The sequence below is a fragment of the Durio zibethinus genome, chromosome 2, assembly GCF_047325235.1.
Source record: "Durio zibethinus cultivar Kanyao isolate XHJ-2024 chromosome 2, ASM4732523v1, whole genome shotgun sequence".
Taxonomy (NCBI): Eukaryota; Viridiplantae; Streptophyta; class Magnoliopsida; order Malvales; family Malvaceae; genus Durio; species Durio zibethinus.
In genome coordinates this window covers 35,558,974-35,609,784 of record NC_143163.1, presented here as the reverse complement: position 1 = coordinate 35,609,784, position 50,811 = coordinate 35,558,974, and the positions used below count along the sequence as shown (strand labels likewise).

General features: G+C 32.2%; 3 protein-coding genes and 1 non-coding gene across 13 annotated transcripts; 3 read left to right on the top strand and 1 right to left on the bottom strand.

Moving 5' to 3' along the window:
- Positions 1–12,727: 12,727 nt before the first annotated feature.
- On the top strand, positions 12,728–12,809 carry TRNAS-AGA (transfer RNA serine (anticodon AGA)). The gene has a single exon. It is a non-coding gene; the product is annotated as a tRNA-Ser (tRNA).
- Positions 12,810–15,703: 2,894 nt separating this feature from the next.
- LOC111317512 (putative sulfate transporter 3.3) lies at positions 15,704–21,498 on the top strand. The gene is made up of 13 exons (XM_022919944.2): positions 15,704–16,678; positions 16,782–16,830; positions 16,933–17,140; positions 17,281–17,452; positions 17,687–17,752; positions 18,717–18,830; positions 18,918–19,034; positions 19,957–20,083; positions 20,166–20,452; positions 20,561–20,751; positions 20,852–20,937; positions 21,076–21,152; positions 21,256–21,498. Exons 1-13 carry the CDS (start codon positions 16,379–16,381, stop codon positions 21,415–21,417), a joined length of 1,956 nt encoding a protein of 651 aa, XP_022775679.1. The 5' UTR covers positions 15,704–16,378; the 3' UTR covers positions 21,418–21,498.
- Positions 21,499–22,633: 1,135 nt separating this feature from the next.
- On the top strand, positions 22,634–29,062 carry STL2P (SEC12P-like 2 protein). 5 transcript variants are annotated; one of them, XM_089753964.1, is made up of 11 exons: positions 22,640–22,996; positions 23,237–23,331; positions 25,146–25,296; positions 25,947–26,038; positions 26,205–26,301; positions 26,638–26,713; positions 26,810–26,930; positions 27,342–27,458; positions 27,568–27,635; positions 28,636–28,756; positions 28,900–29,062. In XM_089753964.1, exons 1-10 carry the CDS (start codon positions 22,706–22,708, stop codon positions 28,716–28,718), a joined length of 1,191 nt encoding a protein of 396 aa, XP_089610090.1. In that variant the 5' UTR covers positions 22,640–22,705; the 3' UTR covers positions 28,719–28,756; positions 28,900–29,062. The 5 variants fall into 5 exon arrangements, with proteins under 5 accessions (XP_089610094.1, XP_022776415.2, XP_022776416.2 ...); XM_022920679.2 differs by lacking the exon at positions 28,900–29,062 and having other exon boundaries at positions 22,641–22,996; positions 28,636–28,898; XM_089753968.1 differs by lacking the exons at positions 27,342–27,458; positions 27,568–27,635 and having other exon boundaries at positions 22,634–22,996.
- LOC111318047 (P-loop containing nucleoside triphosphate hydrolases superfamily protein) lies at positions 29,060–49,715 on the bottom strand. Of its 6 annotated transcripts, none has more exons than XR_016333398.1 (27): positions 49,324–49,698; positions 48,132–48,244; positions 46,888–47,014; positions 46,031–46,129; positions 45,889–45,957; positions 45,653–45,787; positions 45,510–45,578; positions 39,770–39,825; positions 39,489–39,648; positions 38,517–38,681; positions 36,729–36,813; positions 36,410–36,640; positions 36,198–36,292; positions 36,058–36,100; positions 35,234–35,391; positions 33,262–33,372; positions 32,884–32,952; positions 32,622–32,765; positions 32,309–32,383; positions 32,047–32,223; positions 31,849–31,934; positions 31,200–31,254; positions 30,827–31,040; positions 30,365–30,490; positions 30,164–30,277; positions 29,649–29,765; positions 29,060–29,426 (listed from the first exon to the last, which is right to left on the bottom strand). XR_016333398.1 is itself a non-coding variant. In XM_022920670.2 (26 exons), exons 1-26 carry the CDS (start codon positions 49,441–49,443, stop codon positions 29,361–29,363), a joined length of 2,865 nt encoding a protein of 954 aa, XP_022776405.2. In that variant the 5' UTR covers positions 49,444–49,715; the 3' UTR covers positions 29,144–29,360. The 6 variants fall into 6 exon arrangements, 4 of the variants coding, with proteins under 4 accessions (XP_022776405.2, XP_022776406.2, XP_022776412.2 ...); XR_016333401.1 differs by having other exon boundaries at positions 29,144–29,426; positions 30,912–31,040; XM_022920670.2 differs by lacking the exon at positions 30,827–31,040 and having other exon boundaries at positions 29,144–29,426; positions 49,324–49,715.
- Positions 49,716–50,811: the final 1,096 nt, after the last annotated feature.

Below are 50,811 nucleotides of genomic sequence, written 5' to 3'. Positions count from 1 at the left end.
TAAAGTACATTAAAAATAACTAAACAACTAATAGAATAAAATAAATATAGTTTGTTGTTCATAATTAATAATTGAAAATTTTAAACTTCATAAATAAATTTAAAAATTATTGTATTATACATTCTTTTATTATATTAGAATTTGTTTTCATAGGCGTTACACTTGAATATTAATTATTTTATCAAATTTTAAACATATAATTATATATTTTGTTACACAAATAAAATTAATAAAATTTATATATTGAACAACTATGTACATTTTTATCAGTTTAAAAATTTTCTACATCCCTATCTTTATATATATTAATAATAATTATTATTATTAATTATACATTTTAGATATAATATATATAGATATCGATTTTTAAAAATTTTTTTTAACATAGCCTAGAAGGCTATGTAATAACTCTCCAACCCATCAGTAAAATAAAAAAAAACATTTTCAATGGTGTATGAGATATCTATATTATATAATATCTGAAGGCACTATTTCGTTTGAGGTTTAAATTTTATTTTATTTTATTATTGTTTATTTATTTTTTTAGTTAGAAAAAAGAGAATTATAATTGGTTAATAGATTGATCGGTGATGAGATTGAGTTGAACTAGTATCATTAGTTGATAATTCAATTTGAATGGAAAGGATTTTTATTTAGTTTCAATAAAATGAAAAGATAAACATGATTTAAAGATTTTAATCACAAGTGAAACTCTGTTCGAGTGAGGGAACTATATTATAAAAAGACATGTAATCATCAACACAAAAAAAAATACAACAATATTAAGAGCAAATGGATAACAATTATAGAATCAAAAGGAAAAAAAATACATAGAGAGAAAAAAAAAATACAACAACTCAAACTGGAAATCAAGGAAAAAAACAAACTAGTGCATAAAAGGTTTAAGTTTGGAGATATTGTGGCTCTTGGATTTTTTTTTTTTTTTTTTGGGAAAAAGATAGATTGATTTTGCTTGAAGAGGATTTTTGAAAAGAAAAGCTAGTAGTGGTTTGGAAGAAATTTGGTATTTTTGGGGAGTTGATTCAATTTAATTTGTGATGAACTAGTTGATTTGGGGTGTTTTCGCAAGTTTTTTGAAAATCTATAAAATCTACAAAATTTCTAAATTTCGTTGGTTTTGCAATTTTCGATGGGTATTCTAACAAAAAAATCCAAAGTGAAATCCCAAAAACTGGTTGAGATTCAGCCAGTATTCTTCATATTCCATAGAGAGAGCCAAAAAAATGAAAAAGAGAGAGAGAGAAGAGAGGCAAAAATTTGAAAGAAAAGAAAAAAATTAAGCTTTTATACTGAGGTGATATGACACCATTTTGAGCATTAGAAAGTGCAAGATCCACTTGTTTTCATTTAGTTGACCTGACCTGTGCCACTCTTGACCCACGTTTTTTATATTGATTTTCCTAAGTCGACGAATCTTGAGTTGCACTGTTTTCTTGAGCCGTTGAGCCAAGCTGCCCCTTTGTGCCTAGAGTCGTACTTTTTAAGTTACTGAACCAAACCACCTTTGTGGTAATTTTTTTATTTTATTCTTTTATTTGTTGGTTTGTTTATTTGTTTTGATTCATTTTATTTAGTTTTGAAATATTTAACATGATTAAATTTTTAAGAAAAATTAGAAAAAAGTTATTTTATAAAAATATATTATAAAAAATATAAAATCAATCTTTAATAAGATTTTGAGAATAAATAATAAATTCCAATGATGAAATTCTAAAAAATCAAGAATGGTTGATTTTTTAGAAATTTCTAGGTGAGAAATCTTTTTAAATTTGACCCAAATAGAAGAAAAATTTAGATAAAGTTTCAATAAAAAATTAATATTTGTTTTCAAATTATAAAAAATAAAAAAATTCATAAGCAAATTTGATAAAATTTTGGGTTTGAATTAACAATTATCTAAAGATGAGATTTTTAAAAATTTTAAATGGTAAATTTTTAAAAAAAATCTCTAGGTGAAGAATTTCTCAAAATTTAACTAAAATGGTAGAATGATTTAGATGAAATTTTGATAAAAATAATTGTATTATTTTTCAAATAAAAAAATTATAAATTAAACAAATTTAAAAATATAACTTAATATTTTCCTTTTTTAAAAATGATTAATGAATAGAGATCGAATTTTAGGAAAAATAATTCTATATTTAACCAAAATTGTGAAAAATTTAAAAATAAAACTTCTAAATTAAAAAAAAATTTCGAGAATGAAATTCTTAGTAATCGCAAATAGATGATTATCTAAGACATTTGTAAGTGAGAAAATATTTCTAATTTTGACCCAATGGTGAAAGAATTAGATATATTTTCAATAATAAAAAATTTAATAAAAAATGATTAAGTTTTTCGACAATGAAACCTCTTAAAAAAACAAATGGGATTCTTGAATCCTCTTAAAGTAAGAAAGTATTTTTAAAAATTTTACTAGATTGATAGAGAAATCTTAAAAGTTATTTTCAATTTTTTAAACAATAAGATAAAAAACCATTAGAACCAAGATGATCGTTAAGATATTTTTAAAATGAATGGCACCATTTTAAAATGGACATGTGGAGGGGTACTATAACCTTCCCTACATTGTTAACCAAAAGATAAACATGATCAAGGAAAGGTTACGAGCAGTTGCGGGAGTCAATCTCTATGGTTCCATAGATGCTGTTAGGTTTTGTTTAGTCCCAAACATTGTTATCCCTAAAAAATTTAAAGTTTCAGAGTTCGAGAAGTATGATGGTATAAAGTGTCTGATAATTCATGTTACCATATAGTATTGAAAAATGACTACCTATACTAGTGATGAAAAATTGTTGAAACATGTATTTCAAGATAACTTTATTGATTCTATAGCAATATGGTATGTCTAGCTTGATCGATCCCACATTAACTCTTGGAGAGAGCTAGCCCATGACTTCATTAATCAATACCACCATATAATAGATTTAATTTCTAATCACATTTTCTTACAGAATATAAAGAAGAAGGTGATCGAGTTTTTTAAAAAGTAAGTCCAAAGGTGAAAGAATGTAGTTGCCCAAGTTCAGTTGCCTTTGACTGAAAAAAAAAGGCTATGGTGCTATTTGTAAGTACTTTGAAATCTCTTTACTATGAAAAGATGATAAAAAATACAATAAAAAACTTCACTGATATGGTAATCTCAGGTGAAATTATTAAAAATGCTATTAAGAGTGGCAAGCTTCAAAAAAAAAAAAAAAAACCACCAACAAAAAGAAGGTTGTCTCAAAAGAAAAAAAATTAAAGCCTAAGCTATAAATTTTAATGGGCAACAATTTAGAAGCTATACTTCATATCTATCATCTATTCATCTTGTTTACTATCTTACAGTTAATAGTATTACACAGGCCTCTTACCAACCATATCCATAACCACCTTACCCACCAACCTACCAACCAGCCTTTCAAGTACCTGTATATAGGTCTAGTCCTATCACTACATTAGCTTAAAGGCCTAACAACCAAACGAGTGGTATGAGAAAATCTCAAAATGATAAAAAAAAAGGCTCACATTGATCATATCCCTATGACTTACACTGAATTATTTTTAAAATTAGTTAAAAATAATTTAGTGTTACCAGTCATTCTAAAACCATTGAAGTCACCTTATCCTAAATGATATGATACTAATGCCATATACGATTATCACAATAGGAACATGGGCCACTCTATATAACTTGCCTTGTTTTCAAGCACAAAATGCAAAATTTGATATGAAAAAACTTGGTGAGCTTTAACGAATCAGAGGACTAGATGTCAATAAAAACTTTTCCCTTGATCACACAGAGGCATGATTTTGAAAAGGATAAAGATATTAAGGCTAGTTGAAAGTTGCTTATCATTTTAAGATTTCTTATAGAGTAATGCTAGGATTTTTTTATGTAATAAAATTTCATTTTTTTATCATTTTAATAAAAAGAAAGTTGATGCATTTCATTTTCTCTTTCATCCAAGCCATTATTCTATGCTTTATTTTTTTTTCATATCTTTTTATTCTCATTCTCAAATTCTAAATGATGAATGTTTAGACAATGATAATAATAATGCTAGGATTTAAATTTGAAAACCCATTCATATTGATCTGTGAAAACTATTTAAGTAAAAGAAGTAAGTTACTAGCAGAAATAAAACAGATATGTCTCGAAAGCATGTGATCTTTTATAATAATCTATGAGTTTGTCTTTGTTTAATAAATGATCTTTAAAGAAAGTACTTATATTTTAGATGAGAAATAACCATATTTCGTTTGTCATTCATGAAATTATCTATTGCTACCCATTTTATGCCTATTATGATTTTTTTTACTAAAACCCCAAACCAAAGATCATCCTTCACACTAGAGGGTAAGTTTTGAGAAAAGACCTATTTAAAAAAAACAAAAATCAAAAGATTACAAAAGGTCTCAGAGAATGGGGAGTAAAAAAAAAAAAAGGAAAAGCAAATGCCACAAATGACCTGGGGTAAAATAATGAAAATCTTTTTATAAAGAATAAGATGAATGAGAAAAAATTAATGGAATGGGACAAAATGCCAAGTTGCATCACATGATAGAGAATTGAGCCTTTAGTTTTGAACATTTTAAACATAAGTTTTGAGCCTATTTTATCTATTTCTTTCATAATCCTTTATCATACCTTATAGAGTCCATTTTGATCAAATATAAATGCTTGAATTGAATGCTCATGTATTAAGGCATGCTTGTATTAGAGCAATGGAATCATGTTATATTCTTATGTTTTAGATATTGATGTGTGAGAGATATCAATAATAAATGAAGTAAAAAAAATAAAAAAATGACAAAAATAAAAAATACAAAAAATAAAAAAGAGAAAAATACAAAAAAAAGGAAAACTTAAATTAAAAACCCAAAAAGACAATTTGTGTAGAAAAATATTTGAACTGAAAGTTGGATGGACAACTAAATATATGAAAGATCAATATCATCTGAAGATCCTTTGAAGTTGAAGCAAAGATTGTTGAGCTCAAAATGATTTTGAAAATCAATGAAATGAGTTTTTGAAAAAGAATTCTAGACTAATGTTAAGAATTATTTGAATATTCATTGTGGTATCATTCAAATACCATCCCTAGTGATATGTTTTGAATTTGGTCCTTTGCCTATTTATTTTTGTACCAAACTCGTTATTGTATTAATTACTTTTCTTCTAATTCACATTGTACTCTTTTATTTTTACATCCTCAAAATAAATTGGAAAAATGTATGATTGCATTATATTTATCATGAATTGAAATGGTAATGGATGCTAATGTTCATAAAAGATTCTTGCATTTTTTTAAAAAAGAAATCACGAATGACAAGGGCAAAAAGAAAATAAAAAATATGGAAGAAACCTAAAAAATAAATTAAAAAGGCAAATGGAGTGATCAAATGATGAATATGGTGATGGATTGATCGATATAACCTATGAGTTGTGATCTGATAATGAAAATAATGTGGATCAATTGATAAAGTTTATTCTAAAATGGCTAGTGCTAAGATGCTAAAAAAAATATGAAATGATGGAGTCTTAAGAACTTTATTACCATCCTTAATTGGAATTTCATTAATTTTAGTGATATCTGCATTGCTTGTATTGCGTTTGCATTGTTGTTCGAACAATAGATGTATATAATTTGGTGAATATTTAAAACTTTGATTTGGTCATGCATTTGCATTATGTAGTGAACATTTGAATCATGGTTTAGAGTATGGCATTTGTATTATTGTAAGAATCTAAGTTGTTGCATTTGTATCATTAAAAAAATATTTGCGTTATTATTATGACTTTTTTTATATACAAAATGTTGACTTTGATGAAAGATTGAGAATTTTCATGATAAGAAATTTCGAACTTGTTGAGGAAAGGTTTTTAAGATAAGATTATGAATCTTCAAACAAAAAATGTTTTATGAGGAAAACATTTGGAATTTTAAAGGGGTGGATCTTTTTTAAGGAACATTTTTAATGTTGAGAAAGGTTTGTAAGACCTTTATGCATAATCTCTAAGAATTTTTAAATGAGAATATTTAAGTTTTAAATGAGAATATTGAATTTTTTTATGTGAATTTCTAAAGTTTTTGAATGAAAATTTTGAACTTTGGGTGTGGATTTCTAGAATTTTAGTATGTGAAATTCTAAAATTTATCAAATGTAAATCTTTGAACTCAAATTAGAATCTTGAAAATTTGTGTGAATCTTTAAAGTTTTTTTAATGAAAATCTTTAAAATTTTGGTTGTGAGTCCTTAAATTTTTGACGTGAATTCTAGAAGTTTTTTAAATAAGAATCTTTGAGTTTTAAATGAAAATCTTTAAAAATTTTAGATGTGAATTTCTAAAGTTTTTTGAATGAGAATTAATGGAATTTTAAATGTGAATCTTTGAAATTTAAGTGTGAATCTCTAGAATTTTTGAATGTCAGATAAAAGCCTTGTAATTGTGATGCAAATCCCTAAATTGAACTTTGAATGTGAATCTCTCAAATATAAATCTGAAAAATCTTGCAAATCTTAAAATCTTGCAAATATAAGATCTTGCAAATATGAGTTCTTATGAATATTTGTCTTACGAATTTGAAAATTCTTGTAAACCTGAAATCTTTGAGAATGAAATTTTTGTGAGCCCAAAATCCTTACAAATCAAATTCTTGCAATTCTGAAAATTCTTGCAAATTTGAAAATTCTTACGAAACTGAAAATTTTTATGAATCTAAAAGTCTTGCGAATCTTTGAACCTCGCTAATCCTTGAATTTTGAAATGATGATTCTTTGAGCTCAAATTGTTAATCTTTGAGTTTTAACTTGTATTACTAATTATCGGATTGTTAAATTCTTGAATATTTCAAATTGTGGATCTTTGAAGTTTCAAGATTTTGTAATTGTTGTTAAGCTACACCCAAACGCAATGGATATCTATATTTTTGTACAATTCTTATTTCACAAAAAATTCATAAAAAGGGGTAATGGTAGACACCCTATTTTGTTTGAGGTTTAAAATTTATTTTATTTTATTTATTGTTTATTTATCTTTTCAGAAAAAAAAATTGTAATTGGTTAGAAGATTGATCATTGATAAGGTTGAGTTGAACTATTATCATTAGTTGATTATTCAATTTGAATGGAAATGATTTTTATTCAATTTCAATGGAAATGATTTTTATTCAATTTCATTGGAAATGATTTTTATTCAATTTCAATATGGTGAAAAGACAAACAAGATTTGAAGATTTTAATCAAAAGTGAAATTCTATTCGAGTGAGGGAACTATATTATAAAAAGACATGCAATCATCAACATAAAAAAAAACACACGACAATATTAGAGCAAAATAGACAGCAACTATAGAATCAACAGTTAAAAAAATACATAGAGAGAAAAGATAAAAAAATACAACAACTCGAACAAAAAATCAAGGAAAAAAAATAGATTGGTACATAAAGGTTTAAGTTTGGAGATATTGTGGCTCCTGGAATTTTTTTTTTTTTTAGGAAAAGGGTAGATTGATTTTGTTTGAAGAGGGTTTTTGGAAAGAAAAGCTAGTTATGGTTTGGAAGAAATTTGGTTTCTTTAGGGAGTTAATTCAACGAAATTTGTAGTTAACTAGCTGATTTGGGGTGTTTTCGTAAGTTTTTTGAAAATTTTTCCAAATTTTAATGGCTTTTTGCAATTTTTGATAGGTATTTCAACGAAAAAATCTAGAAATTGAAAGAATTACTTAGTTTCCAGCGTGAAATCTCAGAAATCAATTGAGATTCATCCAGTGTTCTTCATATTTTAGAGAGTGAGCTAGAGCAAAAGAAAGAAAAGAGAGAGAGAGAGGATGGGTAAAAATTTGAAAGAAAAGGAAAATTTTAGGATTTTATACTATGGACCCTGTTTTAAACACTAAAAAAAAGTAGGATCTAGGTATTTTCAATTGGCTAACTTGACTGGTGCCATTCATGATCTACATTTTTTATATTGGTTTTCCTAAGCCGACTGAGTCTTAAGTTGTTTTCCTAAGCCATTGAGCCAAGTTACCCCTTAGTGCCTGGAGTCATACCTTTTGAGCTACTGAGCCAAGCCACTTTCGTGGTAATTTTTTATTTTATTCTTTTTTTGGTTGTTTGTTTTTTGTTTTTGAATCATTTTTTTTTTCAAAATATTTGGCATGATTAAATTTTCAGGAAAAATTAGAAAAAAGTTATTTTAGAAAAATATAAGTTTAAAAAATATAAAATAAATCTTTAATAAGATTTTGAGAATAAAAAATAAATTCCAATGATGAAATTCTAAAAAATAAAGAATGATTGATTTTTTTTAGAAATTTTTAGGTGAGAAATCTTTCTGAATTTGACCCAAATGGAGAAAAAATTTAGATAAAATTTCAATAAAAATAATTAATATTTATTTTTAAATTATAAAAACATAAAAAATACATAAGAAAATTTAATAAAAATTTGACGTCAAATTAACAATTACCCAAAGATGAGATTCTTAAAAATTTCAAATGATAAGTTTTCTTAAAGAAATTTCTAGGTAAGAAATTTCTCTAAATTTAACCAAAATGGTGGAATGATTTAGACAAAATTTCAATAAAAGTAATTTAATTCTTTCCTAAATAAAAAAATGTAAATTAAAAAATTTTTAAAATATAACTTAATATTTTCCTTTTTTAAAAGCGATGAATAAATAGAGATTGAATTTTAAGAAAAATATTTTTAAATTTAACTCAAATGATGAAAAATTTAGAAATAAAACTTGTAAATTAAAAAACAAATTTCAAAGATGAAATTCTTAGTGGTCGCAAATGGATGATTATTTAAAACATTTGTAGGTGAGAAAATATTTCTAATTATGGCACAAATAGTGAGAAAATTATATATATATTTGTAATAACAAAAAATTTAATAAAAACATGATTAAGTTTTTCGACGGTTGAGCCTCTTTAAGAAAATAAACGAAAATTTTGAATACTCTTAAGGTGATAAAGTATTTTTAAGAATTTTATCAGATTGATGGAGAAATCTTAAAAGTTATTTTCAATATTTTAAACATTAAGATAAAAGACTATTAGAATCAAGAAGATTGTTATGATATTTTAAAATTGAATGGCACTATTTTAGGATGGCATATGGGGGTATTATAACATTTGCTACATGTAATCGAACTTTAGAAGGTTAGAATTTATATTTTAAGGAACCTTAGCTAGGCTCAAAATTTTCTTAAAATGATAGGTTAACCACAAAAAAAAAAAATAGTGACGACTCCTTAAAGTCAGATTTAACGATAGCTCTACGGATCTATACGTTATAATAATATCATTCCAATTTGTGAATTCCATCCTATAGGTTGAGGAGCTACAGTATAAATTAAATAAATACTCATCAATTAATTAATTTTTTATTCATACTTTAACTCATAATTTTAATTTTAATTTCTGTATAGATAAATTAATAAAAGGGTGTTGCTTTTTCAGATCATATGATACCAGCTAAAGAAAGCATCACTGTATGCAACATAATCCATTGGCTTCCAACTTAGAAGTTTAAACATTGCCTCATGTGGTTTGGTTCCCTGGGTTACGTATACTCTATGCCTTTCTATCTGGATTCTGGAATAAATTGTCTATCACGTCCACTAAAAATATTTCTATACCTATCTTTTGATGCTTCATCCAAGACTATAATATAGTATAAGATAATAATGTATGTAGACACAGCAAGAATAATGGTGATTTATTATATTTATATATGATATGGCTAGGGTAGGAGCAAAATTATTGGCTAAGTTAGAGGTCCATCCCATACCTTTATCACATCAGGGCTGCTGTATGTTCATTATGCGGTTGCAGAAAATATTTCTTTTAAAAAATATTTTAGTTATACAGTAGTATGATTATTTGCTAATAATTTTGTGATCAATCGATAGAAAAATTTTGTAATCTTTTGCTCATGAAACGAGAGTATCTAGTTTTTTTTTTTGGCAATATATAGAAAGATAAGAGTATCAATTTTTTGGCCTAGATAAGAGTATCAAGTTTAATCACCTATATAATTTGAAATAAAATTGTGTAAATATGCAAAGTTTATATATATCCATCCAAAGCAAGCCACCTTTACATCATAACCTGTTCTGAATTTTATAATATAATTTCAATATAATATTCCTTCTTGTCCCATAGATTTATGGGCACTTGACCTCTCCTGTGAGTACAGTTTGATTTTCTATTTTTCTAATTTCTTCCGAAGAAAAGAAATATGCATTGCAAATATCCAATGCATGTAGACTATATATAGATGAAGTGGACAGGCACCGACAGATTCACCTTAACCAGATTGACATTATTAACGAAGTTTTCTTTGATATAAAGAGAAAATTTCAGACCACGTATCATGGCACCGACTCGTTCGAACTCAAGCAAAGCCATGTTTGAACCTGATCTCTCCCACCAGTAGTTTGTTTTTTATACAAGAAAAAAGGTCTCTCGATCGGTTATAATCCAATTACTTTTTCAAGTATGGTTCACATTGCTAGGGCCACGTGTTCATTTCAATATTCCATCACCAACACTAGCATCACTTTGCCTTGGCCATCCAAATTGCGGATGGGCTGTTGCCTGTCTGTGGTTCAAAATGTTTCCAATAAAAAGAAAACTGCACATTTGCTTCAGCCTTCAGGACCATCACAAGAATGTGTTTGCAGTACCCTGTTAGTGTTATCTAGAAAAGAAAAAAAATGTGGTGGCGCCTAACTTTTGTCACGTTAACGTTCGCTTTACAAAATTCTCTTTCAAGAATCAGTACTCCTTCATGGGGCGGGGAAGTTACATCCAGGAACTAACATTTCTGACATTACTTTTCTTTAGAAGAAAACCGGAGAACCATAGACTTTGAATGTTAAATCATGGATCATAGCAACAAGTCAGTCATAATTAGACGAGGTAGCTAACTAGAATTCAACCTTCGTCTAAATCGATTTTCAGTCCACAATTTTGCCACCCCAAAGAAATAAAAGGAAAAAGACTTCAACGGTTCTACCTATTAAATATGAGGTGCTGATATATTGATCGAACAGTGAATCTCTTTGGCAGTCATACTGCAACTAAGCCAACATCCAATTAAAGGTATCCGTATTACAGTGATTTCTCTTACCAACAAGCAATGCTTTTTCGCTTGCAGTACTAGTAATTTGTATTATATCAGTCAGTCAACCAAGTTTCGTGGGGGGCAGTCATTAACAATTGTTTCTCAACTTTATTTCCTGCCTGTGCTGCCCTAGCTAATTTTGCTTCATGTAGTGCGTACATGCCATAATATTATCAAGCATTGACAAATCTAATTACAACCTTTTAAACAGCTTTAACCATCATAAATCTTAGACATTTGTATCTGTTTTTGCTTTGGGTAAGGCAAAAAATGGTGCTTTTAGGATGCCGCAGATCAGTTTTCCAGTTACGTATTCATCTGTTTTTCTACTTTCTGAGCTCAATCCTTTTCCAGTTTTCCATATCAAGCCTAAATTATGCTTAAAGTTTGAGTTTGGCACGGGTAATTTTCAAAGTAGGAGTTCTTTTTTTCTTGTCTAACAAATAAAATATATGACAATTTTAAAGACGGTAGAATGAAACGAATAAAAAATAATATAAAAAATACGATATAAAATTTTAGCATAAAGTTTATATAAATTTAATAAAAGTAAAAGAATATATTTTTTATTTGACATGTGTATATGAATTGTGATAAAAAATTTTCATATTTTATATGTATTTGATAAAATATATATATAAATACACGAGATTTTAGGTTAAAAAAAGGCAATTTATAAGGTAATCTTTGATTTTTTATCTAAGCCCTTGAGATTCTTTGAAGGGTTTGCTTGATAGGAAATTCTTGTCCCAAATGGAAAGTCGCTGTAGTGCTTCTATTTTTTTTTAAAGATCCCTGCACTTTGTTCATGATGAGTTTAGAGTAGGTCCGTCCTGAGATACCAAGGATCTGTTTAAAGTGGTCTGGAGTCTGGTCCTGGTTTCATCTTTCAAGTATTCATCATCGTAGATGCTGGAGTGGAGAAGACGGTAGAGAGGGAGAGCGATAAAGGATTCCCTATTAGTGCGCCTTTTCTCGCAATGCCTGAATTCTATCCAATTGTTGACTTCCAACTTTACTTGAAAAGGCACTTGTTACATCGATTTACACTCTCTGCTTCCTTTAAATTAGCTTCTTTTACTCAAAAATACAAGTTGGGCTGAATATTTTTTTCCATTTGAAAGGGAATTTCAACTTTGCTTTTAAAATGAAAGAAGTATTCACGAATCATAGAATCAAATGCTAAATACATCAGATTTGTAAATGTTGAAACCGAACTTTTAGGGACTAAAGGCTATTTATGTTTCAAATTTGAGCTTTCGGAAAAGAAAGGTTGATAGAGAAGTCTAATACTAGTGAATCTTTTCAATAGACAAAAAAAAAAAAAAAAAGGCATTGGAGTTTAGAATGATTGCAATTTGACGTCACTGTTTGAAAGAAAATTACTTTAACAACATTACTTTTTACACAATAAACGTTGAAGAAAAACAGATTCATATTTTTACTCTTAAATCTTAATGGTATGACATCAATCAGCTTTTTGGTAGTTTTTTCTTTAGTGGAAAGAGAAGAAGAAAAGTCATTTTGCGCAAAAGCCAGAACCTTTCTCATAGTTTATATAGCACTTTACAGGCCGTCAGGTGGGCGTGCCGGAGTGGTTATCGGGCATGACTAGAAATCATGTGGGCTCTGCCCGCGCAGGTTCGAATCCTGCCGCTCACGCGTTTTTCCCATTTTACCTTCTTTCAAGGTCCAGCCTAACTAAAAACTATTTTTTTAAAAATAATTCGGTTATCGGCCATGACTAGAAATCATGTGGGCTCTGTCCGTGCAGGTTCGAATCCTGCCGCTCACGTTTTTTTCCCATTTTACGTTCTTTCAAGGTCAAGCCTAACTCAAAACTTTTTTTTTTTTTAATAATTTTTTAGACCCTTTAGTTTGATGGGAATTCTTTTTTGTTTCTTTAATTTTGTCCTTCTGCGTTTGGAAGATGAGGCCTATCAAAAACGGTTCTTCCCCTTTTGACTAAATGAAGACACTTTAATTTGATATTTTCTTGGAGAAAGTAGATAAGCATGATTACCACGTAACTTTAGAATTCTATGCTTCCTTTGCTCGAATGACAATCGCAGCATAAAGGAGTCTAAAGTTGAACACTTCCTCGATGCCTCGTTCGTACTTACAATATCTCACCAGCATTTCAGTCAAGCTTCTGTTTATTCAATTTGATTGATCTATGCATGTTAGAAGCCAGACGGAAATCCCTTGAGCATTAGGATAAGGATTGAATTGTTCAACCATTTTTGCCCTTATATATTGAATTATTGATCAATTCCTGGAGAACAACTATATATGTACGTCTTTCGGATTAAGTTCAGACCATCCGTCGAATCTGCATTCGATTCTTTTACTTTTAGCAGTCTGGGGTTTTGCGTGGCAATTAATTTATCATATTGCCTACGTTCCCTAATAAATTTGGGGAAAACAGCATGAAAATATATAAAAGCAAAACACACCAACAGGTCCAGCAGCAGCAGTCACTTGAATTTAGTTAGTAAAAAACCAATATAAAAGATCTTTCAATTTCCCTTCTGCAATTCACTTGATCTAGTTAGAAAGTACTGCTTCTTTTCGCATGAGACACTTTAACCATGTGACCAAGTTTGTTGTATTGGAGTTGGACCAACCGCATCATCAAATCACCTGGCCCCGGTGATCATACACAACGCAACAAAAAACAACTGATTGCAATCAAAATTCAGCGGTTGCTACTCAAAATTATGGCAGCGGTGGACCAATTAAAAAAAAGTTTTATGCTTTTAAGCTTGGTGTAAACAAGATAAGGGCCTAAAAAATTCAACATTCCACTCTCTCTCTCCCAACCTTGGTTTTATGACTTCATGTCAAAACATTCCTTTTTCCTTTCCAAATGATTATCAGCCTTTATCATTCACCGAATCAAATTTTTAAAGAGGGAATTAAAAAAAAAAGAAAAAAGAAAGATATACTATTAATTTTTCATTACACAAAAATGAGCATTTCGCCATTTTTTTTAATAACGTTTCTATGGAAATCGTCACCAAAATTAGAAGGGCAAACCCCTACTTCGATTTGTAAAAACTAGGCCACATGTAATGGCTATCATTAGGGTTTTGAAAAAGATTGAGTACATTAGGGACCGGTTTCCTTTTAGTCATAATATATTTTTCTGAACCACTACAATTTTCAATCCATTCATTAGTGCTATATATTTATCCACCTTAGACGTTAATGATTTATGAATGGAATGGTGTGTGTGAACGATGTATTGAAAATTATTGATTCAAAAAATAAATAAAGAATCTAAATTTCCAAACTTCTTTGAGAGGTTGATATTAGATTGAAATAAGACAATTTTACTTAATTGCTTATTAAGTAACCTCTTTGTCTAGATTTTCAATTAAAGTTAATATGAAAATGTTGACAAATACGCTAGAAAGAGCTTAACATTATTGAGGATGAATTATTGAATTTCAACAATTGTGGTAGGTATTAATACGACCTGTTTTGAATAATCAGCCTTTGCACAATTTTGAATAAGCCATTTCTAAAAGGGTTTTTCTTTTTTCTTTTTTTTTTGGTTATTTTTTATGCTTTCCAAATAAATATAAATTAGGATAGTAATTTAGGATTTAATAATCAGAAAGAAAAAAAAAAGTATTACAGCTTAATTGAACTTGTTAACTTTTTTTACAAAAAAAGTTTAAATTAAAAGAGTCTATCCTATTTTAAAGTTAGATATGTCTAATGATTTCAGCCAAAATTTAAATTGAATTTATAAATCATTAATTTAAAAAAAAAAAAAACCTGTTGATAAAAAAAATGTAACTAACAATTACAAATGAAATATTCAATATTTACCTACTCAACCAACTTGACAAACTTGTGACCTTTGCCGTACTTTCCTTCTTGTTGCTTACTCTAATCATTGAACAAAATCAGTTTGACAGCCTTAAAGTTTATTTTCTATTTCAATGGCGGCATTTCACTGATTTCTTTTTTTTTTTTTTTCCTTTTTAATTCAAAATAAAAAGTAAAAAGATAACGATAGAGGCACATATTTAAAGATTTTTTTAATACAAATAATAATTGGAAAAAGGAAACATTTATGGTTGCGGAGGCTTGTCTGTCGTTTTTGAGGAGGAATGAAACTGGTTTTTATTTGACCATATAATTAGAACAACAATCATTGTGATTTTTTCTTTTTGAATTGTTGCAAGGCAATTTAAAATCTCGTTCAGTATTACATGTAAGAATCAATCAAATATATAGATAAATTAATGAATGAAGTAACATAAAGTTAAAATTAAACGAAACTCACATAATTCAATCTTAAAAAATATTTCCAAAATATATATGCGATTGCAAATTATAAGATTCAAATCTATAAAAACTTAATAAATAGTTTCTTATGTTAATTGTTAATTAAAACCATTATATAACAAACACATGCAATAATTTTTAGTACAATATTTAATTGTAATTAATTACATTTATAGTAACGAAATGGGGGTGCACAAATTTCAGTTTTCTCATCCCCTCAGAACTACATTAATTAGGAATCATCAAATCCACATATAACCAAGTTGTGCAAAGTAAAACTGCATGCGGGGCCATGGCCACCATCCCTCCTGCTATATGAGAAATTAAAAGTGGAGAGAGAGAGAGAGAGAGAGAGAGAGAGAGAGAGAGAGTGGTATATCCCTCAAAATATTACGTCTTCTTCTGCATTCAAAACATGCAATATGTGCTGGGAAATGGCACACACCTTTATGCAACAAGTTAGCTTAAATTGAGTTGTCAGCTGAAAAAATGTTAGTTGCCTCATCACTTTTGCACAAACTATTTTGCTTAATTTGCTTGACGTGATGAAGTGTTAACCCAATTCTCACACTTCACTCATGAATTTATTCCATAGCTATTCTCATTCATTTCGTAGTGAAAGTAGTTTCTACTATTTTTTTTCTTTAATTTGAAGGAGAGATATTACAGTACTCTCTCTACCACAACTTATTGCAAGTAGAAGAAGCAGAAAATAGAAAAAGTAAGTGGGCTCACCATTCACCAACAATGCGATATTGATAAGTTTCAACTCTCTTTCTGATCAGGCATTGTTGTTCTCTATTAGACGAGTACTAGTTTGTTTGTTAGCGGTCTCTGCTAGAACTTGATTTGATGGGCAGACACATACATAAATTAAAGCATTGCTCCAACAAAACAAGCTAAACCAATACAATTTTTGTTCTACTATCATGTCTAATTCTAGCAACATGCAGCACCCTCCAACCTGTCTAGAAATAACCATGGAGGTTCACAGAGTTGTCCCACCACCCCATAAGAGCACCATTCAGAAGCTTAAAACCAGGCTCAAAGAAACTTTCTTCCCGGATGATCCTTTGCGCCAATTCAAAGGACAACCAACCACGAAGAAATGGATTCTTGCAGCTCAATACATCTTTCCTGTTCTCCAATGGGGTCCTAATTATAGTCTCAAACTCTTCAAATCAGATATTGTTTCCGGGCTTACCATTGCTAGCTTAGCCATCCCACAGGTCACTCCAAAAGAATCTTGCTTTTCATTTACTCTCTATCTAATAGTCAATTAATGTCTGTACCTATTTAATTATTTGACCTCTCAATTTTTTTTTTCCACAGGGTATCAGTTATGCTAAGCTTGCTAGTCTACCGCCAATTGTTGGCCTCTGTGAGTAACTCTGCTCTTTTAATGAAGGCTGTTTGCAACTTTAAGATTACTGTTTAATCGGATTTTCATTTGGTAAAGCTTGTATATTCCTTGTTGGTCTAGATTCCAGCTTTGTACCTCCTCTTGTATATGCTGTACTTGGAAGCTCCAGGGACCTTGCAGTAGGGCCTGTTTCCATAGCTTCACTTATACTTGGATCCATGCTTACACAAGAAGTATCCCCGACCAATGATCCTGGCTTGTTCCTCCAACTAGCCTTTACTACAACTTTCTTCGCTGGTTTTTTCCAAGCTTCTTTGGGATTTTTAAGGTAAACTTATCTTTTCATTTAAAAAAACAAAAAAAAATTTATATATATATATACACACAAATATATATAAATATATATATATATAAATTTGCTTTTTCTTTAAATAACCTTCCTGATGATTTCCAGTTTCATTTGAGCAGGCTTGGATTTATCATTGATTTTCTCTCAAAGGCAACACTTATTGGGTTCATGGCTGGGGCTGCTATCATTGTTTCTTTGCAGCAGCTGAAAAGCCTTCTGGGAATTACTCATTTTACTAAACAAATGAGTTTGGTACCTGTTATGAGCTCTGTTTTCCACAATACAAAGGAGGTACTGTATTTTACCCTGCACTCTGCACTAATCCTGTCATGTAAATGTCACTTAAATGGTAACTACCTCTAGCCGAGTATTGCTGCTTGCCATAATATTTGCTTCATTGCTTGGTAACTTAGTAACTTAACAAATACCTCTTATTATTTCAAGATTCATTCATGGGAAGAATTCTTTTGTGAATTTATATTTGTTCTTATTACAAATTAATGGTGTTCTTTTACTTCTGTGCAGTGGTCATGGCAAACAATACTGATGGGCTTCTGCTTCCTAGTGTTCCTGCTAGTGGCAAGACATGTCGTACGTCTTTTTACTTCTCTCTTAGCCTTCAAGTCCAAAATGGAATCTGGCGTTTTATTTCTCAAAATGACGTTCTTGAGTCTTGACCGCCAAAGAATCGAATTTATCACTCACTCAAGACAAAATCCCCATTAATTTCAGAGTGTTAATCATCTACAATCACTGTTTTCTTACATCTAGCCCCGGTGCTTATTTCACCAATCAGAAAGGCCAATGTTGATGATTTGACTATTTTCTGTATCCGCATGGATAACACATGTCATTTTTGCCATGGTCTGGGTGGTCATAGTTTTCCTAAATGATTATATTGCTTTTTTTTTTTTTTAATTTCTTTTATGTGGACACCCTGCCAATCCTGGAAATGAATATTAAATATAGCTTTTATAGAGATAAAATTTTTTGATTGTTTGCAATTTGAGTTAAAGGGGAAATCCAATGCTTAATTTAGTTGTTTTATATAGTCGTTGATAATTATTTTGTTTTATATAATCATTTTAAGAAGTGATAATTAATATTTAAATTTAAATTTCAGTATTTATAATTTTTTTTATATTAGATTGCCACCTCCTTAATAAAAAAAGAAAGGGAAAATCTGAAAAACTTTGTGTCGGAGCCTGGCAGGTTTAAACTTTCAGCTTATTCTGATATGTAGAACATGTATGGGCCCTATTAGTCATTAGCTTTAGCCCTTATGGACTTTGGTTCATTTTCATTTCCTTTTCCTGGTCTGCAACAAGATTAATTATTTGACTTTTTATACATAAAGAGCCTTCGTTCTAAATTTAAGCCCCAGGCTTAGAGCATATGATAATGATGCAATCTAGGAAACAATCCTTGATAGCGTGCAGAGTTGACTTAGGAGGCCACATCTGGTGCATGGTCCCCCATGAAAGTCCAATAGAATACTTTTTTCTGACATTTTGAATATGCATTGACTATCAAAATTGGGGTGTGTGCCATGCAGAGCATGAGAAGACCAAAGCTGTTTTGGGTCTCAGCTGGAGCTCCTCTTGTTTCTGTGATCCTCTCTACCCTTCTGGTTTTTGCATTCAAAGCTCACCATCATGGAATCAGTATAGTAAGTTTCCTGGGTCCCTCACTAACTCCCACATATTGCTCCACTTTTTTTGCTTACAGTTGATTGTTGTGCCTGCTTATAATTTAGATTGGAAAATTGCAAGAAGGATTAAATCCTCCTTCATGGAATATGCTGCAATTTCATGGAAGCCACCTTGGACTGTCAATAAAAGCTGGCCTTGTTACTGGAATTATTTCCCTCACTGTAAGTTTTTTAAACCTCTTTTTCTGAATCTTTTCAATAATTAACTTGAAAACTCATTAAATGCAAAAAAGCCCACCAATTACAATTAAACTAAATGCATGTGACAATGGAGTTCTTCATAGAATTTCCTGATGTCACCTTTGGTTCAAATATCATCGACGGAGGGTTTTGCCCTTGCTTTTAGGCTTTATCCGCACGGAGTTGCATAAAATGTTCAAGCTGAAGTTGAACTGATACCTCAAGTTATCTGAAACGTTAGGGCAAATGTACATATTAACACAGCAGCAACCAAGCAGAGCTTTATTAAACCAGAACAGATTTCAAGCCAACTGTCAAATCACGGTAAACCATTTTAAGCATGATGTACAGTAGAAACATGCAAACAATAAATGGCCAGTTGGCTACAACAAATTTATTTTGAAGTCTGAAGCTGAAGCCAATTTTCAGACCGCAATGCATCATTATGATAATATTGATGAGCCAATAGCAGGCTTGTCAGATTGTTGAACAAGTTGACAAAGGAGGTAAAGTTAAAATGGGCTGGCTTCCTAGTGAAAAAGACCACCCCTTTGCGGCCTGGCTTTCACACAGTAAGTAAAAGGATAAGATGCTGGTTCAATTTGCAGAGGTTGAAATTCAGTGAAATTATTTATTGAAGCAAAAGCTGGAGGAGGGAGGATAAGAGCGTGGACTTAGCCAAGGTTACCAGTTAATATAACGAAAACAGATTAACAATGGTCCCAAAACCTCTAATCAAAATGGTATGCCTTTATGCATAAGATTTCATATAATCACTTCAATATTTTTGAAACAAGACACCAGCATACCTGCATCTAAAAATGAAAGAAAATTTCCGTGTAACTATTTCGGGAAGAACACAAATCTATTTAGCCATTGCTTTAATTCAACCTGGTATCAACAGGAAGGCATAGCAGTAGGAAGGACTTTTGCTGCTCTTAAGAATTACAAAGTGGATGGTAACAAGGAAATGATGGCTATTGGGCTGATGAACATGGTTGGCTCCTCCACTTCCTGCTATGTGACAACAGGTAGATATCTTCTCCAGCAGGCAATTAGTCCCCAAAGAAGTTTGCTTTTAAGCAACTATTAGCTATGTAACTTTGATATCAGGTGCCTTCTCTCGATCAGCTGTTAATCACAACGCAGGAGCAAAAACTGCAGTGTCTAACATAGTAATGTCAGTTACTATTATGGTGACCCTCCTCTTCCTCATGCCTTTATTCCAGTACACACCAAACGTCGTGTTGGGAGCTATCATTGTGTCAGCAGTAGTTGGCCTTATAGACATTCCAGCAGCCCATCATATTTGGAAGATTGACAAATTTGACTTCATCGTGATGTTGTGTGCATTCTTTGGTGTTATTTTTATCTCTGTCCAAGATGGTCTTGCCATTGCAGTAAGTTCTCTTCTCTCACCTTCAGATAATATGCAGTTCCACAAGTCAAGCCCGAATGATTTTCTTTAGTCGTGATTAAGCTGAAGTTATGGGAGTATCGATTGACAGGTTGGAATATCTATCTTCAAGATCCTCATGCAAATTACTAGGCCAAAGGCAGTGATGTTGGGGAACATTCCCGGGACAGATATTTATCGCGATCTTCACCATTACAAGGAATCCATGAAGATTCCTGGTTTCCTTATTCTAAGCGTTGAAGCTCCAATCAATTTTGCCAACTCAACATATCTGAATGAGAGGTTGGTTATCACTTTACAGACTTTTGTTAGTAGATCATATCTGTCTTCTGATTATTTATTCTGTTATCTCTTTCTGTATAATTGGGCTTCTCTTGCAAAGGATTTTGAGATGGATTGAAGAATATGAAGCAGAAGAAGATCTGAAGAAGCATTCAAGCCTTCAATTCGTGATTTTAGAGATGTCAGGTAAGTTTGTCTCAATCATGAGTTAATAGCATTTATGATGCTGCTAATTATGGAGAAGAAAACTCAAAATATGCATATTATTGTTCACTGCTTTTCAACAAACTCTATATAGAGATGCTTTCTATCCATTTTTCTCAGCTGTGAGCGCCATAGACACGAGTGGCGTATCCCTCTTTAAAGAATTGAAGAAAACAATGGAAAAGAAAGGCGCCAAGGTAAGTCTCCAATCTGTAAAAACAATTTTATCACTAGTTCTTGTGTTGCATTGCATGATTGTCTTTTATATTCAAAATTCCAATGCTTTAATTCACATCACAGCTTGTGTTGGTTAATCCTCTGGGTGAGGTGATGGAAAAATTGCAAAAATCAGATGAAGCTGGTGATTTCATGAGACCAGACTGCTTGTTCTTGACAGTAGGGGAGGCTGTTGCTACGCTTTCAGCAACAACAAAAGGCCAATCATCCAATCATGTAGTATGAAAAAAAAAAATGTAACTCGACGTTAGCTATCATTTCAGGTTTTTACGAGGAGAATATCAAAATATCTTATAATATTAAAAATCAAGCCATTCTAATTTCCCACATTGTCCTAGTTGACTATCTACCTCTCCTACCCTGCCTGTATTGCATGATTCTAATAATGAAAATGGGTTCTTTCATAGATGGACAAACATAATTAAACGCCAGAAAGTTAGATATATAGGGGGCTCAAGCTCTCAAGTTTCCTTTGGCCAAAAAAAAAAACGGAAAAACCTCTCATGTCCGATAAATTTTATAGATAAATAAGTATCAAAATTTGAATTATAAATGACATTTTGAGTAATTTTTTTTATTACACTCAATCAATTTATTTATTTAAATTTTTTATTAAAATTTTAATTAAATCATTTACATTAAAGAAATTCCCAAATTTTATATACAAAACTTCATCTAATTTTTTTTAATTAAAAAAGTGAACTTTTTTCTTTTAAATAATCAAGGAAAAAAAAATGAACTTTGAATGAATTTCTAACAACAGTAATCAAAATGAATCAAACAACCCAGATTTGACCTACCGGTGTTTATCAAAGAGGGTTAAGAACTAAAGGTGTAACTCAATTCCCTAGCACTTTCTCGTATATATCGAAAAAATAAATTAAGTCCCAAACGCCGAAATTTTTGTCCACTTCGAAATAAGACAAATTTGGGATTTCTAAAAGAATTAGACAAAAATTTATGGAAATGATTTCATGATAAGAGAACAAAATTCTAATCAAATAGGCTATGACATTCAAAATTCAAAACCAAATTAACAAATAAAATCGACTTGTTGAAGATAAAGGGCAATTTTTTTTTATAAATAAAACTCAATAGCATAAGCAATTTATATTACATAATAGCTTATTATTCCTAAACTAATTAAAATTTAGAATGCCTAAACCACTTTATTAACCCTATTTACTATAGATTTTAGTGACAACATATATAAATATAAATATATAAATTAATTAATTATTCACGACCTTGAATTATTTATCTTTTATATTTTGCCTGTGTCTGGTTTCTAATTGATTTCTAGACATGAGTTTTTGAATTTTTTTATTTAACAAAATTTATTTAATTTTAATTTTAAATTTTTAAAATTTATATAATTTTAAAAAAGTTCAAATCTGTAGATCCAATGGGCCGGATCTTGGAACATCATATATTGCCCGGGCAGCACATGCGTTAGGCATAAGCAAGCCTAAAGCCTCTCTGTTGCTCAAGCTTAGACACAAATTTCAGAATCATGACAGACACCCTCTCCGATCTCCAAAAGTACGGAGTGCCGTTTTACGGATCCGGCTGGGTTCCTTACAACCACGTCAGATCCAAGGTCAACTCACAAGAAAAACATGAAGATGATGAAGAGGATAATAAGGAAGACGAAGATCCAACTCAATCCGAAGAGGAAGAGATTAGTACCTCCCTAAACTACGTCGTTCTGGCTGGCGGTGGTGGTGAAGGCCGTAGCGGCATCCCCAATGCAATCGTCGTCTCCCACGTCGATTTCGCCTCTAATTCTCTCTCTGATCAACCTGTAAGTAGATTTCAAGAATTTCAATTTCAAATTATTTTAATTTTATATATCTTATGTTGACAATCCTAAAAGTATGAAATCTAGATCTTTTAGATCAGGAATTTTGAATTAAGGAAATGTCCTCAAATTCTGATTGTAATTGCTGTATATAAGCAACTGCTTCTTTTTTTTTTTTTTAATTTTGTACATGGAATATTCTATTGTAATTTATTGTTTTTTTCCAATGTGTTTTTGTTTCAGGTGGTTAAGCTTGGAACTGGTTCTGATTTGCCTTATCGAATGACTGTTCATCCGCGTGGAGATGGCGTTATCTGTGCAATGCAACAGAGTTGCAGGTTTTTTTTTTTTTCCTTTTATTCTTTTCTGACTCTTTTTTTTATTAATAATGTGCTTTAGAATCTAAATACATTTTAGACTGACATAATTAATGACTCAAAGCATCTACATTAACATAATTTAGCACAGGCAACTTAATTTGATTGGGGAAATGTGAACTTGGATAATCCTTGGAGGATTTCGAAGTGTCCTGCTATAGTTTTCTAATTGGATTGATAGACACAAGAATTTCCTTTGTGTGTTTGACAGATGATTCTCTCTATTGACAAGAGATGCTAATCTTTCTTTATGCTGCTTTTAATCATCTCAAAGCTGTTGCTGCTACAAGTTTTTTTTTTTTGAAAATGTGGAGATTGGAAGAAGAGAATAAAAATTGTCTTGTTCTAATCAACAGAATAAAATGGCTGATACAGTTTTATCCATAGAATGTGCCAAAAAAAAAAAGGAAGAGTTTCAAATGAGTTTCTTGATCATACTTTCAACCATTCTATTTATACAAAGAACGTCAACTCCTTAACTCACTCTATGAATTTCTAAGGTTATTATATTTAAAACTCTGGTGGTTGGTTATTGGTACCTAGTACTGTAGAGAAACCTTGACTCTTTGACATGTATTTATCCACTGTGAAATGCGTGGCACTTCTGCAAGGGAATGGTGTTGCTTGTTCATTAGGAGGACTGGAGGCAGATTGCAACTAATAACTCAGAAAAACGAGCTAAATTAACTAGAAATTTTTTACATGAGCTAGTGGGAGTGCATCGCTTGATGGAGGTGCATGGTTTGAAGAGAAATGCAGATGAGGGCTCTGCCAAATGTTCATTCTTGAGATTAGTGTTGCTTACCTTGTGGGCCAATTAAGATTATTATTGTTGTTTGCATCCATTTTTTATTTATTAGGTAAGGCATACTCGCATAACTTTACATTCTTTTCTCTGCTGGTAACAACCTCTTTACAGGCAGCAAAGTTGGCTTCACCAGGTATGATAAGCCACTACCTGATAACTAACAAGTAAATGGAAATAACAATAACAAGCCTAATTGTCCCACAATGTAACCAATACTAATCTCAAGGGTAAACATTCACTGAAACCCTCATCTCCATGTGTGCAATCCATACACTCTAGTCAGCTCATATAACATGTTTGTTTTATATGGCTACTTAGAAGCCAACTGTGTGAGTTTTTCCAGATACATGCAGCTGGAACTATAGCATATTTCTACGGTGTTGATAATTAGAATTAACTGGGTTTTTCTTTCAGAGCCATGGAGAGCTTCAATGTTTCATCTGGGAACTGATTTTAGACTTACATTAATCTCCTATCTCTTTTAATTGTATTGTATATTGAAGGTGGAGGGAACTGAAACTAGCCAGTGTGGTCTGGTCTATATTGACTCAGACCCTATATGGGCATGCATTAGAATATGACCTGCCTCAGAGGTGGTATTATTGCTCTGGCTTTATTGTGTACTCTAGAAACTGAAACGAAAGAGTAATAGCATAGTAGCGAACCATATTATTAAGGTGTACCTCAAGTTATGTTAACGTATAATCAAAGAGTTTATGCAGCTGTTAGATTCAAAATTCAAATTTCAAAGATTTAACTACATGCGCACCAAGGATCATGCTTTGACGATCAGATAGGAATATCTTGTGTGACTTGTGTTGCAAAACCTTGGTTCTGATCTTGTTTCATCTGCTCCTTTTTGATTGACTCGCGTCAAATATACATCAATATTAATATTATGTTGCACGGTTAGTTGTCATTGGTAGTAGTTCAAGGAATATCACATATCATTATTTTTCTTCTTCAGGTTGTTTGAGTGGGAGGAACCCGAGGACAATGAAGTCCACAAACTGGGTGTGAAGGGGTCAGAGAAAGTTCTGACCCAGTTAGAAGATGTTGGACAACAATTAGCACTGACATTTAACAGTGAGGGTTCTGTACTGGCCGCTGGTGGTGAGGTAGTGTATCCCTTTCATTTTTCTATTTGTTGGAATAAGTCTATTGCATGATTCATCACTCACCTGAGGCGGTAAAACTGTGGTTCTTGCTATATGTTGAAATTATCTGAAAATGATAATCAAGTCCAGCTGTTCTTTTTCCTGTAAAATTAAAGAGCATATGCTGGTTGTATTGTCACATGATGGATTGCTTTATACAGTGAGGTTGTCTTGAGGGCTAGACTTGGATTTCGAAGACATATTATGATGGAATATCAACAGAATTTTATCTTGACATAGAGAGGGAGGAAAAAAGAAACGAAAAAAACAAAGCTATTAAAAGGCACCTAAATGTATAACAATTTTATGATCTTTATTCTGTACCCTTTAGTACTGTAGATTATACTTGTCTCTTTTTTTGGTGCCACGGTGGAATTAATAGGTGCTGCATGGGGGTTTTCATACTTCAGAGTTGGCCATTATTGAAAGGCAGATAATAGCAAGTTATAGGATCTTCCTTTGGAGTCTACTTTTGAATTGAGCAAACTTTCCACTTGTGTAATGTTCACTTGCTAAATTTCATCATTTTGTGCCTAATGCATTATACCTTTTATTTTTTTTTAATTTCAGCAACAATAAGCATATGATGCTCTGATTTTGGTGCAGTACAGGATGGCAGTTTAAGGGTTTTCAAGTGGCCTAGCATGGAAATAATTCTCAATGAAGCCCAAGCTCATTCATCCGTTAAGAGCTTGGATTTTAGGTTTGTGCCAGTGGGATTAACAAAAATATATATTCCTGAACTCCCAACCTTGTTTTCCGTGCTTGTACTTTCAAGGAAGGGGAAGGGAGGGGAGGTGTCAAAGTGGAGGAAACTTCATCTCCCTAGTAATCTTTTTTTGCTGACATCTTTACTGTTTGTATTGCAGCTGTGATGGAAAATTTCTCGTCTCATTGGGAAGTAGCCTTTGTAGGATTTGGGATGTGACATCATCAAAAGTTATAGCTTCTCTGGCAAAGGGTAATGTGAGTGAGTGAATCAAAGTCTTTTAACAGGTGAAACTTTTTTGTAGTTATTACAACTGTTGCTGCTGTTCGACTGGCTTTTCGAGCTATATACCATTAAGGAGATTTTCCAGATTATTAGCGTTATAATGTGAATTCTTCTCTCTCTGATATTATAAAAAAAAAAAAAGTGTTAATATTCAGATATCCAAAATAATTTGAATTAGCCAATCTTTTGCAACATCTCTGGCAGACATGAAATAATAAGGGAATTGTTGAGCTTTTCTTGTGATTTGAATTGATCATTCTTCTACGTATTAGGTTTCAACTGATTTATTTGGTTTTTGTGCACTCTAGGATGAGGTTTTTGCCTTCTGCAGATTTTCTCAAATTGTTGATAAGAATCCAGTTCTGTATATTGCTGCAGTCACAGGTAAATATTTAGCATTGGACTCTGCACTTTTCTGTATGGTAAAAGAAAACCCAGCCTTTAGTTCTTAAATTTACCCTCATAACTTGATTTTGACAGACCATGGTGGAAGTATTTTAACATGGAACACAACCACATGGAAGAGAATGCATGCTAATCGAGTAGTCCGGGAACCTATCTCTGCATTCAATGTCTCAGCTGATGGGAAGTTCCTTGCAGTGTAAGAATCATTACTTTGCTGGCTTTAATTCGTTACCTTCACTTGGAAATACTTAAAACTTAAGTACTAGATTAAAGACCTATTGTGAGCTTTCCTCCTAAAACCTCTGGTGCTGACTGTATCAAATGACTATCTGAATTCTCAATAAAGTTAGGCTACAATAAATTTCATTCCTTCTGAGACCCCCCTGATGCTGACTGTTTTAGATGATTATCCTGCCTGTTTCCCCCTTCCAATTTTTATAGTTTATTGTAGATTGTTTTATGGCCTCTTGGCTTATTAGATGGAGTTTCAACTTCTGAAATTTGCTTAGATCCCTTTGGTCAATAAATAGATCTATTGCAGTCTTGAAACTCCACAAGCCTTTGCACTTGAAGAAGCGTAATCTTTTTTTACCTGGTGTACGTGCAGTGGAACAATTGGAGGAGACCTTTTTATCATAAATTCCTCTAATATGGGGGTGCAAATGATGGTAAAAAAAGCTCACCTTGGTTTGGTTACAGCATTGACATTTTCCCCTGATTCAAGGTTGTACAACAATATATCTGCATTATATCTTATTCTCTGCAAAATGTTTATGCTGCAGTACTCCTTGTAAGAATAAGTATGATATTGAGGAATGCAATTTTGAACACAGGGCTTTGATCTCTGCATCACTGGACTCAAGTGCTAGGGTGACACTAATCAAGGACAAGACTAAAAGTGGTATGTGCCTTTTCCAGATTTTCTGGTTTTGTTAACTGAAAAGATGCATATGCACCCAATTGGATTGAAATGGCTGCCTCACTGCAGCCTCATGCCAACATGAGCTAAAGACTGTTTTGCCCTCTTTGGGCACCTATCTTTGACAAATCCGTATCATGAGCATCCTTGAATATAAGTTAACTCAAGGTGATAAGCTACAACCATCAAACTGAAATGGTGGTGGCTTCCCTGCAATTTTGTGCTGATTAGTCTCCCAGTTTGAAACATTATTAGAGACCCATGGATGATAGAGTTCATGACCAAGAAATGAAATACTAATTCAAGCTTTTGACATAATCACGATGGTAAGTCAACTGTTGCCTTAAGTAATGTCCTGACCTAACCACCGAAGCATTTGGTTCAGGGGTAAGTAAATGCTTCAGGGGTAATCACACTTACGTCCCCTGCTTGTCAGGTTTGGCTTTCAAGCTGCATCATGGACGCTTGGTGGGGCTGAACCTACTTCTCTCCTCCGGGTGGCCAGAAGGGCTGTGCCACTGACATGGGTGAGGGGGGCAATGCTCCCTAGTGGGCATATGAAAGAACCTATCTGCACACCCATTTTTTCAACCAAAATAAAAAGGAAAAATGGTCTCTGACCTAGCTTGGAATGTCATACATGTGCCTGGTATTTTTAATTTTTATCAAGTTATCCTTTTGTTTAGATGAATAAATCTTGATAGATTCAGGATTGAACCTTGTATGGTTGTACGTAGCAGGAAAACAACCTTAAATGATACATGTAAATAACAATCTAAGTATACACCTCTACATGACTGAAGAACCAAAAGAGACGCTGGTATAATAAGGTTTCTCCCCCTCCAGAGATGCCAGAGAATTCCAACTCCAAGCATGGCTTTACCACGATGACTTAGCTGATTTTGTTGACTTATGGTCTAGACTTAGGAGATTATTTGGTACATAAAAGCCCTTAACTTTTTCTTTTCCTCTAATTTTACAGGTGGAATGAGCTGGTTGATCATATTCATGGTACTACTTGCAATTGCTGTGTATTTCATGAAGGAGAAAGGAATCATACCATAATGCAGGCTGCTAAAATTGCAATCGAGAATGTGCCCATAGTTAAGTTTGTGTTGTTTTAAACTTTAGAAATTACTGGAGCAACTTAAATAGATTCGTATCACAGTTTCACTCCTTTACATTGGATACTTAATTCCTGTCTAATGAGTTGATATGATAGTCACTTGAAAATTTGCATTTCTAGGCATTTTGTACAGACCAAAATTGTGGACCATTTCACAATCGCATAAACAAACGTCAGAAATGGATAAGGAAATTAATAACAGCTCGCAAACGAGGAAAGCAAACTTGCAATAATTTCAAGAAAAAGGTGCACTAATTGAAATTTCAAGTGAAAACAAATGTGGGAGAGGAAGAGAGAGCATCCACTGTGCTCCATAATATTGTGATTTCCTTGAAATGTATGTATTTATAAAATGAAAATGGAGGAAGCGAAACAATAATAGACTTTGCATTGTAAAGTCTTGTGAAAAACCTGTAATTTGCTGTCCTATGAGTTAATTGCTAGACAGACATTTGACTACTTCTATAAGAAATTTTGGTTAGTTTCCAGCACTTAACTGAGGCAAAAAGGAGAAGAAAATCTGCAGGAAGCCATGTCTTGGCAAGGGCAATTCAAGTTACTGAAAAAGCTCAAAAGCCACGTCATTGGCGCCTTCTTTGGTAAAGGGAATAACCAACAAGCGCAGACATTAAAAACGTCCACAGCACCTGCCAGAAAACAAGAACATAAGTAGAAAGTGAATGATTTCACATACTGCTGATCATGAACGAACTAAGGAGCCAATTGAAACGGTAGCTCCATCTGCTTATCTAAAAACTCTATTCTAAAAGTAAATCCAAAATTTCACCGTCAAAAAAATTTGCCCAATTTTCCAAAAGAAACAAGAAATCAAGCCAGGGAAAGGTAGAAGGAAACAGTGGGGAAAGTACCGTATTTATGGTCTGCCACCGTTCAAGCCTTCTAATCCTGGACTGCATGTCTTCTATCATGCTTTCCATTGGAGAAGCCTCCCGACTCTGCGAGGATTCTGACGGTGTACCGCCACCCTGTTTTTAAGACACCAAAACATTATTAAATATTAAAAAAAATAGTGATCTAAACTTTGATTACATCCAGTTCTATTGCATAAAAATTAAAAACTTCATTATCATAACATGTGGACTCTAAATTACCAAGAGTATGCAAATAACTTGGCATGTCTATAATCTGATTTTTAAATTATCTCCTTCCAATTCTATTTAATAGAAAGGTGAACCTTTGTTAGGAATTTCGATGCAGACTCTAAACCACAGAAAAAAAATGCAGATTACAAACACTAATTGCCATGATTATAATCTGATTTTCATCCATCACAAACATTATATGAAAAAGCTTACATTAAAGGCTACCAGTTATATCAATATGTTCAAAGGTTGATTGCTTAATTTTATTAAACAGTGAACACCTGGGACTGTATATACTCCACAAGTTCCTGCAGCCTCGCAGCTTGATGAGTGTGAATTCCACTGTAACTTCTTTCCCCCAGCGGTAATCTTTCCAAAATTATTTGGAGATAACTCTACAAGATGAATATAAGTCTCATCAATTTTAATTAACAGACAAAAGTGGCAACAAAACTGAATATCTCAAAGAATCAGAGCCAAACCTTGGTTGTGTATGACCCATCCAGTTTCAATGCCGAACCAGCTGCCGCCACAGCCTCTTTATTGACACCTTTGATCTGTAGGTAAGGACTAGAGGCATCTTGTAGACGATCAACCTCAATGAGAATCTAAAAGACAAAATTAACATCATTTTATTAGTCAACTAGAAGATTGACAATGCATCAATTACTTAAAAGTGTGCAGAAAGTCGAGTGCACATGCTTATTAAACATTCAGTCTAAGATAAACCCCAGACCTCTAAACACCCCCACCCCCTCGAGTATATGTTTGGATTATTGACTCAAGTTCAAGAATAGTCTTTATCTAAAATGACAGTTCAAGAACAGTGTGGTTTCAATCAATGGTATTAGGTACAGGTATAGAAAATTGAATAATAGTTTGGCCACTAAATCCTACACACTTTCCAAGTTAACCAATAAAATCTACTCACAAGAAAGACATACTCAGAAGAAAGAGCTAGGAAAGATAGCCTGTCCAGAAAACCTATTCTCCAGACATTAACCCTTAGGGAAATAGTTCCTTAGCAACCTTGAAAACGGTCTTGCTAAGACGAGATATGCCGAATCTGAGCTGAGAGATGCTAGGTCTAGTCTAAGCGCTTGCCCCTCTAGAGATGAATGTGAAACCTTTTCTTTCGATTCACTTGCAGTACCTAGCCTTTGAAATCAATTACCATATGTCGTAATGTCAATCCCAGTCTTTGGTTTAGAAACAAATATCAAATCAAATTATTGCCAAACATATAGTATGTAACAAGTAGCAATATTAGCACAATACAATACAAAACCAGTATTACAGGACCAAAACTAATATTACCTTGCCATCTTGGTAGATGAGTGCAGATGCTTCAATATAGGCTACAGCTTGGTACCTGACACCAAAGGAAAGGAATATAAAACTCCAATCAATTGAACATGAATTTATCAGTGAGCAACGAGTGAATGGAAAAAAACCTGAAAATAGCAGACTATGGCTGATATACTAATTTTCAAATGTGTAGGCTCTCAAAAATCAAGACTACCATCTAAGCCAAGACAGCTGACATGCATGTTTGAGCCCCATCACCAAAAAATGCAAAGTCAAATAAAAAGATCCCTCAACTTGCATATTTTATGTGCTTTTTCATAAGTTACCACTCCTAAAACTACACATCCAACCAGATGTTTATGAAACTCATATGGAAGGGTATCAACTTATCTTTGTCTCCCTTAAATATTCAAAGTTATGTTCAACTGTGCCCCTTAATCCCTCTCATTTTTTTTCAAGGGACTGAAAAAATGAAAAAGAAAAAAAATTGTGAGGCTTTTGGATTCATCCTGGGAAATTGCAGCTCAAACCTAATTCTAGTTGACAACATGAGGCTTTAGCATCACAGTAGGAACCATTTTGAATTCAATACCTATCATAAAATGACATTCCATAATAGCAAAATTCTAGTGAACTTCACATTAAATATGTGACTTACCCAAGAATAAGAAGGCCAGACACTGTACTAATGCTAATGTCAAAATCCACTTTTGGTTGAATGATGAAATTCCCTTCCCTTATTGGCTAACAGAGGAGTTGAGAAGAAATCAAAATATCAGATATTTGCTACAGTTTCAGAAAAAGCAACTGTATTTGCACGGACTAAAAGATATTTTACATAAATTTCACTACTAACCTCTCGTATCAGTAGTGCAAATCTGCCCTCACATATTCTGACACGTATGCAGTCACTTTCTGCTAACTGCCCATTTGCAGGAGTTCCAGGAAGCCTTAAATATATATCAATGAAATTCTGAACAGAACTACATGACTTTGCAGAGTCAAGGATTTTTAAAATATCTTGATAGGCCACCTGATACCAAGAATAAATAGGAATGGTTTGTAAGTTACAAGACTCGGCACATAAGGCTTTAGAGTAGAAACTTTATAATTCGCACTTGTTTATTACTCTTCAGAACAAATAGTGAACTCTCAGGAGAAAGAACAGGATCAAAGTCGTTTCTAATTTTGAGCTGCAATAACATAAAAAAAGCATCACAACACAAAGTTAGCCTTGTGAAAAGAGTTACTGCTGAGTAGCTGTCAGAATAACTCACAGAATCATACCTTTACATGCATATACGTACACACAACATATGTCTCGTGCATAGGTTAAATACATACACACAGTAAAATAGTTATCAACAAGTATGCTGATACTTCAAAGCACATCTCTGTATTAAAAGTTTGAGATATTCAAAGACTACTGACATGTGCGTGAACAAGATGCGGTTCGATATGCTGCTGGAATATTGGAAACACTGTCATCATGATCTCATTTTGGGACATAAAACACCCCACTCTACTTTTGTCTCTTTGAACTCGAGAAATCAGGTGTGAATGAACACCTCCAACCTGGCTTTGCAGAAAACAATCAACTTAATAACCTATCTTTTCTCAAACAAAACAAGATAATACAAACATGATATCAGAAAATTCAGGCCCCAAAGATGGATTAGAGAAGTCATCTTACAACGGCAATCCACAAATCAAGGGATTTCCGGATTTCAGGATGCAAAGCATAAACCCCCTCAAAAATGATCTGGTCAGTAGAAACAAATTAAATTGTAAAATTGAACAAGTATTTAACCCAAAATGAACTAGAACAACTTTGCAAGGATTCAATTGCAAAAATATCATGTAATATTTATGATTAAAAAAATTACTTCTTAAAAACAACTATGAGGCCGCTTCATTCTAGAAAGAACGAATAGTTCACCTTAATAATCTCTCGTTCATTTTCTAAACCTTTGGTCATTATTTTACCTTGTTATATTTCAATAAAGAAAAATATAATAAATAACTTTAAAAAAGCAAGCTTTGACAACAGTGAAATGAAAATGAAACAGACCACACCACAATCTTCAGACACTTCAAGTTCTTTGAACCCACTACGAGAACCAGTCTCCAAGTCAAATACGGGTATTTTTGTCCTTCGACCATTCTTTATGTCGCCAATGTTCTACAGAAGACAAGAATAGAAATAGCAAGGCATTATTGATGGGAGTAAAGCTTTCCAATCAAAATCAAACATAAATCACAAGTTATGAAAAATATTTACAATATGCATTTCTTTTATTAATGCATAACATATAGAACCAATATCAAAATACCTTTATGCTATTCTTGATTAATGAGTTCATTTCTTATATTTTATTTTCATCTTCACTAATTTTAAAATGAAAATAAAAATACTAAGGCTCTGTTTGGTTTAAGCAAATATTTTTTATTTTTATTTTTTATTTTTATTTTGTAGAAAACAGTTTTTGTTTTCTATCTTTTGTTTTCTAAAAAATGTATTTGGTGAACAAAAATAAAAATTATTTTCTAAAAATACAAAATAAGAAAAAAATAAGAAATTATGAAAATAATTATTATTAATGGCATCAAATTATAAATATATAATATATACTTATTAATTAATAATTTCTAAAAGTATTCAAACATGAGGCCAACTTCTTAACCTACAAAAATATAAGCAAAAAAGTAATAAGCATTTCTTGTTTTCATAATTGAAAACATCAATTTTTATTTCCATATTTGAGCCCATTTTCATTTTTTTGTTTATTAAAACTTGTTTTAATTTTCCATTATCAAACACGTTTTAAGCATTTTGTTTTCAAAAAATTCAAAACAAACATAAAGTTTTCACAAATGTTAGAAACAATAAATTATTGCTTCGAATGATTTTGTAAACAAGGTTTCCAATTCCATTGATACTCATGAGAACAATGATTTTAATATAACATTACTTATATAATAATAGCACATTTTTAAATTTATAAACAGTTACTATTACAATATTATAAATAAACATATAGTAGAAATAAAATATAGATGACATAAATATAATAAATGAATATTCTAAATAGACATATAGAGAATAATATAAAATTATATAATTCTATAAACATAACTAATTATTTTAACATATTTAATTTAATTTAAAATATCAAATAAGAACAAGTTAATATTGAAATTGATATCTTATACAAAATATATAGCATATACATTTATATTTTTATGTGTTTTACAAATTCTAATATCTGCAATCTACTATGGTAGATAAGTAATATAACTGAAGTATTATTCAAAATATATGCTTAATTACATTATAATTTTATTATTATTAAAATTTACTATTCTTTTCCATATGGTAAAAATATATATTTACAACTATTATTTTCGATATATTATACACATTACCTAAAAGTATTGAAAAAAGTAATATTGTAAAATATCTTTCATATTTTAAAAAAAAAAGAATATATATATATAAACATGATTAAACAAAGATTTTTTATGTCCTATATCTAAAATTAAGCAACACATTGCTTACCAATAAAAACAGACAATTAGTGTTACCAAATCACCCTTAAGCTTCATAAAATGTTTTTTTTTCAAAATTAACTAAATTATTTCTTATCTTAGCCATCATATTTCTCAAGTGGAAAGGCTCAACAAAGTCCGTAAAGAATGCAATAAAATTTTAGAAAAATCATGAGTCAGTTAAAAACTTAAAATCATTCAAGAAGCATGTGAAGGAACAATAACTAAATAATTAAAAATGAAAACATGGAATTTGTAGCATTCAAAAAATTTGGTCACTGTGCTATGAAAATGAAGTGAGGCCAGAAGGGGAATCAAGTTATCACATAATCATAACCCTTACAAACCTCTAGTTAGAGCTTAGTTGTCAAGGTGCATGGTTTACCACTAGTATGTTTCAACTGAAGCTAAATGCCACAAGCAGCCCCAAATCTTACGGCAAAGGTTAATATAAGAAAAAACTTAATAAAATATAAACAAATATTGAAGCGTACCTTTGAAAGCAAAGGAAAATCAAGAGAGTTAAAGTCATCGTATTTGAAATCCCTGACTTGCTCTGCCTTAAAATAGCTTTCAAGGGAAACTACTTCACAACCAACAATATTTGCCATTTTATGTGCCAAACTAGTCTTTCCAGATCCACTAGGACCACCTGCAAAAGCAGGAACAACATCAACAGCATATGAGTTTTGCAAAAAGAAGGAAAAAATAGTACCAAATTCAGAAAAAAATTATAAAAAAATAAATAAACTTTCTTCTTTTATAGTAAAGAACTTAAGAGTCATTGATGTAGTTTATAATCCACCAGGTAAACTAAGAAAGAGGATGAAGCATGGTTTAGAAGCTTAAAACTCTGACTATCACATTTGACTAAGCCACACAAATACAGAAATAGGAAAAGAAACATTATACTTCAAAAGTGCTCTCTTAATAGAGTTATGCTCTATTGAATTAAGATTCACAACATGTGATAGAGGCAAGTAAAGTTCTAAATCATGGTAAAAGCATATTAATATTGCTTTCATTTTTTATTTAAAGCTAAGAACTATCAAAGAATTTATTGTGATGCAGTAATCCAAAGAGAGAACCAAACTGTTGGATCAACAAGTACTCCGCACACATTCACAAGTCAAGGCTAGCCAGACTTTAAATTTATGAAAAAGAACTATCCTTGTTAGGACTAGTTTCAAGCACTCAAACATTATCAACAAACTTGAACAAAAGTTCACATCACCATACGGTTAAAACTAGATAGACATAGCAAAGAAATGAAAGACCAAGAGAGAAAGAGAAAGAGAAGTATATTTTTGAATATTACCAATTCCAACTACAACCGGAACACCTTTATTCTCCAACAAAGCCTAAAAAAGATAGGCATCAGCTTAGGACATGATTGCTATTCTGATAAACTATTTACCATCACAAGCCTTTTCATTATGAGAGCTCTGCCTTCATTACCTGTATTCCTTGAACAGCTAGAAGCAAGCCTCGATCCAAGTCATATGAATCAGGCATTGGGGCAAGTTTCATTGTATCCCTGAAAGCAGAAGAATCTGTAGCTGCTTCATGAGAAAGTCTACGTATGAAGCTAATTACAACCCTTCCATGGTATAGTTGAGGAAAAGAAATACCTGACAAGTTATTGAACTGTCCAAGTAGAGGAGACATACCTATAACTGAATCTCCATGTGAAGGATCTGATGACACAAAACGCCACACTGGTAATACAGGTTCCATTTTAGATTTCGTCGGAGATCGAGTCCAAGGCTGGGATAAATCCTCAAGCCGGGTAACAAGGTTTGGAGTGGTACGGATAGGCTTTGGTGCCGCAATAATTTTTTCTTGATTACGAGACCCAGGTGTAGTAGAAACAAGTGGGGGAGTATTGAGGCGTGGTACACCTTAAGTGGAATTAACTTCAGCAAAAAAGAAAAACAACAATAGTTGCATTGACAAAAAGACAGATGGAGATCATGTCTAGTGAAGAACCTTTTCTTTCAAGAATCATTTCCAGATATGACCTAGTGAGCCATGGTCCAGTGATACCCATCCTCAAAGCTTCTGTTCCAACAGTCTATGCAACATTATAACAACCAACATGAACATAAATTTTTCATCAACTGTTTTTCCATAGAATGGTGAAAACAAGAGTTTAAATTTATTCACTAGCCCAAACTCTTACCACAAAGAACCAACACGACAGGGAGGTTGCAAATTTGCAAGAAGATAACAAGGTTATATATTTGATTTTAATAACATATAACATGCTTGCAATAAAACAAAGGAGAAATCTTGAATGTATTGGAACTGAAGCTAAACAAAAAAATTGACATCAAACAAACAGAGTTGAAGAACATGGATACAGACATAAAGCAAAGAATGATAACCCTGAGAATAAATAACACATTAGAAATAGCGTACATTAGTGAAGTGATAAATTAGTAGCAAAGACCAATGCAAAATTTTAATTCCAACAAAACAAGAAACACATTAAGTACATTATAGATGGATTCACTGATCATATTTTGGCATTTGAAAATGTGTTCAACATCTTTGATTTGAGAGATGCAATAACAAAATAATGAACCCAAGGTCATCTCGTGCAAGGACAGGGATATAAAAAAGCACCCCAGCTTAGCAGGAATCTTCTAAACTCTCAAACAAACAAGTTGAAATGTTGTTTCACATTTAATCAGGAATTGTTATTTAAAAAAAAAAAAAAAAAACCAGAATCCCCAGTTCAACCAATCTATATTCCACAATATGCATAATCCTAAGAAGAATTCATTTAAACTTGCAAGCAAAAACTTCAGAAACCATATAAATTTCTGCCAGTTTTCTTAATGCCTTGTTTTCTTGCAAGAAATAGTGATATTAATCAAGGAGATTCAACAAATGAGAATAAATAAAATAAAATAAAAACTAAAGGACAAAAGCAATAACATCTAAAAAAGACAAGAAATGGTCACAACAGAAGAAAAAGATGAAATAAAGCATGTATGAGGCAGCCCAGGCACATGTTAATGCTAGTTCTCATTTTGTGTTTTCTGTAAGATACTTAAGCAGTTGCATCTGATCACTCTCACTCAACACAGAACGACAGCAAAGCAACAATATTTGACTGGTCACATCAGGCCCATATATATTCCTTTTTTTCACTATCTTACTTTTATCAAAGTCAGCTTTCAATGAAAGCCACCAGGTGATAACCTCACTCATTAAGCATGCCTAATGGATAAGAAAATGTTTCTTCACAATTATCTCCATTATTGTTTTTTTGCAAAACTTTTCTAAAAGCAAAGAACAATTTAACATGATCATATTCACACACGTGAGTGTTAGTCATAATCCATGAATAACCTACAGAAATGCATTGCAAAACAAGCAAGACATCTTATATTTGAGAGTGTGCCAATCACCGCAATATTTATTAATATTTTCTGATGATAAACCTGGGACTATTTCTATTCCTGAATTAGCATTAAAATTTGATGAAAATATAAGACACTAAAGAAAGTCTTTAGATTTTTCCTTTTGGAAGATAATTAAATTCATATTTTGAAGCAAAGAACAATTTAACATGAACATATTCACAAGTGAGTGTTAGTCATAATCCATGAATAATCAACAGATATGCAACGTACATCTAGCAATACATCTTATATTGAGTGTGTGCCACTAACTGCAATATATGCTAATATTTTCTAACGATAAACCCGGAACTAATTCTACTCCTGAATTAGCATAAAACTTTGATGAAGAAAATTAAATTCTTACTTTCCTATCCATGCCCCTTAGCACCAAGAATGTTTCTCCGAGAGTATCAATTGTTTCAAATGACATGGAAAGACTGCCAATACTAACAGATGTTGATGCCCTTTTATAACTGACTACAACATTGTAGCCCAACGCCAGTAGCCCACCTAGTGTCATCCGTCCAACCTGTTCAAGATTAGATATAAAAAGGGGTAAAGAAAAACAGATTAAGTTATTTGCAATATTAAGAAACAATTTACTGGGCATAATGAGCTAACTTTCAGATGGTTTGTGACATAAGTTTCCACCACGAAGAAGCCTGTTTCTTATCTACTGAATGAATGCAGGGGAACAATCCTAGAATACAGATTGAGCTAACTTTTGAGATGATTTGCTACATAAGTTTCCAACATCAAGAAGTATGTTATGCAATATTCCTAAAATGATGCAGAAAGAACGATAGATTGAGGACCAACAAAAGGTGTTGATCACCAGTAACCTAGCTTTTAATCATCATGTTACATGCAGCTATTGTGGCAGAGTACGGTATTACTCTACATAATTGCTCATTTACCAAAATAAATAATACAGCTAAAACAAGTCTGAATCTTTAATTTAATTGCTTTAAGATTTGCCGTTATACCACAATCATGCTGGATTTCCATCAACTTTAACTACATATGTGATATGACAAAAATGACCTGAGTTCATTGAAATAAATGCACAAATAAGTGGGATAAAGGGACAGGATAACCACAGTTCAACCAAAAGGCTGGTGCTTTGTTTTTCAAGAAGCCAATAAACACTTAAAATGCTACTTTCAACATGTTGAATTCTGGATAGTCTCAAGCATTTTACGTCCAAATGAGGTACTATCACATTATACAAATATGACTGGATTCCAACCTCATAATCTATTATTAAAAAAACACACAGAATTTAATTCCTAAAGCTGGTAATTAGTTGCATGACAACAAGGACAAAAAGCCTGACCTCAAATTCAGCTTTTGGTCTGATGATGAAATTTTTGTCCACAATTCTCTGGTCCCCAAGTGACAGATAATATCTAATACCAGATTGCCGCATCTTAATCCAATCATTTATCCGTGCTTCTTCACTAGCTGATGGGGGCCTAAGGTACATCTCAATGAAACTGAAAGCAAGATGAAGTTTTCAATTCAGTTCCAAAACACTAAAAGAAAAAAGCTCTGAGAGACAAACGTAACTAACACTCTGCTTATACATATTATGTAGTAATAGTCAGAAACACTCACTTATCATTTTTTGCTTCATTTTCTTTAAGGAAAAAGGAAGAATGTCCATCAGGTGACTGCCACAACAATATAATGTTCAAATGAGATTTTAAAAAGGTATAGCTGATTAATAATACAGAATTAATTAACTGCAAATTTTATGCATTAGAGACAAAGAATATCTAGAGGTTCGTAACAATACAAGGATGCTCGCTCAAGACAGCTCCAGATAACTAATTAATCAATATCCATTTTTTTTTGTGTGTGTGTTAGGCAGAAGGCAACCTATTTAGAGATTTCTGTGTTTTTTGTGTCCACTCTTCCCCATTTCTTCCTATGTGCACTTTAATAAAGCAAACCAATTACACTTTTTGTTTTGTGTCTTTGACATGCTTTAACATTATTTGATCAAAAAAGTTTGTCAAACCTATAACAATATCACAATGGCTAGAAAACCTTATTTATGCCTTATTGCCATATCCAACTCAATTTTTTATCAAGAAATTTTTGTCTGCTCTTATATTCACCCCTTAAGCTGCAATAGTTAATGTAAAAAGTACAAAACTTCACAAAGAGAAGGTATCCAGTAACATTAGGTTTAGACAAAATCAAACTGTTTGACCAAAAACATATGCTTTTAACCATACAATGACCTTTTTCTGGAACTTGGAAAGAGATTATAATTTAGAAACTAAAACATTAGGTTTAAATGATCTTTGAATGGGACATTATTCCAATTGGGAACTGTGGGCAAGGAAAAATATCATTAGGTAATTAGCAATTTTGGTTTAAACCAGTATGCCAGATTATTCACTCTAGTTCAAAGGCAATCAGTATGATATGACTTGACAAAAGATACCTGGTACTACAAATGTGACCCATTATTGAGTCCAAGTAACCATACCTAGATGAATCATCATTATCGTTGTTAGTGTATGTGTGTGTGTGTGTGTGTTAGAATATTATGGAAATATTCCATGGGAGACAGTTTAAGAGGGATTAATTGGGAGCATTAATGTGTAATTTGTAATTAATTCTCTTTTCTTAGTATTGTCTATATAATGAAAGGCTAATCCTAGGTAGCAAGTTGTTCTCTAAAGCCTTAATTTTAACAAGGTATCAGAGCTAGCAGCACAACCCTAGCCGCTGCCGCCCCCCTTTCTCTCTCTCTTTTCTCAAACCCTTCTGCAATGGCCCCTGTTTTCTCACCCAAGCTGTCGCTACTACAGACTTTGATCTTGCAGCCCTAAAGCTGCGTACTTAATGCCTTTCTTTCCTCTTCAACAGTCCCTCATTAGTTGAAAGGGGGCCACCCCCTAATTCTCAAAGGAAGCAAGAAGAAGGGGTTAAAACCTCTTCGTGAATGATAGATTAAGGGAACAAGTTTTTCTCAATCTAAAGCATGGCTGCAAAACTAAGGACGGAGTTCCTAGTTGTTGATTAGGGGTTGTGCTCCCCGATTGAAAGATTACCAGTTGTGCTATGGAGGAAGAAGGTTCTCTGGCCGTGGCCAAGGAAGAGGCAACTGCATCGAAGGTGATAACCTAGGAGATTATCACAAGCTCATGGTTGTCGAATGAGAAACTTGATGGATCCAACCACTTGCCATGAAGCAAGACCTGCCATGAAGCAAGACTGTGTTGGTGAGCTTGCGAGGTCTTGGAAAGGCTCGATTTTTGACAAGTGAACCGCTAGCAAAAGAAAGCTTGGAGTATGCAGCATGGGAGCAAGAGGGCAATCAAGTACTTGTATAATTGCTCAACTCGATAGAACAACGAGTCAAGGTGATGTTCAATCAATACCTCACAAGTAAAGAACTTTGGGATGCTTTAAAAATTGTTTATGCAATTTCTGAGAATTGGCAAAGGATCTCAGATGTTACCAAGGCATGGACTAGAATGGAGCAATCCAATAGGAGCCTAAAGGAATATTTTGCTATGTTCAAAGAGGAATACGATGAGTTTAATGAACTCATGCCATTGTCTACCGATCCAATGATCTAAAGACAAACTAGAAGCAACAAGAGGCTCTAGCTGTAGTGTATTTCTTAGCAGGATTGAGGAAGGAGTATGCCAATACTAGTACTCAAATGTTAGCAAGCAAAGATCCACTTTCTTTAATGGATGCTCATAAGTGCTTAAGCAGGGTCTCCCAGCATGATCCTCCACAAGAAGACAAGGCAGCATTTGTGGCCCCACAACGTGAAGGGCGAGCACCACTCAAAGGACGTAGTGGACAAGGTGGAGAACGTGGACCTAGTAGAAGAGACCCATGATCCTACTATCATTGTGTACAGCTAGAACACTTACGGAATGTTTGTCCACATCTTCAGGGCAATTCTAGCCCACCGGTGGCATATGTAACTGATGTTGTGCTTCAACCCTCGCAGCAAGATGAGAAGGGAGTTCAGTTCTCCCAGTATGAGTATGACAAACTTATTTAGATTCTTCAGAATCAGACTTCGATTTCCTCTCCTACAGCAACTTTATACAAGGTATATCTACTACATGCTTGGCAACCCCTCCAAGACTTGGGTGATTAATTCAAGAACTTCGGATCACATGACAGGTATTACAGGTACTCTTTATTCATATACTCCTATGACAAGGAAACAGTCTTTTTTGGTTACTGATGGAAACTCTTTAGATTGTGAGAAGCGGCAAGACTCAACCTATATCCATGTTACCTTTACATTCTATGCTGCATGTCTCTTCTTCTAACTTACTTTCAATTAGCCAGATTACAAGAAATTTGAATTTCAGTGTCTCCTTCTTTCCTACTTATTGTGTTTTTCAGGATCGAATGAAGTCTTTATGTGCTTGATGATATACAAAAGATACAATCGGACTAATGACAAACTCAAGAGAATTGTCATCAGCTTATGAGTCTCATTGTCGTTTTGGTCATCCATCCATGTCAACTTTATGAGCTATTTGTCCCCATTTATCGTCTTTTAATTTTTATTGTGAATCGTGCAAGTTTGCCAAACTGCACAGTGACTTATCGAACTCGATTTAATAAAAGAGAAAAGTTTCCTTTTGTTGTGACATTTATGACATTGTTTTGTGACAATAAGGCTACTATAAGTATTGCCAAAAATCCTTTTTATCAAGATAGGACCAAGCACATAGAGCTGGACCGACATTTCATAAAGGAAAAGATAGAAAATGGGTCGGTCAAACTAGCCTATATCCCTCCAAGTTCTCAAATTGCAAATATTCTGACTAAAGCTCTTCCTAGAAGCATCTTTGACAGATTGAAATCCAAGCTGGGTATGATTAACATTCATAACCCAGCTTGAAGGGGAGTGTAGAAATCTGATTCTCCTACATTAGTGCAACTTTGTTTCCTAATTTATTTTAGGAATATTTCTCATTTATTCTTCTGATTTAGTCAACAATTCTGATTGCCAAGTTTTTAGGGATTTGTTTCTATTTTATAATAGAATAATTCTCCATCCTTTTATTATTCTTGTTTTCTGTTTCATGTAAGTTGTTTCCTAATAAGGAACTTCATTGTTCCTATTTATTTTGATGTACTCCTTCATTCTAAAGATAATAAGAAGAACAAAAATGACAATTGTTCTTTAAGTTTTCTACAGGTATCGATGTTATTATCTAGACCTGGGTTGCTTTATTATTTGGATAAATGTTGCATTTCATGAATCAGTTCCCTTTCCTTCGGTACTACAATCTCATCCATTACCTATCATATTAGAAGAAAAAGATTTTCTCATCCATCAAATACAAAGTACACTGGTCAATGCCTCTCCTTTAAGGCATGCATAGATACTCGATTTGGTCATACATACACTAGAAGGTCCTGCGCAAATCCGCCTGCGAAAACTTCCGCTACCAAGATAATCTCTCCATTGATGGATCTACCTCGAGACACTATGGCTGAGGATGTACCGATTGCTCTACGAAAAGGTACGCAAACTTGTAAAAATTTTCCTTTACAAACGCCCTCGTACAAAGGACTTTCTACTCAACTTCAGACTTGTATTGCCATAATTAATACTATTACTGTCCCGCGTACTCATCGTGATGCTTTTGCAGATTCAAGATCACATAAGGCTATGGAGGATGAGATAATAGACCTAGAGGCCAACCATGTATAGGACTTGGTTTTCCTGCCAAAAGAGAAGCAAGCTATTGGGCACAAGTGGGTTTACACCACAAAGTTGAATCCTAATGGTTCATTGGTTAGATTGAAGGCAAGGCTAGTAGCAAAGGGATATGTGCAGGCATATGGAGTAGATTATTTTGATACCTTTTCACCAGTGGCAAAGATGACTTCTATTTGCCCATTTCTCAGTTTTGTTGGTACACATAAATGGGCATTACATAAGTCGGATACAAAGAATGCTTTCATACGTGGTGACTTGGTTGAGGAGGTATATAAGGAGCAACCACTGGGGTTTGTTACTTAGGACGAGTCTTGGAAAGTGTGCCATTTGCGTAGGTCTTTATATTACCTGAAGCAATCTCCACGTGCATAGTTCGGCAAATTTAGTGCAACTCTTGTGGCAGAGTGAGAAGGATCATTCAATATTTTATATGTGGCAAAGTTCTGGCCTTATATTGTTGCGAGTGTATATAGATGATATCATCACATTGACAGTGATAGTGCAAGGATTGACAGACTTAAGATGTATCTTAAGTCCTAGTTTGATACCAAAGATCTTGGTCAATTGAAATATTTTCTGGGTATTGAAGTGGCAAGGTGTAAAAAAGGAATCTTTGTATCTTAGAGGAAGTATGTGCTAGATATTTTGAGAGATGCAAGCTTGTTCCATGCCAAGCCAAATGACACACCGATGGATCCAGGTATTAAACTTTCTCCAGAAGATGGCACTTTACTTAATGATCCCACACCTTACAACAGACTAGTTGGAAAACTAAATTACCTAACCAGGACAAAACCTGATATATCTTTTCCAATGGGTACAGTTAGTCGATTCATGGCAGCTCCCAAAAGATACTCACTGGGGAACAACGATGCGCATCCTCTGATATTTGTTGAGAAATCCTAGAAAGGGGATACTCTACAGGGCAATTCATATCGCTTCCAATCCAGTATTTCATGAAAAAACCAAGCATATAGAAGTTGATTGTCATTTCATCAGGCAAAAGTTCCAAAGTGAAACAATATTATTGAAGCATATGCGCATGGGGGAACAACTAGCCGATATTCTTATGAAATCACTTCCAAAAGTTCGAGTTGACTATATATGTAACAAGCTGAGCATGATTGATATATATGCTCCAGTTTGAAGGCAAGTGTTAGCGTATGCATGCATGTGTGTGTGATTTGGAATATTATGGGAATATTCCATGGGAGACAGTTTAGGAGGGATTAATTGGGAGCCTTAATGTGTAATTTGTAATTAATTCTCTTTCCTTAGTCTTGTCTACATAATGAAAAGCTAATCCAAGGGACTAGCAAATTGTTCTCTAAAGCCTTAATTTTAACAATCCTCACCAAGTGAACACAAATATCTGTAAGAGAGAGAGAGAGAGAGAGAACAATTTTGGTATGCTTAAGATCAAATGACCAAAGAAGTCTACGCAAAATAATAGTAATATAATTCACAAAACCATATATTATCAAGATAATTTGATAGTGTTTATGACAATGGACCATATAATGAACATTCTTCGTTGACTACAAAAAGATACATGAGTTCTCTAAGCATTTTGTATGCATGACAATATGCCTAGAATTTTATGTAACAATAAGATAAGAAGAAATCACATGCCTCACTTCTGCATTTCAGCTTGTAGATTGCTTCTCTAAATGATGATACAAAGCTGTTGTTAATTCTAATCTGCATGATAAACCCAATTAATGAGGTATTGCCAGTTAAATTTCAATAAGTAAGAACATGAAAAACAAAAAAACCTGTGCATGATGAAGGTCTGGCTCAATGTGCTTTCTAAACAAAGGGAAAATGCTATCAATAAGGTAATCCAGTGAGCAAGAATCTCCTATATCATATTGAACTTTGGAAAGAAGACTAAAATGAACACCACCAACCTGGAACAGCACAAGTTATTCAGAAGCACTATGTCAATATCTAATGAAAAAACTGATAACAAGCCTTAATCAAATGTTACTCTTAGGGAAAACTATATTACCACTGCAACCCGGATATCAAGCAGAGAGCGCAATTTTGCATGCAGAGCATAAGTACCATCAACTATGACCTAAAAAATGTACAAGTAAATTAAGTCCAAAGCAGCCATAATTTAAAATGGAACCTATTTTATTCTTTCTTACCACACCGGACATAGCACTCTTTATAGCTTTGGAACCAACGCATTTCTTTTGTTGAAAATCAAACAATGGTATCATAGTATCTTTCCCTTTTGTCAAATCCTGTGTTCAACCAAAAACAAAGGGCAAAAGGATGTTTCATGTTACAATAACCCTAAGCACATTGAGATGCAGAAACAGATATTTTCACTGAAAATTTGTGTTTGCCAGCAACAAGCCATTTCATCATGTGCTCAGCACACGAACAATTATGTTGCCGATGTCGATACTAAAAAAGATACTTTTTAATATACAGAAGTTCTGAAAAAAAAAAGACAGAAAATTTATTTTCAGTTCATAAATGTTATTTAGGATTAAGAGACAAAAAATAAACTGCTTTACTGTTTCAGAACATAATTCGTTCAACCAATCAGTTATTTTCAATAAAACTTGTATGTTACTTTGAAACTTATAAAATTACCAGATGTATGTCATTTGATATAGTAAAATGAGGAAACATAAATCGTCTAAAACTAGGAAACATATAACCAACTCAAAATTACAGTTTTCAAATAGAATCCGCGATTAGGGTTATAAAAAGATAGTTTAGGAATAAAACAAACATTTATGTCTTTTGGTCTCCAAAAGTTTTTCCAAATCCTTAGTTTGATATATATATATATATATATATATATATATATATATATATCATAGATTATAGAAAACTTTCACATACTTATCCAACCATCCATTTTTGTTTCCTACCACATCTTAAAACACCAAAAGGATATTAAAGGACCTGTACAATTTCTGGAATGGTTTAACCTAATCAAATACATAAAGATTGATCCATTATAAAGAAATGAGAGGCAGACACAAACCTCAAGATTTTGGATTAATGCATCAAAATCCATTGCATCCAAATCATTCCCTTCATCAAATCCATCACGGTAGTTTTCCATTGGTATAACAGTGCAGCCAATAACAGATGCTACCTTCTCTGCTAAGCTTTTGGAAATGGGAACCACCAAATAAAACCAAAAATTTTATAAGAAAAATGAAGAAAGCATGCAGCACCATTTATCCAGATTCTAAAAAATTTTCTTTTGAAAAACAGATAGATAGATAGTCAATAGAAGAGAGAGAGACATCAGAATACAACAACAACAGAAAACAACACACTAAGCCTTATATCCCATACTCTAGGGTCAGCTGTATGAAAAACCAAATAAGAGAATCAGGTTAGGTTGTAGTTTGAATCTTCTTGCGCCACTCATTTCTATCAATAATCACCTTTTCATCTAATTCCTTAACCATCATACGCTGTTATTACTTGCATCCATACCATCATACGCTTTTATTACTTGCATCCATACCATCATACGCTTTTATTACTTGCATCCATATCTTTCGTGGTCTACCTCTAGATGTTTTGATCTCTCCTAGATCTAAAGACTCAATTCTCCTAACCAGTGCACAGCTAGGCTTACATTTCATATGTCCAAACCATCGCAAACGGCCCTCTCTCATCTTCTCTTCAAGTCAGACTACCTTTAATTTTTCTCGAATCTCTTCATTTCTGATTTTGTCTCTTCTAGTCTTACCACACATCCATCTAAGCATCCTCATCTCAACTAAGTTCATTTTCTTCTCATGTTGTTTCTTAATAGCCCAACACTCAGTTCCATATAGTAATGTGGCCTTACAGTTGTTTTATACAACTTCACTTTTAACTTTAAAAGCATATTGTGATCACAAAAAACACCCGATGCACTTTGCCATCTCGTCCATCCTACTTGAATCCTATATTTGACATCTACTTTTATTTCAGTATCACTCTGAATAATTGATCCCAAATATCATAACTGGCTACTCGTTGGTACTCCCTCACCATCCAATTTAATCACACTAGTACCCCCTTCCTTATAACTACTAAACTTGCATTCCATATATTTAGTTTTAGATCTACTTAATTTAAAACCTCAAGACTCCAATGTACTCCTCCATAATTCTAATTTTGTATTAAGGGCATTACAGGTTTCAGCAACTAAGACTATATCATCGGAAATTAACAAAAATCTCTAGACATCATAATACTAAACAAAAATCTAAATAGCATACATACCTTGTTTTTCCTGATCCACTGGGACCACCAATGCCAACTGTGACAAGACCCTCCTTTTTCTCTCTCAGTTCTTGTATGGATTTTACAAGCAAATAATAGCCATGATCAAATGACTGTATCATTTCAACCCAAAAAATCATCAGGCTAAATGTAAACTTTCAAAGAACATTATGCATAAACTCAAACAATCAACAGACTGTAACTTAAAAATTAACACAAGACCAGGCATTACAAGCTTCAAGACCCTATAGGATGAACTTGAAACAGAAAACTAGGAGGCAAAGCACCACAATATAAAGCATAAGCAACCAGTAACCAACTGCATATAGTGACCAAAATTCATTAAGCAAGTTATTCAAACCATATACGTATATATATGGTACCAACAATATGAATGAATTAAAAGAAAAAGAAGGAAGGTGACAGCCTGCAAACATGCAAAACAAATTTGAAGAAAGAATTAGGAAGAGAGAGAGTGATATAATTTGGATGAAACCAATTTTTGCTTAAGTCAATTATTCAACCCTAATTAGCACAACCTTTGTCCTTTGGATTATATTGATCCAAGTTCGTTTAGAGATTTCTATACTTATATCAAGAGTTGAACTCAAAGGAAACATTGGATGATATCATCTAGAATTCATAGTCAATTTTTAATAACAGAAACAAGCATCAATTTAATCAAGCAGTAACTTAAGCAAACATCAATGACATAAAGGCAGCATAAAAAACTGCAATACTAATCAGACATACCAACAGCTCGACATGAAATCAAGTAAAATGAGAAAACTGTGAACAATTACAAATTCAACACATATGTAAAACACAAAAACAGCTAAGAAAAAAACCATAACAACTGTTCATGAACAAAGCACCAAGAAACAATGATTCAATAACACAAGTAGCAAAAAACATCATTTGTTTCCAAATTTCTTGATTAACCAAGTTTCAATACTTGTTTTCTGAACCTAATAAACCATGATCACGACAATGCAATGAAAAAATGGTCAACTTACCAATCATGCAAACATAGCCCAATTCGTCTAAGAAACAAAAATGGGAAAAGAAAATTAAACAAACGACAACAGAAATTCCTCATAAACCAAATTTCATTAAAGAAATAAAAAGGACCCAATAGCCCAGAATCCAAATACTTAGAACAAACAAATTCCAAAAAAGGGGGGGGGCTTACCACATGGAGAGGGAGAGATTGGAGAATAGAAGAAGAAGAAGAAGAAGTGGAAGTTGAAGGTTGTTGGAAATAATCTCGTCCTCCGTCTTGGAATACTCTTTGTACTACTTCATCGTCCATTTTTTTTTTCTTTTCTCAAAAAGAACAAAAAAATTCAGGGTTTTTTCTTCACTCAACACGCGATTTTTCTTTGCTTCGCATGCGAGGAATCAATCATCAATCAAATCTTATTAAAGAAGAGAGAAAAAATAAATGATGATAACTTGAAAATTGAAAAAAATGAAGATTGCTCTCCTCTTTGCCCTTTTTTTTTTCCTTTTGACGTACGCTTTTCTTTGTTCGCCAATATTTCCTCCCGCTTGTTTCCTTTCTCCTTACTCTTTCTGCCTTTTGCTTATTTTATTATTTTTCCTCCGATATTTAGGAAGTTTTTATTAGTTTTTTTGTTAAAATATTAAAAAATTCCCTAAATTTCATTACATAAACCAATTTTTATTATATTTAAATATATTTTTATTTTTAATTTGTATTTAAATATATTTTTATTTTAAATAAAAATTAACTTATGTTAAAAACTTATTTATGTACAAATTAAAATATAAAAATTTATTTTTATACAAATTAAAATTTAAAATTTTATTTGAATACAAAATAAAAATTAATAATTTATTTTAATACTTTTAAAAAATATAATTTTATTTAAATAAAATAATAAATTTTAAATTTTTTTTATTATTTAACTTTTTATTGTATTATTGTTCTCATGAGTTTTTAAGCCTTTTCAATAGAATTAATGATTTTTATAAAATTTTAGAAAAGGAATAGAAATATTCAAATACCATTTTTTTTATGCTTTTGGGTGAAAATTATCATTTTCATTTTTGCTAGAAATATATGCTTTAATTTCTAATGATAAATTTAAATGTTCTTTTTTTTTACTATTTTTAAATACTTCAAGTTTATTTCTGAGATAAAAAATTTCAATTCAAATGTTCAATTCAAAAAGAAAATTAGGTGTAAGGCCGTTAATTTTATTCATATTCAATTAAAATTTTTGATTTTTTACTCAAATAAAAATAATGATAAATATTATATTGTGAATATAAAAATAAATAAAATTATAATTTTAAGTTTTTATTTGTACGTGATAGAAACAGTAATATAGTAATCATCATACTCGTACACGTGTTTTGTATATGTAGTTAATAAATATTTTTTATTAATTAATAAAAATTATTATTTTATATTAATTAAAATTAATAGATTTTTATTAAAAATAAATGTATTAATATATGTTTATAAAAAATTATTTAAATATATAAAATAAAAATAAAAAAGTTAAAAAAATAAAAATTTGTTTTTATTATTTTTAAAAGCTATAAGTATAGAAAATTTATTTATACTTATTAAATACTCACAATAATAAAAATAAAAATAAATTTAAAATACTCATTAGATATGAATATGATAATGAATATAATATAAAAA

Bases quoted from the DNA above. Each gene is read 5' to 3' on its own strand.
- LOC111317512 (XM_022919944.2), top strand. From the start codon at position 16,379: ATGTCTAATTCTAGCAACATGCAGCACCCTCCAACCTGTCTAGAAATA. The intron at 18,831-18,917 runs GTAAGTTTCCTG...CTTATAATTTAG, and splicing joins ACCATCATGGAATCAGTATA to ATTGGAAAATTGCAAGAAGG. The intron at 20,453-20,560 runs GTAAGTTCTCTT...ATCGATTGACAG, and splicing joins AAGATGGTCTTGCCATTGCA to GTTGGAATATCTATCTTCAA.
- STL2P (XM_089753964.1), top strand. From the start codon at position 22,706: ATGACAGACACCCTCTCCGATCTCCAAAAGTACGGAGTGCCGTTTTAC. The intron at 27,459-27,567 runs GTTGTACAACAA...TTTTGAACACAG, and splicing joins ACATTTTCCCCTGATTCAAG to GGCTTTGATCTCTGCATCAC. The intron at 27,636-28,635 runs GTATGTGCCTTT...CTAATTTTACAG, and splicing joins CAAGGACAAGACTAAAAGTG to GTGGAATGAGCTGGTTGATC.
- LOC111318047 (XM_022920670.2), bottom strand. From the start codon at position 49,443: ATGGACGATGAAGTAGTACAAAGAGTATTCCAAGACGGAGGACGAGAT. The intron at 45,579-45,652 runs GTTTTTTTGTTT...TTTATCATGCAG, and splicing joins CAGACCTTCATCATGCACAG to ATTAGAATTAACAACAGCTT. The intron at 31,255-31,848 runs GTAAGTCACATA...CTTTGGTGTCAG, and splicing joins TCTGGCCTTCTTATTCTTGG to GTACCAAGCTGTAGCCTATA.